This window comes from Cydia pomonella, chromosome 17 (assembly GCF_033807575.1).
Source record: "Cydia pomonella isolate Wapato2018A chromosome 17, ilCydPomo1, whole genome shotgun sequence".
NCBI lineage: Eukaryota > Metazoa > Arthropoda > Insecta > Lepidoptera > Tortricidae > Cydia > Cydia pomonella.
The window spans coordinates 2435694-2488929 of NC_084719.1; the positions used below are offsets into that span (position 1 = coordinate 2435694).

The 53236-nt window shown below is 39.0% G+C and overlaps 2 protein-coding genes across 6 annotated transcripts; both read left to right on the forward strand.

Annotated features, from left to right (window-relative positions):
* Positions 1-586: 586 nt before the first annotated feature.
* Positions 587-26769, forward strand: LOC133526755 (clavesin-1-like). Of its 4 annotated transcripts, none has more exons than XM_061863465.1 (7): positions 587-664; positions 11991-12165; positions 18490-18584; positions 19689-19833; positions 23848-23939; positions 24253-24354; positions 25337-26769. In XM_061863465.1, exons 2-7 carry the CDS (start codon positions 12018-12020, stop codon positions 25634-25636), a joined length of 882 nt encoding a protein of 293 aa, XP_061719449.1. In that variant the 5' UTR covers positions 587-664; positions 11991-12017; the 3' UTR covers positions 25637-26769. The 4 variants fall into 4 exon arrangements, with proteins under 4 accessions (XP_061719449.1, XP_061719450.1, XP_061719452.1 ...); XM_061863466.1 differs by having other exon boundaries at positions 654-778; XM_061863468.1 differs by lacking the exons at positions 587-664; positions 11991-12165 and adding an exon at positions 12424-12445.
* A 6807-nt stretch (positions 26770-33576) lies between these two features.
* LOC133527013 (clavesin-2-like) lies at positions 33577-50832 on the forward strand. Of its 2 annotated transcripts, XM_061863899.1 has the most exons (6): positions 33577-33702; positions 42040-42211; positions 43037-43131; positions 48162-48306; positions 49727-49920; positions 50449-50832. In XM_061863899.1, the coding sequence occupies exons 2-6, from the start codon at positions 42064-42066 to the stop codon at positions 50746-50748; spliced, it is 882 nt and encodes a 293-aa protein (XP_061719883.1). In that variant the 5' UTR covers positions 33577-33702; positions 42040-42063; the 3' UTR covers positions 50749-50832. The 2 variants fall into 2 exon arrangements, with proteins under 2 accessions (XP_061719883.1, XP_061719884.1); XM_061863900.1 differs by lacking the exon at positions 33577-33702 and having other exon boundaries at positions 41530-42211.
* The last annotated feature ends 2404 nt before the right edge of the window (positions 50833-53236 follow it).

The window sequence follows — 53236 nt, forward strand, 5'->3', positions numbered from 1 at the left end:
TTATAAATGATGTCCAAAGCTGCAATTGGCATGGGTATAAATCAATTCCGCCCATAAAGTGGTAATAAAATCCGCCCCGTCTTTCCTTTTGCTTTTGAACCATGGGTCCAAAAAATTAAAAAATACTAAAAGTAAAGTTTAGTAAAGACTTTCAATGAAAGGTTTTTACGGTTTAGCTGTTTTTAAGTAAAACGTAAACTATTAATTAAGTGCATCTGATTACTCTGAGTCAGGATAAGAGTCACGTTGCATTGCATTTAAACTATGTGTTTTATGAGAAACCGTACCTACTCATGATATTACCATATAACCATACTAATTAATAGGTACGGTACGATTATCTATTAAATAGTTGTTCTAATGCATAATACATATACTTACGACGAAACGGAAAGCGCAGAAATGGAAAGAACTACCTCATTCATAAGCCCGTTTCCCTCAACCTTCGAACCCAACATAACTGTATCTCAACCTCCGTTACAACTTTAAGTGGTCGCAGTCGCATTCACTCTGGCGTAGGGCTTGATTGACGAACCTAGCTTGATATGGCGGGGAGGCTGATACGATTAATGTAGTACTATTCTATTTGAGTAGTGACCGGAGTCAGGGCCAGTCGTGTCGACCATGCTGTGACCTTTCATGGGATCCTAGTCACGTGGAGGAAGTAAGTGGATGTCATTAACAATTGGGTTATTATTGTGTCGTGTGTGGCAGAGTTGCAGTTGCAGAGACGAATTGTGTTTCATGTCGGATCCTGTTTAACATAAACAAAAATCAAGTAAGTTTTATGTTTGTGTACAGGTGTAACAAAAATAATATGGATCCATTTAAGGACATATTCGGTATCGTGTTCTAATTAGGAAATAGTAGAAGAATTTTCTTTGATGCAGGTAGTTATGTTAAAGTCAGATTTAAATTGGCTTAAACATATAACAAAATAATATATAAAAAAATTAACAAAATTCGTGTTGAATAACAAACCGCATTTAGATCTGAATGTTAGACTAAAGAGCGATCTAAACTAGATATCCTAGACTTATAGGTTTAAAAACGGTGGGGGCGAGAGTGGAAAGACATATGTCGAAATCAAGTCTAGACTTTTATTAGTTACGCTAGACCGTGTAATCGACAGACTAGGTCAACTGTCGCGATTTGAATATTATTGGATTGAATGACACAATTTTAAGAAATATTGATTTAATGATAGTTTTATAGTCATTTCATATTTTAATTTTAATTATTCTTCATACAACCTTCCGATTTTTCAAACAATTATACTCCAAAAAGTTTAAGTATTGGAAACACATTTCTTACTGAAAAAACTAAATGCCAAAACATAAATAAATCAAACTATGGAAATTTTACTATATACCTACATACCTACAAAAATCAAAGAAATCGCTAAATTTGATTGTATGGGAAGCCTCATAGTTCACAGCTGAGTGACGTTAGTCAACTGTGGTTGGTGCAGCCGGCCCTTAATCTGAAAACCAAAAAACAGTAGGTAACCAAAGAATAATTAAAAAAACCGGCCAAGAGCATGTCGGGCCATGCTCAGAGTAGGGTTCCGTAGTCACTCTTCCGTCACAATAAGCTAAACTGGAGCTTACAGTATGGTAGATTGTTAACCAAGGGATGAACTGTGGGTGTACGTCTTTTTACTATGAAGGGGAAACTTTTGCGATAACTCAAAAACAGCTAAACTGATCATATCCGCTATAGTTTTCATTTAATGTCTTTCTTAAGCTCTACTTCCACGATTATTTTCATATTTTTTGGACCTATGGTTCAAAAGTTAGAGGGGGGGACACATTTTTTTTTTCGTTCGGAGCAATTATCTCCTAAAACATTCACTTTATCAAAAAATAATTGTTGAAGACCCCTATTAGTTTTGAAAGACCTTTCCAACGATACCCCACAAAAGAAGATGTTGAAGCAAAAAAAAAGTTGACCCCCACTTTACGTGTAGGGGAGGTACCCTAAAAAAAATTTTTTAGATTTTATTGTACGACTTTGTCGGCTTTATTGATTTATATATCCATGCCAAATTTCAGCTTTCTAGCACTAACGACCACGGAGCAAAGCCTCGGACAGACAGACAGACAGACAGACGAACATGGCGAAACTATAAGGGTTCCTAGTTGACTACGGAACCCTAAAAAGGTCGAAAAAAGTACTGTGAAGAGTTAAGTTAAGAGTGTAAGTGAACCGTACTCGGGTTGTAAACAACACGACGGATCGTGCATTTTTATTTATCCTATTGTTAGTTCTTACCACTCTAATACATAAAAACGAATACAATGTATGTTGCATTGTAAGTATGTTGATCTTTTGACATCTTTTCCGTCATACTATTATTAATTTTATTAAACACTTTGTAGATAAATGAAATTGATCATACACAGCAATGACGTTCCCGACTCTCATGTGGACATACCCAAAGTAAGAGCCCAAAACCTCGTAAGACCCACCGTACAAAATTTTCCTATTTTTATTTTGATGAATTCCCTTGTAAGACAAAGCAATGAAAAAAAAGAAATGTTAATTTATTTGGTTTATGAAATGGTATAATTAGATTGAATTGGAGTGTGTAGGTACAGTGGCCATCAGATATATCAAAGCGCCCAAGATGCTCACAAATATCTGAACACGCCTCTATTGTCAAGGCGCTAGAGTGCGTGTTCAGATATTTTGAGCACCTTGGCACCTTCGATATATCTGATGGCGACTGGACATTGTATTGTAATGCACACTATGGGCCCTACGAGAACACGGCCAAGGATAAGGCTAATCCGCATAAAACGGTTCTTCATTCCAATTGTCCTATGTGATAAAATCATTACTTATTATGTTTTCAATCTATTAACTTTTTACATGATACGCAGGATCCACAGGATATTTGTTTTAAAATTTATGTATGAGCCAAATATATTAAAGCAACTAATGTATTCGTACACGAGCGAAGTAAACTGGATGGCCTTAGGTTTTAAAAGGTTGTGAGATCAAAATTACAGTCAGCAAGGTTATTTAGTGAGCACCCCTTCACAAAATATTGAACGTAGAGAGGATTAAATTATCTTTGTAGTTGATAGTACGTAAATAAAACATTAGGTATTCTAACAATCCTTGTATTGTCCACGTCGCTCGGAAAGTGCGTAACGCAAGCAGTTGTTGCGGAGGTGAAATCCAAGTGCAATGACTCGGCTCCAAAACGTGCTCAAATTCGGTTAATGCACTTTCCAAAGACCATTCAAATTTGAAACGTAAGATCAAGGCCATAAAAGCGTTCTTACAAAAAACGACTACCGTCATGGTAGATTAAGACTTGCTTTTTAGAGCAGTTAAAAGTTTTTTTAGCGGCAATGAATAAAGACAACATTTAGTTTTTTTGCATACTTTGGTAGAAGGGGAATAACGCACTCAGTTTCACATGGTTAATACGAACAAAAAGAGATATAAAAAACCTGTTATGCAACTTCATATTATTTATGACAAGGGTCCTCTTTGTCCACAATGACGATGTTATAACTGATATTATGGCAGTAAGCGAAGGTTTTTATCTCTTCAGTATGGTCCTGAGTGCTGGCCATCGTGAAAGCCCGATCCACAGAAACTGTATATTAAAATCGAAGACTAACTCCGCGAAAACCACCTAAGATGGCATGGATGTCATGAGAAGAAATGAAGACCACATGACAAGTGTAATGACCATTCAGGAGGGAAAAAGAGTTTCAGGGTTACAGACCATTAAAAAGGACCTGAAATTGGTGGAGCCTGGACTGGACTGGACCTGCGATTATTTATTATTAGGTTTATCTATGGGAACTATGGGACAATATTGTTAAAGTATTTTATTTTTTGTTTATACGAGGGTATTAATTTCGGCAACGCGCATGTAACATCTCTGAAATTGCCAAAATCCATAGGCTCTGGAGATTACTTACCGGACGTAGTATAAAAAAAGAATGAAAATTTCTTCTTTGGTATTTATGATAATATTATGGTTATGACGACTGCATTATATTACTACGAATGGCGAGAAACCTTCATTGCAAAACAATTGAAATATCATATTCGGCAATGCCTTGACTTTGATTAAGTTTAATTTCGATCTTGATACGTCAGAATACGGCTAAGTTTGGCTTGGCTCAGCCGAAGGTAACGGTGAAAGGTACTTTATGTGGTTTCTGGTTGTATCAAAAATATTGCGTTTTTTCGTTGTGACGTAACCTTTACAAGATTCGGAGTAGATATTCGTTTCATCATCAAACCTTGGTGAAAATTATACCTCTACTATGAAACTCTTCAATCCTCAAACTTCGCATAATACCTTTCGCGTCGAATGATACGACAATAAAATTCGTTGGTATATACTGTACTTATATCTGTAGCTATCACGTAAAATATTTGCAGACGTTTTTTGGAATTTAGCACACTAATTTATATATAAACTAGCTGACCCGGTGAACTTCGTATCACCTATCGTATTCGTATTATGCAAGTGTACAGTCCCAAATGTCTCATTTTAGCACGTCACAGATTATCCAATCATTATTTTACAGATGTTACTGACTTTTCAAATAAGTACCCTACGTACAATTTTTTTTCGGATCCGTTGTGGCATTTCCCTATTTATAAGATGCAAAAAACACAGGACCTACCGCGAAACACTTTTGTCATCGTATGTTTCATGGGATTACCGAGATAACGTTATACATCTTATACTTTTGATTACTTTTGTTCTAGTTCTGGGTATCAGTATAACGAATGAGACCATTTTTGCGTAGCAGTACGGGACTGGTAGCTGCCCTCAGTGCTATTTAAAAGATCCACTCTGTATAAGAGCAGAAAGCAAGATCGTTTGCTCAGCAACAAGTTTTATCAAGTTATTGTCGGTAATTATATGAATGTGCTTCAGGATGAGAATTAGCAAGAAATAAGCCAGTCTCTTTTAATAGTCGGCAGCAAAAAGTGACGATGTCATGCGAGATGATTGCTGCACAATAGGTTGCGCGGTCAGAGTAATGTCCAGTATCATAACTACAAACAGTTTTCAGTCCCTAACAGACTGGGCCGGGCCCGGGCCGAGGCGTCCGACACGTCATTTTCTATGACGGCTGATCGGTGATCACTTGGTGCTTTCCATAGAAAGCGAAGCACCGGAAACTCCAGCCCGGGCCCGGCCCGGTCTAGCGTTAGTCATCCTTTAAGGTCTTAAATACGGCTAATTTTGCTTGTAGTAGACATTATTTAATTATTTTTTTAATTTTTAAAAGTAATTGTTGCCTTGACAACACGGTGGTACCAAATCTGGAGCCTTAGCATTAAACGATTAGTCACAATACTGGTGGTACTATATTAACTGTTGTCGTTACAAGGAAACCTCGCAGGCACACGGCAGCCTGATCTCCGACCTCACGAACGACGTACGAGTTGTCCTCATGACGTCGCGCTGTTTTACCTCTACCTACTGCCGAGCTGCCACGCGACAAGCTCTGCATGCAATAAATAAACAATAGTATCGTATGCAATAAGTGCTCAGGATCTCGTGGACTGAACGCCGCACAAATGCATCTATTATCGACGAAGTTAACATTAAAACCAGGCTCTCCACTAACCTAACCTAACCCAACGTGTACTTGATGTCTTCGGTCATCTGAGCAGGGCAGGTCCAGATAACCTGGAAAAGCTGAAAAATCGTAGGGTAAAGGTAAAGGGAGCGTAGGGATGGACGTATGGCCATGCGTTGGGCGGACAGAATAACGTCAAAGACAAAAACCACATTGCAGGCTAGCATGCACTAGGCCCAAGAGAGAGCGGCTTGAAGAGCACTGGTGACGTCCCTCAGCCATGAGGATACGACTGGGAAGAAGAAGAATCAATAAGTGCAATATAAAAAAAAAACAAGTTTTTCCATTGGGTTCTGTAAAAATGGAGTTTAGGTACAAAGTTTTTAAAGAGTCTGCAACGCACATGTACAATTATACATACATTGAAGGCGTAGGCAACGGTAGCTGCTTATCATAAGGCGGGCTTTATTCCTGTTTATCACCGACATATTAAAAATAATCTCAAGTTTAATTTTTGTTTAGTGCCCATGTTAACAAATGATATTTACATATAAAGATATAAGTACAATTATTATTTATTTAAACTTTGTTGCACAAACAAAGAAAAATAGTACGGTCGCCAAATCTCAAAAGCCCTCTAGAAACACGATTTAATTGACTCGGCTCGGCCTTACCCACAACCGGTATCAATGTGTTCGGACAGTTCTCCTGATCACCGTACATGCGGTAGTAAAGCGGAAAAATGGTGGAGGGGATAGTAATGACGTCACAAAGATGGCGGCCGGACCTATTCTTTTTGGCGGTGTATCTCGAAAACCACTTAACCGATTTTAATCATCGAGGTGTCAAATAATAGCTTATATTATGGAGATTATTTCCTTTTCTACAAACATTTACGTGAAACCTATAGGAAAAAAAATAATCACAAAAAACAGTTTTTTTATAAAATTATTATTTTTTATTTTGTAAAAATCTCCGTAAATATTAGCATTTCGCAAATTTTGTTTAATATAAAACATATTGCTTCATTATCAAGGAATATAATGAGCCTTAAAACATACAGATCGAGTAATAAACAATGAAGCTACACTCATTTATTTGCGCATGGGTAACGATAACTGGCTTTTACCGGTCGAAACTGTGGTGACTGTTACGATACGTATTGAATGGAATTTATAGAGTATCGGTTTTAATTACTGAAATTATAATTAAAATTATAAAAACCAGACACAATAATGTTACCTTACTTCGACGTTTAGTCTCTTTTTTCGTCTTAATCATAGGTAGGTACATATTTCTTTTTACTTAAAAATTTTATACAGGGTGAACTTTTAACCAAGCCGCTCCGAGGCCAGATTTAATTGACTCAGCTCGGCCTTACCCACAACCGGTATCAATGTGTTCGGGCGTTTTTCCTGATCACCGTACATGCGGTAGTAAAGCGGAAAAATGGTGGGAGGGGATAGTAATGATGTCACAAAGATGGCGTCCGGACCTATTGTTTTTGGCGGTGTATCTCGAAAACCACTTAACCGATTGTATTCATCGAGGTGTCAACTAATAGCTTATATTATGGAGATTATTTCCTTTTTACAAACATTTACGTGAAACCTATAGGAAAATAATAATCACAAAAAAATTTTTTTTTTATACATTTGGTTGGTAGGTTTGTCTTATGTTTTAAAGCAGTAAAATCTTTCAAGTCGAAACACAGTATAAATATACATTTTGTTGTCTAATCTAAAAGTATGATGTTCATTGTTTAAGACTGATTAGTGATTACTGAATTAAATAACATGCTATTTGTTATTTTTGTTTTATTTTTTAAATCAGGTATTAATTTATTCACTATGTATCACTATACAGGCAAAATGTGTATCATAGTTGGTCTGTAAGTACTTACTACTTGTGTCGAATATAGGTATAAGATGAAATTTTAACCACCAGCCATACTCTGCGCAGTGACTTTACAGGTCATACTGAACAACTTTTATTATGGGACTAATGCCGAATCACGCAAGAAAATTTGGATCTGGAATGACACCCACTGGCTGTGCCCTACCACACAAAGCGAGATGACATTCACAATGCCCATACCTCTCTTTTGGACGTAGTTTAAGGACGTACCCGGGTCCATGACGCATGCTCGCCACACCGCTGCTTAAAATAAGCTGACGCACCGTAAATTGAACTGCGTAAAAATCGCAAAAAATATTACACGGAGATCTTATGGCAGACACCGTACCGGTGACGTAAAAGACGCAACTGTTTTGCGAACAAAAAAGATTCGCGTGAAGCACGTCACTGCGATTCCGTACCGTCACCGTTTTTTAAACAGCGGTGTGGGGAGCATGCGTCAAAAACGGTACGCATACGACGCGTCACTGCGATTCCGTATCGTGACCGTTTTTTAATCTGCGGTCTGGTCACACCTTGTATTGTATTGTATTGTATTCGGGCGATTTTTCCGCAACTCGACGACTTGCGCCTATTTTGCGTGATATGTTGGGGGTGGGCTAGTCCTGCCAGCCCAGCTCCTCGAGGAATCCTATCAAACCTTTGATGTTGAGTAGGACCTCGGGGAGGTCTCTCGGAGATCCGAGATGTTTAGCCCTGTATGGAGTCACTCCGCTGCATTCCAGCACCACGTGAGAGGCTGTTTCTTCTGTCTCCATGCAACCTCGGCACAGGGGACTGTCTGTGACACCTGTTGTGAAAAGATGTTTGTTAAATAGTCCATGACCTGTTATGACACTGGTTACCATACTCAGTCGGACCTTCCCTAGTTGCAGGAGCGCCCTTGTGAGTTTTCCGTTGATGCCAGGCATGGCTTCTTTTGCCTGTCTGCATCCAGTCTGGTTCAGCCAGTGTTCTGTGTGTAGTTTCCCTGTACGTGCCAGCAGCATTGAGCGTACCTTGCTAAATGGTATCGGAAGAATCGGTTCCGGACCAATCGCCCCCGCATTCGATCCTTGCCTGGCAAGCTCGTCCGCAGCATCGTTACCTCGGGATCCACTGTGTCCCTTGATCCATTGTAGGGTGATCTTGTTATTATGACATACCTCCATTAGTCGTTCGTGGCATTCGTGTATAAGTTTGGATGTAACTATATGGCTATTTAGAGCCATTAAGACTGCTCTACTGTCGGAGAGTATGCGGATGGAGGATCCTACTACCTTCCTTGCAGTGATGGCAGCCACCGCGTTTATGATGCCCATGCACTCAGCTTGGAATACCGAGTTATGGGCTCCTAGCGGAGTGGTGATCGACATGTTCAGGTCTTCTGAGAAGGTTCCAGAGCCCGATCCGCTGTCTGTTTTGGACCCATCAGTGAATATTCTCAGCTCCCGGGGATTGAGTCCTTCATGATTGTCGTCCTCATATAACTGTATTTTGTACCTTTTATCGAAGATAGCTTGTTTGTGAATCCGGTCCGTGCCTGACCTAAGCACTGGAAATTCGTCATACACCTTTTCCAGGCATTTTGTGTGAAGAGCTCACTGTGATGTTAGACCATATCTTGAGGGTTCGCAACCTTACCACTGAGAGACTGGCCTCTTGCTGTATGTGTAGGTGCAGCGGTGGAAGGTTTAGCATGACCTCCATGGCTGCAGTCGGGGTAGACCTCGTGCAGCCAGTGGTGGCCGCGCATGCGAGCCTTTGAAGTCTTTGTAGTTTGTCTCGTACGTTGCCTAGGTTTGTTCTTGGCCACCAAACCAGAGCACCGTAACAGAGTAAGGGGCGGATTATCGTCTTATAGAGCCAGAGGGTAATTTTCGGGTTGAGTCCCCACCTCTTACCAATCATCCTTCTGCACTGCCAGAAGACAACTCCCGCCTTGTCTATCCGTTTGTTGATGTGGTTGTTCCAATTGAGTTTATTGTCGAGAGTTAGTCCTAAGTACTTAACTTCATCGGACAGCTGTAGCTCAGTTTGGAAAAGTGTTGGTCTGGTAAAGTTGGTCGCACCTTTATATGGTACAGTCAAATTTTTTTTCGCGATTTCGGAATTGGTCCCATAGTAAAAGTTGTTAAGTATGACCTATAAAGTTGCTGCGCAGAGTATGACTGGTAGTTAAAAGTTCACCCTGTATAAAATTTTTAAGTAAAAAGAAATATGTACCTACCTATGATTAAGACGAAAAAAGAGACTAAACGTCGAAGTAAGGTAACATTATTGTGTCTGGTTTTTATAATTTTAATTATAATTTCAGTAATTAAAACCGATACTCTATAAATTCCATTCAATACGTATCGTAACAGTCACCACAGTTTCGACCGGTAAAAGCCAGTTATCGTTACCCATGCGCAAATAAATGAGTGTAGCTTCATTGTTTATTACTCGATCTGTATGTTTTAAGGCTCATTATATTCCTTGATAATGAAGCAATATGTTTTATATTAAACAAAATTTGCGAAATGCTAATATTTACGGAGATTTTTACAAAATAAAAAATAATAATTTTATAGAAAAACTGTTTTTTGTGATTATTTTTTTTCCTATAGGTTTCACGTAAATGTTTGTAGAAAAGGAAATAATCTCCATAATATAAGCTATTTTTTGACACCTCGATGATTAAAATCGGTTAAGTGGTTTTCGAGATACACCGCCAAAAAGAATAGGTCCGGCCGCCATCTTTGTGACGTCATTACTATCCCCTCCACCATTTTTCCGCTTTACTACCGCATGTACGGTGATCAGGAGAACTGTCCGAACACATTGATACCGGTTGTGGGTAAGGCCGAGCTGAGTCAATTAAATCTGGCCTCTGAGCGGCTTGGCGACCGTACTAAAATGTAGAAAGAGAGAGAGAGAGAGAGAGATTGGTAAGATTTTTAACTCTATATGTATTTATTAGTTCCAATTTTTACACTCATGTTTGGATAAGATATTCGCTAAGTAAATATTTTTTTTTTCAATCCAAACTTGTAAGTGACAACTTTAATATTATTCGAGGCCACAGTGTCAGCAAAACATTGTAGCTACTTCGAAAAACATTGAGAAAGGTTAACTTAAGTTTACATTAACACACGTCACAGACATGATTAAAAATTGTATTTTTTTATAGATGTAAACAAATGATATCCTTTAAAAGTTTTATGCATTTTATGCTGCTTATAATATGCGGAAACAAAAATGTTGAAATTTTAAGTAGGTAAGTACTTCCGTAATTCCGATGACAATACAAAAATATGCTAACATGGAGCTGATCTGATGATGCGGTCGGAAGAAATCTAAAATTCAAAATTCAAAAATTTATTCTGCAAGTAGGCCTCAAGGGCTCTTTTACAAGTCAATACAACATTTATAGTAACATCATATAGTGACATGAAAAATACATAACAACATTTATAAATACAACAGCCAATACCTGGGTAAACATTACATTATAATAATCTTAAAATAAATAATTAATACAATACAATAGAGATGTATAGTCTCTATGGTTAAAGCTAATGAAAAAAATGTATGGCTAAAGGAAATCTTCGATGGAAAAACAAAAACAAATCGATCTTAGGATCATTAGAAAGGTCTCGAGAAGTGAAGAAGACATGCAACTCAGAAGAAACAAGCAATTAAAGTGTGTCACATAAATATCTGCATGCAATTAATGTTAGAAAATAAATATGTACGCAAATAAATATAACAAACCACCACCAAAAGTACAAAACTCGACGCGTGTTTCGCCTCTCCAGGAGACACCATCAGGAGATGCTGGAGACGGTAACGCGCGGGCTTCTGGCACCGGTCCGACTGTCGCTTCCGGACGCCACGTCTTTGACTAATAGCAGCACGTTATTATTTCGCGGATCACAACAGTAATATTTTTGTTTTAATTAAAATGGATTTCCACAAATTATTGCTAGATTCTATTAATTATTATTAACTAGTAAAGTTGTAATGTTTCTGTCCAAATAATCATTTTCTATTGCTGTTACAAAATAGAGCTACTGTGTACGTTATCATATGAAATAGGAGGTTTATCGTAGCTCGTAGGTTAAGGCAACGCGGTCTTATGAGATAACCGAGGCTCCGGTGCTCGAGGGCTATTTATAGATTTTGCAACAGTAGTTTCCTAGCTTCTAGTACGACACGATTTTATTCTCCACCACCAGTAAGTCTATTTATAAATAATCAAAATGATCTATGACATGAAAAGCAACGACGGACGGTCCAGCTGTGGAATGAATTTCCCTGCAGAGGTTTTCTCAAGGAGCCCCAGTATGGGGTCCTGAAAAAAGGCGTGTACATATTTTTAAAACAACGGGGAACACGCTTGTAACACCCCTTGCGAGTACGTTAACCGCTCACCATCAGGCGGGCCGTATGCTAGTTTGCCACCGACGTGGTATTAAAAAAGAATAAACAAATGTCAGGGATTAATGTATAAGATGTCTTATTGTTAAAATTAATTTGCAGAGTGGGAGCCACCAGAACGACATCAAGATGTTCGAGTGCTTCCTGGAAATAGCCTTCGAGGCCGAGGTGCTCACCGAGGAGCACCCAGAGCTTCAGGAGCTAGCGCGGCAGCTGGTGCACGAGGACCCGGCCACCAGGCCCGCCGCCATCCAGGAGCTCCGGGACATAATATACGGTGAGGACATATCTGTGGATACGGGGGTGAAGTGAACACTGAGGAGCACCCAGAACTACAAGAGTTGGCGCGGCAGCTGGTGCACGAGCACCCGGAGACCAAACCCGGCCCCATCCAGGAGCTCCGGGACATAATATACGGTGAGGACATATCTGTGTCTGCGGGCGTGAGGTGAACACTGAGAAGCAACCAGAACTGCAAGATTTGGTGCGGCAACTGGTGCACGAGCACCCGGAGACCAAACTCGCCCTCATCCAGGAGCTCCGGGACATGATATACGGTGAGGACATATCTGTGTCCGCGGGCGTGAGGTGAACACTGAGAAGCACCCAGAACTGCAAGAGTTGGCGCGGCAACTGGTGTACGAGCACCCGGAGACCAAACCCGGCCCCATCCAAAAGCTCCGGGACATGATATACGGTGAGGGTCTACCACAAGACTATTCAATTCTGGAGAAGAACAACAGGTTTCAACCATTCCAGTGTGCAATTGCGCATAGGCATCCACGAATGCCTTAGGAACCAACTCAGTAGAGATGCTAGTCCGTTATACCAGGCACTACTGCAGTGCTGGGAGATAAGTTTTGGATAGTATAAGTCGCAACCATAACTTATCTATAGCCTAAACTTTCGAGTTAGTACAAAAAAAATGTTTTTTTTTTGGGCTTCAAATGACCCAAATCCGTATACTTTAATTTATTAGGATGATGGCTCGTCAAACTTTTTATCATAATGTAGACCTTATTTTGATCTTCTATTTTAAAATAACGACTCAGGCATAATTATAATTGGAGACGGATCTGTTAACGAAGGGGTAGAGCTCGGTAGCATGCTATTATCGTGTAACGACGGGTCCAGCGCTGTAATCAAATCGTTATCGTCTCTTAGTGGCGTAAACAAGTCGGCTAAGTTGATTTTATTTAAAACGTTAACGGGACTTTAGGTAGGTAATTAGAGTATAATTCGCTGCACTGCTGCTTTTACCGTAACGTTTTGTCGTTGATCGCCAGATTGTGGAAACTTTTTAGCATTACAACAGATTTGCTTCTTATAGAACAAAGGCTTACAATGCAATAGCATGATGTAACCTAACGATATAAGAGAGGTATGGGCATTGTGAATGTCATCTCGCTTTGTGTCGTAGACAGCACAGCGGATGTCATTCCAGATCTACAGCAGAGCCCAACTGGGGAAGTACCTCCACCTTACAGAAAACCGCAGCCAAATTACACTAGACCCTACTCATAATGTTGTGTTCATGCCGGCGAGTAAGATTGCCAGAGCTGGAAACGAGGGTGCGGAGTGTTTGGTCGGCAACGCGCATGTAACTCTCTTTGGAGTTGCAGGAGTACATAGGCTAACGGAACAATACGGAAACTGCTTACCATCAGACGGGCCGTATGCTTGTTTGCCACCGACGTAGTATTAAAAAAAATAAGTCGTGTTCAGAAATATGTGTTTCTTACTCTGTACGTATGATTAGTATATAAACACTTGTATTCAAAAATCTGTAAACAATTTTTTGTTATACTTAATCATTTTTTAACTCGCATTAACGGAGTCTTATGAACACTCCTTTTATTTTTACATAGAACTGTCACGGACTTTTAGCATATTAATAAATGTATTCAATTCATTGGTATTCGCTAGCTGGAAACGTTAAAAAAAAAGTAATATTGTCAATGACAGGAGGGTGGACTAATTGGCCCATTTGACCAATAAGGGCAAGCGGTATGTCACCGCCGTCACCGGATAGGATATTCCGAGTTGTAAAACTTTTACTTATGGCAGGTAGTCCCAAATCTCTCTGTGAAAAAATGTGATCGCCGCAAAAAGCAGTGTGAGTTGAATGAAACTTCACTACCTATATCGTTTTTTTTGGTTTGTTTGTTTATGTGTCGCAGATCATGAAGGTTTTATTATTGTCGATGATTATGTGTCACGATATTTTAGTTATTTATTCGTTTTCTTATGTTTTCTTATTGATTCATAATTATTTTTAAACAGAGATTTTACAAGTCACGCCATACAAAAAAAAAGCGGCCAAGTGCGAGACGGACTCGCCCGTACCATTTATGACGTATTAAAAAAAACTACTTACTAGATCTCGTTCAAACCAATTTTCGGTGGAAGTTTGCATGGTAATGTATACTCGTATCATATATTTTTTTTAGTTTTATCATTCTGTTATTTTAGAAGTTACAGGGGGGGGGCACACATTTTACCAATTTGGAAGTGTCTCTCGCGCAAACTATTCAGTTTAGAAAAAGATTATATTAGAAACCTCAATATCATTTTTCAAGACCTACTACCATAGATACCCCACACGTATGGGTTTGATGAAAAAAAAATTTTGAGTTTCAGTTCTAAGTATGGGGAACCCCCAACATTTATTGTTTTTTTTCTATTTTTATGTGAAAATCTTAATGTAGTTCATATAATACATCTACTTACCAAGTTTGAACAGTATATATAGTTCTTATAGTTTCGGAAAAAAGTGGCTGTGACATAAACGGACAGACAGACGGACATGACGAATCTATAAGCGTTCCGTTTTTTGCCATTTGGCTACGGAACCCTAAAAATGGAGTATATAACAAACCTTTCCGATGCGATGGTATGTCGCTTATTGTTATTGGTTCATGAGTGTCCATACAAATCTGCTCGTCCTCCTTTCATAAGTCGTAGCATTACGTTGTTTACACTACAATTAAATCACGTGACTAGTAGGGTGAACTTGAAATGTTGATAAGTAGGGACATTTTTTTGTAATTGGTAAGTAATTAATTAAGGAGCTAAAGCCCCCTCCAGACTATGCGCGTGAATCGCGGCGCGACTTCGCGGAGCGAACATACCGCGACGTTGACGTAGACTCCACACTCGCACAACTTCACGGCGATTTCGCAGTTTGGTTTGGTTGGAGGAGTTCGTCGAGCGTCTCGCGCGGGTCATGTTTGACCGCGCGGACAACGCCGGCCTGGACCATCTTCGGGACATCGCGCCGCATCACAACACCAGACCTCCGGAGAGGTGGGCTCGGGACTTGCCCCGAGCCCTTCTACACCAGCAGTAGCTGACAAGCACTGCTCACCACACTACACTCGGATTCAACACGCAACACACGCCAGCTAAGCTGCCGGTCGCCTTCTCCGCGGCTCCATAACCTGACCCCGCTCAAACGGTATCACCAGGTTAGGGGCCGTGGGGTTGGATAACGATCGGTAGCGAAGAGCTGGCCCACACCAGCTACCCACACCGTCCCCAAAATCACGGCCATCAGACCACCCCACCAGTCGGTGGGGAAGCGACCCGCGACAGCCGCCGCAGCCATAGTGCGGTAGCGGCCCCTCATACCCCCCTAACGGGGGGTATCGACAGATCACTCAAGTCAAGTTTGGTTCGCGGCAAGATGGCGCCGAAGCGTCAGCTGATCGGATTTAGTTTGCGGCAAGGCACTGATTCAAACTGGGAACTGTCAAATTGATTTTTAGGGTTCCGTAGCCAAATGGCAAAAAACGGAACCCTTATAGATTCGTCATGTCCGTCTGTCTGTCCGATTATGTCACCGCCACTTTTTTCCGAAACTATAAGAGCTATACTGGTCAAACTTGGTAAGTAGATGTATTCTATGAACCGCATTAGGATTTTTACACAAAAATAGAAAAAAAACAATAAATTTTGGGGGTTCCCCATACTTAGAACTGAAACTCAAAAAATCTTTTTTCATCAAACCCATACGTGTGGGGTATCTATGGATAGGTCTTTAAAAATGATATTGAGGTTTCTAATATCATTTTTTTCTAAACTGAATAGTTTGCGCGAGAGACACTTCCAAAGTGGTAAAATGTGTGTCCCCCCCCCCCCGTAACTTCTAAAATAACAGAATGAAAAATCTAAAAAAAATATATGATATACATTGCCATGCAAACTTCCACAGAAAATTGGTTTGAACGAGATCTAGTCAGTAGTTTTTTTTTAAAACGTCATAAAAAAATTATTTTTTTTTTCATCAAACCCATACGTGTGGGGTATCTATGGATAGGTCTTCAAAAATGATATTTAGGTTTCTAATATCATTTTTTACTAAACTGAATAGTTTGCGCGGGAGGCACTTCCAAAGTGAAAAAATGTGTGCCCCCCCCCCCCCCCTCCCCTGTAACTTCTAAAATAACAGAATGAAAAATCTAAAAAAAATATATGATATACATTACCATGCAAACTTCCACCGAAAATTGGTTTGAACGAGATCTAGTAAGTAGTTGTTTTTAATACGTCATAAATGGTACGGAACCCTTCATGGGCGAGTCCGACTCGCACTTGGCCGCTTTTGGCTGATCAAGTAGCCGCCATAGAAGGTTATGACAATTCAGATTAACCGACTCGTGAGCGAATCGCGGCGCGAAGCGATCGCGAGTGTGGAGTCTTGCAAGTTCGCGCTTCGCGTCTCCTTTGACGCGGGCCAAATACCGACAAAAAACGGGGAATAAGGAGCGAAGGCGTGAACAATCTGCGAAATCGACGCGAGGGCCCTCCACACTCGCCTTCACGGCTTTGCGTCTCGATTCGCGCATGAGTGTGGAGGGCCCTTAAGAAATTGCCATTTGAATTAGCGCTCCGCGCTGGTTTGAGGAAGCTTTATGGAGAAATGTGATTATTTATTAATTTTTTCGCGGTGCCATTTTCTTATGCGTGTGATTTCAATATTCGCCTCTCTCCAAATTTTGAGACCTACCTATACGTATATACGGTATATATATTGTACTGAACTTCATACTAAACATTGTAAAACTAGAAGGCTGCCTTGGTCGACGACCGCAATACAGCCTTTTAGATAATCATAGTTAGGTCATGATTAAGGCTTAAATTGGTTAAGTTAATTTGGTATGTTTATGTGGAAACGAAAGCGTGTCACCGAGCCTTAAATGCCGATAATTATGTGGCTGTGTACAATGTGAGAGGGAGTGGCTTCTAAATGGCAGTAATGGCCTTATGGCCTTGAGAGAATATTTCCTATCCCTACTGTGGTATTTACCTAAAGTATATGCTAAGAGTTTAAAACGCTTTCATTTTTCATGAACAAAGCAGTCCATTTATTTCAACGTATTTTATTAAAAGCCTATAATTTGAAGGGTGCATTGCTGAGCTTTTCTCTAAGACACCGGTATTCTAATTAACTCAATTTTGGAGATAATGATTTTTTCCCTGATAAGGCCCTTCAAGCGTGTACACTTGCCTTAGGGCTGTTTACATATTGTTTAGTGTTTATCTTATCTTATCGTATTATTTCGAGATCCCTTGCCTTGGATACATTTCGACCCATCAGGTTTTTTTGTGCAATATTCCTACTCAAGAGCTTTTTCGACGATCTCCATGTGTTAAAGTCCTTTATTCCTTGTCTGGTGAGGGCGTGACATTCACACATTAGGAGTTTTACTGTCTCTTCCTCTCCGACACACATTCTACAATCGAGGATGATTAAGTAAGAAGATTAGTGTTTAGTTCCTATGCGTAAATACATTTGCTACTAAACGGAAGTATACTATCTCATATTGATATGTCAAAGTTTTCATTTCGTTTCCTTAAATGTACTTAACCATACCCCGAAATTAAAATACTAAAAAAACGGTGTATATTCATAAATATGCAAAAGTATTAAAAAATGCATTATATGCTCAAGTAATATATTTCCCATTTCCCTCCGCAGTCGCAATCCGAATGTAACTTCAGGGATGACAAGACGATACAGCATACGTGACTTTCTGATACAGGGCATTTGCAATATGTAGGTATACATGTAGGTGTACACGTCAGGATTGTTGGTCTCTTGTCAGGATTGAGGTCGTTTTGGCGAGGCTCAGGGTTTTTAGCAACCTCAACTAACCACTAGAAGCTAGCTAAAAGTTTGAGGTTGGGCAGAGGAAAGGGAAGGTTAAGCTGCTGTTGCCTCTGCATAATAATTTGGTGGCGAGTGGCTCACCGGATCAGTTTTGTTTCTAGTGGACGAGAGCTAGTACATCAACAATACTATAAGTCACGCGTGTTAAGTCTGACCATGATACGCTTCATGTATCGTAAAGGCGCGTCAAGACTGCCCGAACATGTCGCAAATGTGCCGCTCGCATGCTGCGCGCGCATTTTAGCTTTAAAATGCGCATCGAATTACCGCAACTCATGCAAGGTTTGCTTTGAATGCGCAACCTAAAGCTGACATGCGAGCAACCGGTGCTCGACCAGCCTATGCGGGCAATTTGAGAGAATCTTTCGTTTGTTCGTCATATTGTCTCATTGGATGGTCATTATAATGATTGTATTATTTGTTTTCCAGAGCGCGGGGAGTGCGCACCGCGGCGCATGGACGACGCGTTCCTGCTGCGGTTCCTGCGCGCGCGCCGCTTCGTCGTGCCGCGCGCGCACAAACAGGTTTATACAGACACATTACTATAGGTAGTGGCCCTGTGAGCTGTAGACCTCGCTCAAATCCGCCACCTAAACAACTGAATCGACAAATAAATTGCATTAATTATAGAACGCTCATAAAATTTGGCTCGAACCTGGTTCGAAGTAATTCGCTTTATGGTGGCGCTTACCTATTTGCATTCAACCGCGTCGCGTGCTACAGGCGACGTTATCATTTAGACCTGTCTTATGAGTATAATATAATGTTTAATACACTTTATACATTTATACAATTTAGGAAAACGATTGAGACAACTCACCAAGCCACACACAACATTGGCATCGTCTAGATAAAATATTATTGGACAAGCCAGTCCTTTACAATATAATGGATATTTCAAGGCCTTCCTTAGCTGAATATAATGCCATGGTTAATTATGTACAATGTACAGCGTTAATTATAAACTGTCAAATCATCCGTCCCTACCCGTCATTTGGACACTTCTGTTTGATAAAGAGTGACATGTAACAAAGGATTGCTAAACTTTATGAATCAGTGGTTTTATAAAATTAGTCCGATGTTGATGTTGTTGTTGTTGTTAATGTTGTTTACGTGTATGTTTGGCGTAATTAGTTTCCTTTTAACTAATCAAGTAACTTTTCTCGCCTAAAAGCTCGTTTGCGTCAAATCCGGTACCTAGTTCTGATTTTTCTCAGATTTGTTTATAAAGTTGGCCTAATGAATAATCCAAGTGAGTGACCTCCAGATCCGAACGCAACTTTGTCAGAAATCGAGAAAACAGCGAAATTTTGTTTTTTTTTTAATTTGAGCGATTATTTTTTGGTAGTATTTTCTCAGGGCGTTATTAAAGTAGACAAAATTTGCTACAGTACGAAACTAAAATTGTCTCTATATACCTAATAGTTTCCTAAATTAAAATTAATTAATTTCGATCTTGAATTAGTAGGGTAATTAAGTTTTATTTTCGGATTTGACGCAAACGCTAAATGTATGAAGTTACTGTATTAAAATGAAAACTCAGGACATGCATGGTTTCGCAGCAAATTAACTAATGATCTCATTTGACACACTACTACGATTTTATCCTAAAATGTAATGTTCCACAGCTGGTACGTTATTGCCGGTTCCTGGAGCAGTATCCCGAGCTGTACCGAGACGTGGACCTGTGGGGACTGGCCCGAGTGGGCTGCGCGTACGAGGGCTGCATGCTGGACCGGCCGGGCGTCGGCCGCGTCACTATACTACGGTTCGGTGAGTGTTGCCCAGCTGTGAGGTGTAAAGGTGTAAAGGCTGGCCCGCGTGGGCTGTGTGTACGAGAGCTGTATGCTGGACCGGCCGGGCGTCGGCCGCGTGACTATACTGCGGTTCGATGAGTGTTGCCCAGCTGTGGGGTGTGGGAGCTGGCCCGCGTGGGCTGTGCGTACGAGGGCTGCATGCTGGACCGGCCGGATGTCGGCCGCGTGACTATACTGCGGTTAGTCTTGCCCAGCTGAGGGGTGTGAGGGCTGGCCGGGGCGGATTGCATACATGACCGGCCGGGCGTGGGCCGGGTAACTATTGCGGTTCGGTTACTGTTATTCAGCTGTGGAGTTGTTGGGGCGGCGCAAGATTGCGATAAGACAATAACACTTCATTTAATGCCATTCACTGTGCCAAGCGGTGGTGGTCGAGTGGATATGACCACCGACTTTCAATCCAGAAGACGCGGGTTCAAATCCTGGCTCGTATACTGGTACGGAGTATGTAGTTTTTCGGAACTTATGTCCGAAATATCATTTGATATTTACCACTAGGTTTTCGGAGAAGAAAAACATCGCGAGGAAACCTGTATACATGTGCGAAGAAATTCAAATGTGTAAGGTGAAGGGTGAAGTTCCCAATCCGCATTGGGCTAGCGTGGGGACTATAGCCCAAGCCTTCTCGCGCATGAGAGAAGGCCTGTGCCCAGCAGTGGGACGTATATAGGCTGAATTACATATAAACATTATTATTATATTTACTGTGAACGTATATGGTGCATTTAATTCCGGTGAGATCGGTCCATGGTTCACCCGAAATTTAACTCTTTGGGTTGAATGGTAAAGCCATAATCTGAAGCTTTATTTCAATTTCCAATTTTGATTGCGACAATTTCAAGTTAAACTTGGGTTTTATATAGTTTAAAAAAATCTCTTTATTATTAGAGATTTAATTTTTTTCTGACCGTCATTTGATTCGCAAGTAAAAGAATACCTTAACAGATAACTCTCCATTATTCCTCCTCCTATGTCGGTCCCTCACTGCTGAGGATCGTGACTCCGCTTGCTGATTTTTCCTATGGCAGTTCTCCACTTCTCCCTGTCAGTTGCTTTGTGGAAAGCATTGCTTAGTGTGATGTACATCTGGGCGGATATTTGGTCACGTCATCTCGATGGGCTTGGTCCTCCAGGCCGTCTGCCGTCCACCTTTCCCATTACCACAAGTCTCTCCAAGTTGCCAGGGTCTCTGCGAGCTATGTGACCGAAGTATCTCAGTACTCGTTGATGATAGATGGTGGATAGTCTAGGTTCCTTTTCCAAGGAAGTTCTTTTCCGTCAGGAAGGAGCGGTACCTCCTAACACAAGTATTGCTATACTTACCAGGAGGTATCCATTACCAATATTGTTTAAATTCTAATAGATACCAAATAAACTATTTTGATTTTGATTTTTTTGATTTTGATTTTTGATAAGATGCACGGCAAATGCACCCATGCAACAAGTTGGACGAGATAACTAGTCGGTGCGGAAACTTGGCACAGCCTGCATGGCCCCAACTTGTGCTAGGTGTTGTCTGGCGTTTAAAAGGTTTCGCTTCAATAAAATAAACAACGTAGGATGTTATAATAAAAGTACGTTTTTTAACAAGTGGATAGATAACACTGCGCAAATATAGGTAATTAGTAATAATTAAATGTTAAAGAGTCACCAAACAAGAACAAGTAGGCACTACAACGTTCCAAAACTCTATTTTAAATTGAGATGTCAATTGAGTACGTAGTAAAAAACTCGTCCGTCACTTTTACTTTAACATTTTAAATATTAACTCGAACGGTCGCGATCGCGATTGCATCTACTGCGTAACACGTCACGTTCGAAACTAGAGGCTGCATTCAGATCTTACAATACTATCCCAATCCAAAATATTAAGTAGATTCCTATCATTAACATTTTAAAGACAAGAATAAACCTTATTAAAAAATTTCAAACGGGGTTCAAATAACAAATTAACAATACTGTCTCTGCGTCTTTCATGTTTGCGGAGGAGTTTGGAAGAAGGATAATGAGGCTTTGGCAATATTGTACTTTTTAACATACCTACGTCTTGGAGGATTTAACAACTGGAGACGCCTTGTCGATAATTTTCTGTACAAAACACACTGCCGATTTTTGCGGGGGAGGGGCACGTCAAATGTATGACTATTTGTACGTAACGTACAAATAGCCACAGTCAGATAAACTTCAGTCCATACAATAAATATGACCATTGGCCGAGGTTTTCGACAAACGGGTAAGCTCTTAAAGGCCACTCCAGTTGGTAAATCCTCCAAGACCTAAAGTGCATTGCTAAAGTTTAAAGCAAGCAGCAGATTGTTTTGACAAACGAGGTTTTAATCAGACAATTTGTTTTATTTTTTATAAGTCAATTTAGTAACAGGCGTTAGTCCTGTCATTTTAATACCAGCGATATAAAAACAAAGCTAGCGCGGATTTAAGTCAATGGTCGCACTATGAATACGATTCCAATAACAATCTCAATCCATGCGTCGGCGCCGGCGCTGGCGCGTCGAACTCGGCAGCCAATCAAAACGTGCGGGCTTGGGTTATGCATAACGTAATGTAACGTAACGAACCGGTCGGCCTCTGTGATCTGTGACCGGCCGGCCGCCGGCCGCCGGCCCAGTGCCGCCGGCGCCGCCGCGAGCACCCACGTGGAGGTCATGCCTTCGATTTCTGCGAACGATACTTTTTTATACATTGTACCTACCGGTATGCGAATATGGTATAACGTTGATTTTATTGATAATAATTTATCTAAGCATTTACTCGTAGGTATATTATTAAATATAATAATGTGTAAAAATCGTGAACGTTTAAATCAGTGTCATGTAGGTATAGTTTATGTTTCTATGTTTCGAACATAATGAATTGATTTATCTACCAATATACTATCAAGCGATTATTTATTTAATTGTTAACGGTAAAAACAATTTAAACATAATAAACTGTGTCCTTAAAACTTCTTAAATTAAAGACAAAAAAATTGGCCCAGAAATAATTGTATAAATAAAACTTGGCATTTTGGCCTCGGTCCACCTCGCCTTAAAAGGTTTTATTAGTACCCACACTTTAGGTACTTCTTAGTTAAGTACATGTTTATCACTCACGTTTACAAACAAATCAAAAGTAGCAAAGCACACGGTATGTATATGTAACCTCATGTACCTACCTACCAACTACCTATATATACATACCGTGTGCAAAAAAGTAGAAATAAGCACGCATACAAAATGTAAGTATATGTCTACTTTTTTATTAATTATTCCATTTTGTATGCGTGCTTATTTCTACTTTTCTGTCTCATTTTTTTTTTTTTTGCTAGTGTACTTATCACTAGACGGAAAGATTTGAATAAGTGGCAAATGGTATACAATACACAGTGCATAGAGAAACGAACCCGACTGACTATTGTGTCAACATGTTCAGTTTTGTTAATAAATTGACGAAATATAATTTTCACCGATCACTCGAACAATTTTATGGTGATTCAGTGTAAATTAGTTTACGTCGACTATCCTAAGTTCTTCTTAGTGAGACTGGACAGATAACACAAACTGGTACGGTCAAGCAATTTAATTTCAGTGCCGTTTCGTACCTTGTCACACTGACAATAGTTTGAGGTCCCAGCGACCTTCTTAATGATTATTACTGTGACAAGGTACGAAATGCTACTGAAATTTAATTCTCGGACTTTGCACGTAGGAACACTAGGAACCATCAAAATCGACCCATGTTATTGGTCTCGACAGTGCCGCGAAGAAACAAATATCCATTGCGCCACAGTAGTATAAAAATGAAGTATTATATAGAGTTGAGCGAGTACACATTCCATTGTTGAGTGCATAATCAATTGGCGTTTCTTTATACACGTTCAAGTTGTATTTGACTCAGAGTTTAACAAAAATCAAATTAACTGTTCAAGACACGCGTAGCAATCTGTTTTAATTCTGATGTTGTATTTCTCCAGGAACATGGAACCCTGATGACTACCCCGTGGAGGAGCTGGTGAAGGTGGGCATGGCCATGATGGAGATCGGGCTGCGCTCGCCCAAAATGCAGGTACTTATAAATGACATTTTACAAATCAATGTCAGTATATAGATTATGATCACCGAAAACTACTTCCATATCAAATTATTTGTGTATGTGTCACGCACAAGTGGTTTATTCTTTTAGTAAAGAACCTAAGCTTGACTCTTTATCTAAGACATCATCAAAATGGCGACCGATTCGTTAGCGGTAACTAAAATCACGTCCAGATTTTCGCTTGCCTTGCTTGCTCGCGGGCGCCAATTATTACAATCGACGCAATTTGAGAAGTTCGCTTTCAGAGCATGTTTGTCTTATTTGGTTGCTTTTGAATATATTGCAGGTTCTTGGCGGCACCGTGATCGTGGACATGGCCGGCATCACCATGAAGCACGTGGCCACGCTCACGCCGACCATCGCCTACCAGATCGTGTGCCTCATGGGGGTAAGTTCTGACGACTTTTTTCAACCCTGGCTGATTGAGTTCTTTATACACTCTATACCGTTAAGGAAGCCTAGTTCATATGCTTAACTGAGAAAATGTATTCCGAGAGGTTTATAATTCAGTCAAGTTATTGTGAAAAATTACCTACATCATTTCTGGTAATATTAAAATGCATAGCATATAAAATTATATAAAGTTGAAGTGGAAAGTTGTGACCAAAATTATTACTATTGTTTTGCGTTATTTAAAATAATGATATCTTTATAAGGTCAGACACTTCTCTTTCCGTATCCTTCCTCACGTTTACCCTTAAACCTTTAGATATGACACCTCGATCATCTGTTGCGAGTGTGTAAGTTACGTTATATGACATAACATACATCAATCTACTGCGACACAATCCGGCTGCAACTGCAGTGTCTAATATGAAGAAATACCTGATGGGGCAATGTGCATGATTATACTTTCATAGGAGATGATTTTTTTATGTACTAACCCAAAAAAATCAAATCGCAAGTTAAATAAAAGCTTTTAAATATGTTTTTCTTACCTAGGCCTTGCGTTAAGGATTTAAGGTACGAGTGTTTAAGAAATTCCTTGAAAATCAAGTTAGGTGCTAACTTTATGGTGTATATGTTCCGCTCCACTCAATCACCTATATTCATTCATACTCCATAAACAAGTAGCCTTACCACGACTGCCTGAGTGTCAAACTGACATATTCGCTAACGTCTGCGTAACTTACTTTCTATACATCTAGCTCGCACTAATATGCGAGTACGAGCGTGATGCATAGTAAGTTATGCACACGTTAGTTGAGTCGAGTCGAATTTGTCAGTGTTACACTAATGGTAGCTTTTTTGGTGGTTTTTTTTTTTCATTTTAAACCCACAATTTGAACACCCAGACTTACAGCTGGAACCGAAAAGACTGCAACGCTATCTGCACTTAGCTCGTTTATCCTCATTTCCTTCTTTTTCAGTTGGCGATCCCCTGCGTAATGCACTCGTGCCACATCGTCAATTACAACTGGCTCCTCAACACCTTCTTCTTCCTCTTCAAACGCTTCATCCCCAAGAAGGCGTGGAAGATGATCCACTTCCACGGCCACGACCTGGAGTCGCTGCACCAGCTGGTGGACCCCGAGTGCCTCCCGCCGCGGTACGGGGGCACCTGCCGGCATCATGCCACCATCGGGACCTGGTTTAACAAGATCAGGAAGTACAGGGACGAATCCTTCGATCGGGATATGAAAGAGTTCGGCTGGGTGATAAAGGAGTGATGGACGGATGAATCATCGTAAGGGTCGGCACCGTTAACGTCGCTGCTGATCGCCGTTGAACAATCCGTCTATTGGTGCAACCTCTAAAGGGATTGTATGGAATAAATAGTTGCACAACTATTTTTAAATGCTTTAAAATTAGGTACGAAAATAAGTTCTAATTACAATTTGACTATAACTTATGATTGCGTGCACATTGATTGCTTATTATGTGTAAGAATTGAGATTCTGATAACAGACAATAATTCATTTATGGTCGGCGTCATGTATAAATTAAAATGACTTTTGATATTTGTACAAAACACAGTTCTTTGTAATATTTTACGCTATACCCGGCCCGGGGAGCCTTCATTGATCCCTATGACAGTTCATGTTAGTGATGGGTCGTGTCGATGTAACTTAACTTAGTCGATATCTTCCAAACGAAGTAAGTTTTGCAGGGCGTAAACGTAAAGTCTGTTTGAGATCATTTCTTTTTAATGTTAAAAATTGTTATAATTCCAACGGAATATCATTGTAATGGCATATATCTACCTAAAATTAATAACTGTAATTTTTAGACGCCTCCAATTCGATTCTAATGTAACGGTGACGCCCCTACAAGGTTGTGTCGTGGGAATAGCTGTCAGTGTCATAGGGGTCAAGGTTCCCCGGGCCGGGTACAGGTGTGTGTGGAGGTACTAATACGATCTCATATTAATTATAGTAAGTAAATTGTTGGGAATTGAAGGTACCCTAGTAACCTATATTTTCATCCTACTAGTCCATAAAAATAACTAGCATCAATGCAATGTCTGTACAAAATAATAGACTGAATTAAGACATTTTTTTACCGAACACAGCACACTTATGTGATAATGATAATGTTGTTCTACTTGATGGTCCGATGTTGGCCTCATTCAGTAATTAAATAATATAAGCCCACCGAGTTTGGGCTCGTTAGAATCGTTTCGATAAGTAGAAAAGTACAGTCGGTAACAAAAGCTTGTTTCATTATTGAATTGTTTTTGGCAAACACTTGTTGTAATCGTAGATGTATGTGTTTATACCTAAAAACATAGTAATTGATTTAAAGAAACCGGCATAAAAAATTTTTACGCATCGACATGTACAAAATAAAAACGTTCGTTTGATATTTTGTATTATTTCACTAGTTCAGTGTTGACTCCTGTTATGTTCCTTCATTTTCCAGTTAATGAGACTCTTGGGCAGCTGTCTGACCAGCGGTGATAAGCAAGTAGTGACTTCCCTCAAAATTCTAACTGTTTATTATACAATAATATATGATATCGAATCTGCTACACATGAGGAAGCCCGGTGATAGTTTCTTCCTTTCTATATACTTTAACTTTATAGCACATAATAAATTCATTTAACTCGTGCAGCGAGGGTTCAGTACAAACTTTTAATTATTTCATGCAACTATAAATACGAAAGATTATTTACTTGTATACAGCGCCATCTATCGGTAAATCAGCTGAATCATTTACGCCACATAATAAATGCATGCATGTTGGTGGTATAATTATTTTCACCACACCAACTGGTAAAGGCCCTCTTGATTGTTCAAAAACTAATGAGAAAGTTGCATTTTATCCACATGTGGGGCAAAGTAATCAGATGCAAATTTTGAGTTGTTTCCTCATGTTAGCTGGTGGAATTTACTTTTAAATTATGATTTTGAATGATACATTTTTTATTACGTTCAATTGGATTTGATTTGGATTGATTATTTTGGTATTTCATAGTTAGTATTTTCCTCGCGTTGGTGTGGTGAAAAATTTTGTGTTTCACTTGGAGGCAAAGTTTGTTTAACCCTCGTGCCTTGAAACCCTCGCAACGCTCAAGATTCCATTCCTCGAACCACTCGCTACGCTCGTAGTTCAATTTTGGAATCTTTCGCTTGCTCGGGTATCAATATTAGCACGAGCGGTTAAACAACTACTTTGCCCCCTTGTAAAACAAATAACTATTATCATGTGAAACGATTTCACCTTTTTTTTAAAGTACCTAGGTGCTTTTAGCATTTTGTTTCGACCGGGAATCGAACCGACAAAAAATTCGATAGTTTAATCCATTAGGTAGTCGATAGGGTTAATTAATGTTAATGTGAAACTTTGTCCAAGAAACATTAAGTAAGTCTTACACTCCTCTGTCATACAAAATATCCATAAAATCTAAAATTTAGTACACAAGAATATTTTTAGACAAGCGAATTGTAAAAAAAACTTTGAATGCAGACGTGTTTCTTAAAAAAATTAAAGAATGTTTCCTTTAAGTACAATGAGCTAACTTAAGGTTTTAATGATGGTACTTTCCCTCCGGGGCCATAAATTTTTTCTACCCTGTATACCTACATAAGCTTAAAAAATATTATAGAATAATAAAAACGTAAAGGCAGTTACACTGCGAACTATGTGCAATAATTTTATTTCTGTAGTATTTTTGATTTTGTTAATGTTATACCTACATAATATACTTAGATCATGTCATTCACGAAGACGCGTCTAAGGTAAGGTAAAGGTAAGGTTCAGTAAGGTCTATAAAAGGTTAGATTTGACAAATTTGCGCGTCATCGTGAATGACACGAACTATATGTATAAAAAAAATATTTTCAATGGTAAACTACGGCGAACGGTATTTTTTGTACATTTTCCTTCATAAATTAATATTATTTCACTATAACGAAAATGTTCTAGTACATGAAACGGAAGTCTAACTCTTGGGCCCCATGGGCCCTAGTTTTGGAAATATGCCTCCCTTGCCATTAATCAAAGACGCTATTTGAATGTTTGTTTCAGCAGATACCTGTGTATGATGCCACCGCAACCTTAGTCCAGGCTTGTAAGAGCGAGCGCATTCCAAAGGCGACTCGCCTTGTAGGCCGACTCGAACGTATGGACACTTCACATAAGAAAGTCAAAAGTCAGCAACATATACCGGGTGTGACCTGTAACACGAGCAATAAATTTAACTGTAGGCTGTACTCCTCAAACTTAACACCATTAGTTCAGCGATTTTCGAAAATTGTGAATTCTTTAGATTTCCCATTTTTCATACAATTTAAATATTACCTTCAATGTACGCTGTCATCAGTGTAATTGACGTTGCTCGTCATCCTTTAAACATAACAAAATTCGCAATACATTGCGTCTTAGAATAAACTTTAGTGTTCTAAAAATCAAAATAAAAGTTATTTTTAAAAGTTGCTGAGCAAATGTAGGTCAGTTTGAGGAGTACAGCCTACAGTTTAATTTTTTGCTCCTGTTACAGGCCACACCCGGTATACATAAGTAGGTACACACATCAAAACTATATCAATTCGCTCGGAATTGCCCGTACATGTATTAACTGACATTAATCAGATATTGATTTAAGTTCGAATTGACCTCTAGGGGACCTATTCGATCTTACATTTTGTTGTAAATGGATGTCTAAATGATGTAATTCGGGCGTGCATTTCGCTCGTACTTGTTCGCACATGCATTGGCGCGAGCGAGAGGTACGGGCGAATGATAACAAGTTCGAATTGGCCTATCGGTCAAAAAAGGAGTTGTGAGCGGTACGTGTATTTATAATGAAATTCGACAGCCGGCAAAAGCTGCGGATGAGGGTATTCACCTGCGATCTTTGATGCAGGCAATGATGAGCCATGACCTCGCTGCGGTCTGGCGCCTCTTTTTTTGCACCACACATATATTAGTCTGATACAAAAAAACGTTAGATCATGTGGTATTATTTTATTCAGATCAAGACTTTGTGTACTGTAAGCAACATCTTTATTGAACCCTAATTCTCTGCAATAAGATTTACGAATTGTTAGTTGTCAACAGTGAGAACGAGGCTATACATTGTTATTTATGTTAGTCGTTTATTCTACCCACCAACCAATAAAAACATAATTAATATTTATTTATATGCCAACCTATAAGGCAAACGCCTCCCCCCACTTATTCCAGTATTCCCGATCTTGGCAGTCTCGAGCCATTGCTTCAATTAATGAAAAGGAGTCTAACTCGTCTCGCCATCGCCGACGCGGTAACTGCCAAATCCCCGTTTGGAGCGTAGCTGCCATTCTGCGGCGATCTTGACCCACAGTTCACTCGGCATGAATACATTGCATGTGGAATTAGGGCTTGTAGAGTTAGAAGCTTGGCTCTACGTGAGATCTGATAAGTTTTTGACAGTGCGAGCCTTACGGTTTCGTCTTAGCAATATTTTACATGAAAATGTTTTTAAGTGGGATTAGATTTTTCTATAATAATTTTTGGACCATTTCACGACACAACTAGACATTTTTATTCATTAGAAATGAAACTATGGGAAAACTTCACATTGCGCCGCTCGGCTCCCGACTGAGCGTGCCGGTGTTACTAAATGCGATCTTGACACCCATGAACTGGCCCCATTTACAGTGCCTGTAAGGCCCGTCTTTACGAAGTAATATGTAAGTCAATGATACATTGATAATTTGATATAAAAGTAACACAGTTTGTAAATTAACTAAAAGCATTTACCCAAACCCGTTAATATTTAGGTTATACTGAGCAACTTCTATTATGTGGCCAACCCCGAAATAGCGAAAAAAAAATTGACTCTCCCATAGAAAATTTCACCGTGAGACCACACACAATTTACGAAATAGCCGAATTTTATTTCGTGATTTCGGGGTTGGTCCCGTAGTTACAGTTACTTAGTATACCCGAAACATCAAAGGCTGTGTGTAAACGGATTTAGTTAATACACGTCCTGTGACTGTGTACATATGTGCATAATACATGTATTGAGGCATAAGACATGGCTTCTAAAAAGAAGATTTAAAATGTATATTTAGATATACATTTTAAATTTATGAAAGAAATGTTTGTTCCATATGTTTTGCTTATTTTGACGCATTACTGATCATCATTGAATTAATAACAAAGAAATAGAAAACAAATATCATAGTTAACGTACCGGACGCGGCGTGGGAAGACCCCAGACTAGATGGACCGATGCGATAGGCAGACACTCATATCGGCACGTCAGTGCATATTGAGTGATCAGCACATTTAATATAGATCTTGCGCCTCCACTCGATAAGGGATTTCCTCTTCTGTCACGTAGTATAATTATATATAATGATAGAATAGTAAGTATTGGAAGATTCTAGTGTACAAGCTCCTCCACCCCGGCGCTCTGCCTATTACATGGCGACCGTAGACACGAATTCTGTGTGAGGATACTGCGGATATAAAATCATCATGGACGACGACAATGAAGAGGAGTTTGAGGACGAGTCGGCGGCGTCGAGCTTACCCAGTGATTTATTGTTTTGTTAATTTGGGTAATCAACGTACCAAGATGGGTGGTCTGAAACGGAGAATGAGATCATAGTGATAAACGAAGGAAAATGTTATGGTAACCGCTGCCAGTATCAGTATTGCTTCATTGGCTTCGGCGGGTTTGGATTTGTCGGAGGTTCGGGATGTCGGCGGCTACGCGTCTGGTTACGCATTGCTGCCGGGTGCTGGAGTGTCAAGCGGTACGGATAGCGATTCTTCGTGAAAATGTTTAGGTGATATGTTTATGATTAGTTTTTTTTTTAATATTCATGTGTTATATATGTGTTTATTTTGTTTAATGAGTAGTCTAGATAAGTTATAACATAGATGTAACTTGTTTAGAAGGGAATTATCAAGTTTTCGTTTTTTACGGATTATAAATAGATAAGGATTACTGGTTGAGGATTCTAACGGATTATACTTAAACAAATAAACTGGACACGACACTATGATACTACGTCTTTGGAGCTTACCCAGCCTAGAGTAGTAGATATCATGAAAGGGACGCAGGAAGATACAGAATTGATAATTTGATAGAATATTCGGAACGACCCGGTAAAAATGACACTGATGATGTTGTTACGTAAATTCTGCAATTTGCATAAATCAAGATTCTCTATTAACGAAGGCACGCTTAGACGTATCGTTACGAGACTTGGTTATACAGTGCAGAAGTTTAAAATATGATACTGATAATGCTGTTGTGTGAACTCTACAATTTATATGAATCAAGATTCTCCATGAACGAAGGCACGCATAGACGTATCGTTACGAGACTCGATCATGGTATGGAAAGGTCCCAAAGTAGACATTAGGATTATTTATGGCTCTTTGTGGAAAAGTTTAAATATAGTAGAGTTGTTCTATATTAAAATGAGCACAAGTAAAAAGGATGTTACAATGTTGATTAATTAAGGTCTTTCGCGCGGGACATGATGAATTACCTAGGTTATGTAGGAACTATTTAGTTTTTACTTATAAACGAACTTACCGATCGGGAAATGATTTAAAGGATTATTACTGTTACTAAATAGTAGATATGCTGGTAGAACTAGAATGATTAACGGTATCCAGAAGAGGTACGAGTATTATTGGGAAAACTGAATTATGTAAAACGATGTAAAGATTGTCAGGAGCAGAAGGCTAATAGCAAACGGAAGGTAACATAATTATGGTTATAATTTACAACTACCTATCACAGCTACAGCATCTGTGAAGGAGGAGGAACTTTTAGATTAGTTGGACTTGGATAAAACACGATATAAGTATGTTGTAAACTTTTAAATGTGAACTATTACTTGTGAAATGCAATGGTTGTGTTAAAAATAATTTAATTTTAAAAGGAAATTGTAAATCAAGCATTGTTAGGTTTAAGGTGATTTAGTATTAATTAAGAATACATAAGAATAGAGTAAAGTTGTATTACCAATAGTGTTCTTTTCAGGGGAGGGAACCCCTACCTTTTCAGGGGAGGTGCGATAGGCAGACACTCATATCGGCACGTCAGTGCATATTGAGTGATCAGCACATTTAATATAGATCTTGCGCCTCCACTCGATAAGGGATTTCCTCTTCTGTCACGTAGTATAATTATATATAATGATAGAATAGTAAGTATTGGAAGATTCTAGTGTACAAGCTCCTCCACCCCGGCGCTCTGCCTATTACACCGACGATCTGGTTAAAGGCGCGGGAAACCGTTGGTGAGGGCAGCGAATGACCGTCCATTGTGGAGATCCTTGGGCCATGGAGGCCTTTGTCCAGCAGTGGACGTCGTTCGGCTGAGATGATGATCACAGTAAACAATGCGTCAAAATGAAATTGAAATTGAGGAAACTTTTGTCTGAAATTAAACAGAGATATTTTCAACTACATTTTTGACCCCCTTGATCCCCGTTTCAGCTAGCTAGGCTACCTATGTTCTATGTGTAGGCTAGATCTGAATCAAATAACAACTGAATGAATGAAAGCATTAACTATGCACTCATACAGCTTGTTAGTTAACTTACTTACCTAAGTTCCTATAATATTAGTACCTACTTAACTATATGCATATATTAAAATACAGTTACAGTATTTATACACCGCTGGATACATGCATTTCACAGCAGTGTCATGAGACACTGCTATATGAATACGGACAGTCGAATCTGTCTGCTAGTACACACAGGGTAGGGTTCTGGCTGGCCCGCATCCGCGCACCATATCCCTGATGCGCTGCAGAAACGAGGCAGCCATGGAGCTGGCTTACCTGGAACGCGTTATTGTTTGTAAATGAAGGTAGATCCCCGTATAACAACGGATCTACCAATAAATGAGTAATGAATCAAAACTGCCCAAATTCTGATATTCTAACATCGTGACGTGACATGTATCGACACAAATTTCCACTTCCCACCAACAACACACGAGGCGTCATCGTCAGCCTCGCGCCGCGAGAATCGAAGTTTAATTGAATGACAACAATGTTTCGAACAATGCTCTCGCTCCCTACCTTGTAAGGGCACGCTGTAAACAAATGACATAAATATGAATTAAGATGTGTTGTTACTGTCAAGGTGAGATGACTGATTCAGCTTGAAGTCATTAGCGCCTGCAGTGCGGGCGGAGCTGTTTTCGGCGGTGATCGGCATTTAGTCTAGGCGGTCTAACTAATCTAATCAGACGCGCCGGTGATCTAGTGCTTGTCTGAGAGTGTTACCTATACAAATACCTCCGGTGTGTGGATAAAAGTTCTACTTTGTAAGTACTAATTTTAATTCACTTAGTCCGGCGGCCGTCGCCACTAGTTAAACTGCCCTAGGCTAAAAACGGGTGTTTACTGTAAAATGCAATTTTACCAAAATTCAGAGAAAAATACTTAAGAGAAGGAATATTAAAGATTTTAAAGTTTAAAAATATAATTTATAATATTTGATTTCAGCCAAAGTAAAGTAATACTTCAATCTCTTTGTATATAAGGTGCAGTAAGTTCAGCTGGCAGAGTTTTATTAAAATCGTAGCGCTTAGTTTTTTAGATCATAATGCCGTTGCCAAAAAAATGAATAACAACCTTGGTCTGTGTCTTCTAACTTAATCGATTCGAAATCTAAACAACTTTCGCTCGATAGAAAGAAAAACCAGAAACATCGTCTTCCTCGCATTGTCACATTCTGCCACGGCTCATGGGAGCCTAGGGTCCGCTTGCCAACTAATCCCTAAAATTGGCGTAGGCACTAGTTTCTACCAAAGCGACTTCCATCTGACCTTTCAACCCACAGGATAAACTGGGCCTTATTAGTCCTTATAGTCCGGTTTCCTCACGATGTTCTCCTTCACGGAAAAGCGACTGGTAAATATCAAATGATATTTCGAAAATAAGTTTAGAAAAATTCATTCACGAGCCGCGGTTTGAACCCGCGACCTCCGGATTGCAAGTCGCACGCTCTTACCTCTAGGCCACAAGCGCTTCAGGAACATAGGTGTGAAACGCACCATTAAACATTTGCCACTATTTTTGCACAAAAGCAAAATTTCTTCTAAAAATGCTTAATTTTATGTTTGATTACCTAATTTTAAACTGTTAAAATTAACTAAAAAATAACAATTCAAAAGCAATGATATCCGCGATCCCGGGCACGCACGGCCGTCCGCTCAGTGCTCAGCGAGCAGCTGTCGTACATTTAAATGATTTAATTGCCTGAACTCACGGCGTCTTGATTAAATATTGAATCATAACATTTTTTGGTTTAATTTGTTCATTTGAATAAACTTTATAAATATTTTACCAAGAAAAGCACAGAAAACATTTTTGAACAAATTAAATTATTACAGGCGGCGGCGGGAATAAACACATGCACATTTTCCTTCGAATCGTGGCTTTTCTAGGCTTGATCTCACTCCCTGTCCGTTTACGCTGTTACCACGCGAGCAGGGCAGTGTTCCTCCCATTATAGAAAGTGTTAACACAATTTAATGTATATTGACTATACATACAGCTATGCCCCTGAACCCTGATTGTTTTCTTTTTCGTTTTTTTTATAATTATAAGAGCTTTTCAAAATGGGTATCGGATTTGTTTTTCGCTCCTCTTATAATAATCAAAATATATATCATACAAAGGGGCATAGTTATAGTTTATAAACATCTAATTATATAAAGATATTTTCCATGATGTCAATATCCGGAGAGGAAAATGGGAATTACTTTTGTATAGAGAGAGCATGTAGTCACAGTGTATTGGTTGACAGGTCACAGGGCACCGAGTGTTTATACCTTGCTGTGCTCCTGCTACCGGCGGCGGCGGCGCGGCGGTATCTTACCGGCACGGAGGTCAATTCGAACTGACATTTGACAGCAAAATATCTAAAATATTTCATTCAGGTATCATTCGTGCATGCATTTCGCTCGTACTTGTCCGTACATGTATTGGTGGATTTAAACCACTATAATGACATTTCTTGTGAAAAATTATTATAAGGCTTAGATATCGCATATCTCAGGCGAATCTTTGTGCAGAATTTACTAATTTTGCTGCGCAAAATCGCCTTTTCATACAATCGTAGCCCTCATTTTCCTCTCCTGATATCTTATCTTATCTTATAACTTTAAACGAGCAATTCTTGTATATATATATATATATATATATATTTCTGTGATCTCGGAAACGGCTCTAACGATTTCGCTGAAATTTGGTATATGGGGGTTTTTGGGGGTATACAATCGATCTAGATTAGTCTTACGTTTGGGAAAACGCGTGTTTTTGAGTTTTCATGGGTTTTTTTTTCAATGCAGAATATGGTCGCTAATTTCGTGTTGCTGGCCACTGTCCGTCTGGTCCAGCGGATTAATGACGCGGACGGCTAGAAACGAAGTGTTACGGGTTCGAATCTCGCCCAGTGACTAACTTTTTTTTTTTTTTTGTATACGTCAAGTTCATATATAATTTTTTAATTTTTATTGTTTTAGACAAGTTTAATTTAGTGAAAAAATGTAGTTAAGATTATCACCTATACACCACCATATTACGATAAATAGTTATAACCGAGCAAAGCTCGGTCGCCCAGGTACTATATACTTATATCAGCTATTTAATTATTATAAGAGTTAGATGCAGTTAAAAGTAATTTATGGAATTGGTTATTCACTCCTATTTACCAGTCGCTTTTTCGGTGAAGGAAAACATCGTGAGAAAACCGGACTAATCCCAATAAGGCTTACCCTCTGGGTTAGAAGGTAAATATCGCTTTCGTAGAAACTAGTGCCTACGCCAATTCTTGGGATTAGTTACCAAACGGATCCCAGGCTCCCATGAGCCGTGGCAAAATGCCGGGACAAAGCGAAGAACATGATGAATTTGCATGTCAATATCCAGGGAGGTAAATTGGGGCTACGTTTGTATGGGGAAGTGGTCGGTTCCCTTCCTTATCGATTATTTTTATTACCTTCAAGCTCATCCCATTGTGCTGCACCTAATGTAATGTTTTCAATATATTTTCCTCACGCCGCAAAACTCACAAATCCTTGTCATGTTCCAACAAGGTCACGTGTTAATTATTCTGTAGGGCAAAGTACAGCAAAATATTTGCCGTCGTTTAATCATATGAATATTTTAAAATATTATCCATAAACCCATTAGTTGTTTATAAATAGTTATTTCTTGCACAATGGCTAAATGGTATACATCATTTAATACCTAGTGGTAACAAGCAGGCCATCTCGAACGAACATTGACATCAGAATGGTATTTGGATTTATTTACCTATAGGTATCGTGGGTCCCGCCCGCGCCAATACATGTAGGAGCGAGATGCACGATGACTAATTAACCTACTGATTCAAAGATCACTTTGATCTGATGTTATCACGGTACTGTACACTGTACCTTCGACTTGGTCTGATGGTCTGTGACGCCAGGTTGACGGCACGAATGCTAATGTCGCGGATAATTACATTACTAGGTCAAAATAAATTATGTTTGAACTCAAAATGCATGCTAATAAATCATATTACTTAATAATCGTAACCTTGTAATAGCAATTCGCTTCGCAATATGTAGAACGTAGAACCAAAGTAGGTAACTAGTATAATTTGTTGACGTTTGCAGGTTGAAGTGGAAATAGACAGGGGCAAGCCACAAGGCCTATTCTAACGAACATTGACACCAGAATGATATTTGAATCACGTTATTTAGTTATCGTGCGTCTCGCCCGCGCCAATACACTACGCGCGAAATGCACGATATCTAAATAACATGATTGATTCAAATATCATTCTATGTCAGTTCAGTGTACAGTAAGCTCCAGATATAACTGACCCCCCAGCTAGGGTGACCAGATGTCCAGTATTTTACGGGTTGTCCCGTATTTCAGGCGGAAAATTTTCATTTTCCTGTAATTTGGCGAAACCAATACGGGACAGTACATTATCCCGTAATTGTATGATTCAATCTCTATTCGAACAACTATTTATTTTCTCGCGGTGAACACTTATTGTTGTGTTTCTTAATATGTATTATTGTTGTAAGGGTATTCCATTAGGAAAGTCAGAATTTGTTTGTATATGTTATTTACTTGATAAATCCACATTTTTATATCCAAATAATTACAAATTGTTGATTTACGATTTTTGAAAGGGTAATTCATAAAGAAAATCAAATAAGGTCAACTGCAGCGTAGGCGAAAATATCTGCGAAAAAACTTTGAAATCGAGGTTACGTTCTCGACATTTTCCTTCTCCAAAACTTAACCAATCGTAACGAAATTTTGTCTCTTTCGGACCGTTTTGATTTTGGGGTTTATTGTTCTGCCGTCCTATCACTAAAACCTATCTAACCCACAAATTATAGTTTTGAGATATGGGCAAAAAACGTTCAAACCCATATCTCTAGAAAATGTGTACATTTCTTCCGGATTTCTTTTGTGCAAAAATTAAAACTAAATTTATCCTTACTTTGTTTGAAAACCATTTCCTCAAATATTATATTATTAATTAGAAAATCACTATTTTGTGTTTTAGTGTTGCAAATAATTACTAAAATATGTGCGATATTACTCCTAAAACACCGTTAAGTATACCTTAACCGTTCTTTAGAATTGAATAACATATAAAAAATAACTAAATAACGGCCAAGTCAATTTACGTGTTTATAGTATCGTAATTGTGAATTGTGTAATAAACAAAACATAGCTTAATAACCGCAAAGGTACTGCACAATTTTATAGTATTTTATCTGTTAAAATATTACCTAGAAAACATTTGTAATAAACACGTTATTGGACTGTAACCATTTTTTAGCTATGTAATGACTATACATATTGAAGTAATTTGTATGCATTCCTATACTAAAAGCCCGTTAAATGACGAACTAGTAATGCTCACTAGGTTTAAGTGTTGGAAATATTCACAAAAAAAGGTTTATTGTATTAACAAAATCATGTTAACCTGCATTATACTACTAAGTTTTAAGAGAAATTAAATATCGTATATGTATTTATTCGCATGCAAAAACAAAACCAAAAACTTAAAAAACACTGACAAATCAGTCGTCAACTTTTTAAAATTTTAAAAACGCAAATTGTGTCAGTCTCAAAAATGTGTTAAATTTTATATAAAAAAATGTACGTGAAGAAGTAGATTACTAACCATTGTAAGGTGTCTGATCCATGTAAGGCCCAGTGTCTAATGAAGCCCACTTTTGAAAATGCGCCCCCCGCGCTTTGATTGCCAGTTCAAAAACCTAGTAAGGCTAAATGACTACACTAAAACCTATCATTTCTCAGATCCCTACTAGTTTTTTACACGGAATTTGTGACTTCCTGAGTTTTACTAGGGTAAAAGGTAAGTTAACATGCTACTTACTGGGTTTAGAGGCATAGAAATCTGTAGTAATCATAATAATTGTGCCGATTTTGGAACAGGTGTCTCTGTAATCGGGTGAGTACTTACGAAATGGATACAAATAAGATAAAAAACGAATTTCCAATAATTAGTTACCCACCTTACCTAGTAGGTTTTTATAAAGGGCAGCAAAAACACCCTTCACATAAAAATAAAGCATTAATCTCATGCATTATGGAATGGCTGTAGTACAATATGCGGAGATGATCAGAGGCTTCTCTTTCATAATTCCGTTGAATTTGGGGACCCGCTAAAGTGTGGTAGTTTCTTAAGTTACTTGGAGTTAGTAAATATTACAAAGCTCAATTAATACCTTTTTTGATTTCGACGCCATTAATCTGCATTTCTTTTCTTCTGAATTTTTTTCTCGTTAAGTAGAAAAATCTAAAACTTCCCTTCTAATGCATCTACTTAACTTTTTTTAATGTTCGTCTCGTCTAAGGCCGTTGGAAAAGACGATGCGAGCCAAAACATGATCCTCCCTCTAATTGACCTTATTGATCATATCATCATATGTATCCTCGATAGCTCTATTCTTCTTATATTTTCCAGTCGCTTTGGTAAGATGCCGTTAGAAAGTCCAATTCCTTCTCCTTCTCAAACTACCGCTCTATTTATTTATATTTCTTTGTTTCCTCTCTTAAGTTCTTGAGTGTCTTTTGTACGTTTATGTACCGATAATTAGATTACCGTTTTGAACAGACATGCGCTCACGAACCTATATTAACCCGGTTACCCTTCTCGGCACAGTACAATTATTGCTCTTGTAAAAATACTGCAGATATGGTATATCACGGTGTTATCATTCTTGGATTTCGGTAATGCTTTCAACACGGGTCACTTTGACATCTTAGTAGGCATATTGCGTTCTCTTAATGTATCTCCTATGACAGCGAACTAGTTTCATAGTTATTAAGTAGGGCGTCAACAGAGGTGGATTGCTCTTAATCTTCATTGTGCCTGCACAGGACGGGGCAGCGTGTTGTCTCCTGTTTCATTTCCTTACTTTATATACTCTAACACGTTATAATTCCTTCTTCTACCACTTTAAACATACTGTCAAGGCTCTTTTACTCATCTACCATAGACTATCTGCACCATGAACATGAACACTAATTTAGAAAGCATTTTGATTTGGACTTTCACGTTACGGTCTCAAGGTAAATCCACTGAAATTTAAGTTATAGTGATAGGTACCTAGGTCAAAGTGTTCTGCCAAGATTGATTTTAGTACTCTACCTGCCATTATTTTTAACGGTACCTATTTAGATTTCCTACTCTCCCCGGGTCTCTTAAATCTCGCTGTTTCTCTATCATGGATACCTCAGATGAGCGAGTTTAGAAGGATTTTTTTTGATATAAAAGCATCACTCCGCAGAGTTCGAAACATTACGCCACTAAGATTGCATTAGCTCAATCCCTCTTTCTTACTATATTAGTTTATGCTGACACTTGCTACTTAGACCTTTGGAAGACCAACTCAATATGTTTAAGCAATTCCAGCAACTCTCTATTAAGTATATAGTTGCTTTTTAGATTAGATCATGTCTTCGTAGTGACCATGTTCTCGCTACGTAGAAATCCACTACCGACGTGAATTATCATTAGTTTATCGTTCTCCATTTTTGTATGTAAATCGTAGCACTTACTTTCGGATTTCGGTTTTTTTTTATATAAGCATGCATCCATCAGTCACCGAATAAAAAAGACAACTTACAGCGCACGGCGCATTGTTAAACTGTCTGCCTTACGTAATAAAATTCATGGGAATATGTTTTACACTTAGCGGGGTTTTAGCGTGGCATTGTTGGTTGGCCGTGTTTAACTGTTGTATTATTATTCTTTTTCTCAAACATAATTACCCGTTAAGCACACTAAATAGGTTTTAGTGATGTATTTGTTACATGAATCGCAATAAAAGTCTTTTACACAAACGGTTAAAGAACGTTAGCCATGTTTAAGCATAGTAACTGTTTTTTTGTGTAGTATTTAATAAAAGAAATTGTACTTGATAAAACATATTAATAGTTTTTCCAAGTAAATGTGTTTTAGCTATGTATAACGTAAAAGATTAATTAAAATAAAAAACTGGCTAAGCGCTTTTATATTACTTATAGAAAGATAATGTAGGTTTGCGATTTTATAGTATTGAGAAGTATCAAATTATAATGCAGTTAGCGTGTTAGGTCGAGTCTGTATCTCCGTAACTACAACAGATAAAAATATGATTCCAAGACCAGTCGATAGAGAATTCTTTTCTCTTTTAGAATATTTGTCCAAATGAAAACTGGTATTATGCAGCTTTGAGCGGTTTTAGAGATAGGACGGCAGTGTTGCCGATTTTGTATGCTATGCGTCTATTCACCACGCATTTATTAAGCCGTTTTTAGCACTTTTTGAGTTAACCTAACTCATATAAAAAGCGGCCAAGTGCGAGTCGGACTCGCGCATGAAGGGTTCCGTACCATTTAAGACGTATTAAAAAAATCTACTTACAAGATCTTGTTCAACATTTTACCACTTTGGACACACATTTTACCACTTTGGAAGTGTCTCTCGCGCAAACTATTCAGTTTAGAAAAAAATGATATTAGGAACCTAAATATCATTTTTGAAGACTTATCCATAGATACCCCACACGTATGGGTTTGATGAAAAAAGATTTTTTGAGTTTCAGTACTTACATGGGGAACCCCCAAAATTTATTGTTTTTTTTTCTATTTTTGTGTAAAAATCATAATGCGGTTCATAGAATACATCTACTTACCAAGTTTGAACAGTATAGCTTTTATTGTTTCGGAAAAAAGTGGCTGTGACAGAATCGGACAGACAGACGGACATGACGAATCTATAAGGGTTCCGTTTTTTGCCATTTGGCTACGGAACCCTAAAAACAAGAATATCAAAAAACCAAAACTACAGACACGGCTACTGGTAATATTGAGCTCATATAAAAATATTCCTCTAGGGCCAAAATACAGAGAGGAAAACGTCGAGTACGTTTGTACCTATGGAAAAATGACCACTAATGTTTCCTCTTAATATTGTTATTTAAAGTCCTTCGTGAATTTAGCGTTTGTATAGGTTATTTAATTGATTATGCCAAATTTAGTTATTAAGAAAACACGACAAATCACTTTGTGTGAATAAAAATTAAAAACATTCAGTTTGCTAACGTACGATATCATCTTACGTTTCACAGGAGTGAAGCTAGCAACACAGCAACATGGTCGACCGGTTCATCGACCTCTGCTACGAGGCGGACCTGGACACGTCCGAGCACCCGGAACTGCTGGAGCTGGCGCGCGAGTTGGTCGACGAGGACCCTGACACCAGGGCTGCGGCCATTCAGGAGCTCCGGAACATGATATACGGTGAGATTATCGTTATCGTCATTTTAGCCTCCTGTCGCCCGCTCCTGCTGCTGAGCATTCATGATGATCTTCGTGTACGCCACGTATCCCGGTCGTGGGCTAGTCTCATGAATGAAGTGCCCCGCGGTCCTCCGAATGTCGTCCACCCAACGAGGTAGCGGACGCCAGGCGCTTCTTTCATCTGATAGCGGTCACCAATCCGTTAACACTTTGGTCCACGGTGAGACAGTTTGATCCACGGGTAGGACGCTGTGAGTAGAAACTAGGCAGTAGAAGTTAATTAAGAACTGTTAATTTATTTACGTATTGTAATGTAATTATGAAAAGTGTCATGTAATACGAGTTGAATTATTATAAATATACGAATATGAATATGAATATGAAGTTTAGTATGTGTAACTTGTCCTCGCTCTATTTTATGTTAAGCAACTAAAACTACCTAATAGGTACCTACGGTATGAATAAATTATGATAAATAAAATATGAGAATAGAAATGACATCTGTTTTATATGTAAGTAACCATCAACTGACGGCTCGGTGTCAAGTGAAGTGACATTTCTTCACCCAAAAACGTTACTTTTGACTGTCTTGACATGATACTGACAGATCAGTATGATATCGGAAACAGATCGAATAACTAAAACTCGAATTGGCCTATTAGGTGCATCTAGATCTAGTGAATGCGTAGGTAGTAGGTATGCATGTTTGCTGCAGAATACGCGCTTAATTAGACCAACTCACATAAGGCTCGCATAAAGCCCGCAGTCGCAGCAAATAGCGTGCACGATCGCATCATATTTATTCTGGCGTTGGTTGTATTGCAGAGCGGGGCGAGTGCTCGCCGCGGCGCATGGACGACGCGTTCCTGCTCAAGTTCCTACGCGCGCGCCGCTTCGCCGTGCGCCGCGCGCACAGACACGTAACTCACTATTTTTTTATATTCCTTTTATTTTATTATGGCAACAGATAGTCTTACAATTGGATGGACTACAGAGAAGACAAACGGTGCCGAAATTTTTTCAAGTGATATTGTGGAAACATACCTACCATCGCCACCGGCACCTGCTGGTAGGTTAAGATAGATTCATCGTGCAACCCAACAGACAGGTCTACAATATTATACGAGTTTTTTAAAATTTTCTTACATATAATCATCTTTTATTATTAATAATAATAGATATTAATAGATAGCATGCGTGTCTCGAACGTCGGCGTCGAGTCAACTCTGGAGCCGCTGTTCGACGTAGAGTTGGCGCTAAATAAATATTGCTCCGGGCGGATTCGTTCCGCAATGAGCCGAGCCGACGCAGGCGACGTTATTTTTGTGTAAAACATACTTTATTTCACAAAAATACTCTTGTAGTCAACGCTATTATTTACTAATAAAATCTGAGACGATTAAAGTGAAGCGCAAGGGCACTGCCTATATTTTCTCGTAGTGATTCGTCGTTTTTTGAACCCGCATATAAGTACCAGACAGGTTCCCGGGATATGATTTAAATAGTGCACTTATTAAACAAATAAGGGTCAGTTGCATTGCTCTTATACTTTAGGTTTTATTGATATCTAAATACCCCTGATGATCCCCCCCCCCCCCCTGATGATTGATTTCGTCACTGACTTACTGTCTAATTTCAGCTTTCTAATACTAGCGTATTAGTACACAAACAACAAAAAAAACTAAAACTTGGGAATTTTACCTCCCAACCCTTAAGGGATACACTAGGGGGATGGAATTTTATATGATACTTCCGACTCCCAAAAAAAGAAAGAAAATGAACCAAATGAAAAAAAGGGGTTGAAATTTGTATGTAGAATCAGTTAAAAAAAGTAGATTGTATAAAAGATACGTATTTCCGAATTTTTCACCCTTTAATTAGGGGATGGAAGATTATCATAAACCACTTACAAAAAGAAGTGTGAAATCCCACCTAAAAAATATTGCCAAGATGAGACCATAAATGGCTCGCACTGTCAAAAAGTTATCAGATGTCATGTAAAGCCAAGCTTAGAAGCTCTACACGTCCTAACTTGACAAGCCGTAACTTCACAAACTCTACATAACTTTAGTCAAAATAATGTTGGTGCTCCGTGACCACTCTACCCAATGTGCTTGCAATAATAGCCGAAAAAGATAAGAAATTTTAACGTTACGAATCCTGCTGAATTCATAGCGAATTACTATGGTTACAGCACTTTTTTATTTTTTCTGATATAGGAGGCAAACGAGCAGAGGAATCGCCTGATGGCATGTGATTACCGGCGCCTATACACACCCGCGACACCAGGAGGGTTGTGTGTTAGAAATACCGCAGGCGACAGTTCATTCCACGCTTTTGTACGAAAAGACGCCGTAAAAACTTATGCAAAACACGAGCACTAGCGACCTCTACAAGCGAGCGGCAGAACTACAAGAAGTACATCCGCCGGGCGGAAGATGCCGCTAGCGGTACCTAATAATACCTATTCAAAATTAGATATCCGGGACCGCGAAAATAGTACCAAAAGCTAGATTCTAAATCCAGAAAATAATAGGATTATTTAAGTATGGTTAATATACTTAAATAAAATTAATACTTAATGAAATTGTACAGTATAGAGATGTTTAGTTACAACTAGTCGACCTAGAGGACGTCAGTGGTATGCAACTCTTATTAGACTTTGATATCTTAAATTCTACTGAAGCTTTAAAATTACTAGGTAAAACTAACATTTTGCGTTGAAAATCCAAAAGGAATTGAGGAGAGCCTAACTATATTTTGATTAATCAACATGTAAATGACAATTAGCCTCTCCTCTTAAGACAAGTTCTCAAGTACGATTCCCACCAAACGGGCGGAGTTGGAGCGCATTTCACATTTGTACGGCCGCAAGCCGGCCAGCTCCGCGCGAACGCGGACAGCTCTGCTTGAACTCCATCGCATACAATATAATGTATTGGCACGTCGGTGGGAATCGTACATCAGTCAACCCCGCAAATTCTACGTCTACACCGTAGCGCTACGTTCTACGGTATCTTCGCTAAATTTCTGACAATTCTTAATGCAGGTAGCTTAGCTTTAACTGGATAAAATAAAATGTGTGCCGAAATAAGTCAACGGGCGACTAAACTGAAGGAGGCGTATATCGACTTAACTACTAAGTTTCAATTTTTTTATCCTCTTAGGAAAGCTATATGTAGACCAATCATCATCCGGATGTGAGCATGTTTTGAAGCAAATAACCCGTGTAATGAAAAAATAAATCCCGAATACTTTAAATTCGTCTACTGATTCATTCACAGGAATTTGTTCGACTATGAGTCAACGCAGCGTTATTTTTGTGAAAAACAAGTATCTTGTGGTTGACGCTATTATTTACTACTACTATTGTATAATCTTTCTCTTTTTTTTGAGTCAGAAACACTATACTACTAGCGCCATCTACAGAGGTTTTTGTCATTTATTTTCATTTTTAGGGTTCCGTAGCCAAATGGCAAAAAACGGAACCCTTATAGATTCGTCATGTCCGTCTGTCTGTCCGATTCTGTCACAGCCACTTTTTTCCGAAACTATAAAAGCTATACTGTTCAAACTTGGTAGGTAGATGTATTCTATGAACCGCATTATGATGTTTACACAAAAATAGAAAAAAAAACAATAAATTTTGGGGGTTCCCCATGTAAGTACTGAAACTCAAAAAATCTTTTTTCATCAAACCCATACGTGTGGGGTCTTTAAAAATGATATTGAGGTTTCTAATATCATTTTTTCTAAACTGAATAGTTTGCGCGAGAGACACTTCCAAAGTGAAATAATGTGTGTCCCCCCCCCCCCCTGTAACTTCTAAAATAACAGAATGAAAAATCTAAAAAAAATATATGATATACATTACCATGCAAACTTCCACCGAAAATTAATTTGAACCAGATCTAGTAAGTAGTTTTTTTTTAATACGTCATAAATGGTACGGAACCCTTCATGGGCGAGTCCGACTCGCACTTGGCCGCTTTTTTCCAATTTTATGCACCTAAAAGAGTCAAGTACTGTACTTGAGTTGCTATCATTTTATGCCTAATTTAACATCAAATTATTCAAATACAAATACGTTTATTTCATTATTTATTACAGAAAATAAATAGATAGTAAACTATCCTTTTACAAGTAGGTACATAATTTTACTAACAGAAATTGCTAATGGCGTCAATGACCTTAAAAGAGAAAAATATTAGAAATAGAAATGTGAGACGCTTATTCTGGATATTCATAGCAATATTACTACTTAAAGGATAATACGGTTATGAGCATTGTTTAACGGAAAGACACCGTAATAGTTAACGCAGAACATGAGCACTAGCGACCTCTAGCAGTGAGCGGCAGAACTACAAGATGTACATCCGCTGCGCAAAATTAATTATTCAAAATAAGATATTCTTAATAAAAACAAAAATATATCTTTGTTAATACGTCCGCCCCGCCCCTCTACAATAAGGTCAAAACACGTGCTGAGTAGTTTTTGAAGGTGCTTTGTTATATTTGTTTGTAAATAACCAGTTAGCACTAATTGCCTAGCACCTTATTGTTTCGCGGATAATAAAGTAATATTTTTGGTTTAATTTATATGGTTTTCCGCAAAGTAACGCCTGACTCTATTAATTATTAGATACCTATTCATAGCAAGCATAGCTAGCACAGTTGCAAGGTTGTATGGGGAATCAATAACCGCTGTGCTGAGCTAATTTAGTTGAAATTTACATCTACATCTTTGATTTAGTTGAAAATGACACTTTATGTTGTCTGCAAACACAACTATAAGTATAATGTTATTAAATAAGATTTTAATGTTGGTATTATTGTAACGAATATTGTGACCACTGTGCCAAGTCGCGTCTTATGCATCTTTCACTTCCACCCCCGGAGCATATAGCTCTAAGGACTCCTCTCTGGACGGCCAATGAAGGCAAGCCAGAGCTGAATTTCCCGCGGGTCTCCTCGGGGTCCACACCGTGGTCGATAACGAAGACACGCCGGCGACGGAGACCCCGACCGACTCTCGGGAGCACTCGGGTCGTTACTCCCCAACAACTCGCCACAAGCTGCCCTGTGGGCTTATTATTAATATTTATTTATTTATACCTGAAACACTACACTATTCGCGCCATCTACCGATGCGTAGCGCTAAAGGCTGTCTCCAACGCCCATAAAAGCCAAAAATTCTGAATATTCATAGCAATATTGCGAGTGAAAGTAGTATATACTACGGTTATGAGCGTTTTTGTACGGAAATACAACGTAAACATTAATGCAAACCACGAGCACTAGCGAGTACCATCAGTCGAAATTTAAAAACCGTAAGTCGTAAACCTGCATGGCGGATTTATAAATGAATACATTCGTAATTTCTGCATGCAATTTCGCTGCTCACTGTACATCCAGAGAGGGCAGTAAATGCAGTCAACGGTACTTACCCATTCAAAATTAGGTATCCTAACCCTGAAAATACAAACAGTACCCAAAGCCAGATTCTAACGGCCCGATTTGAACTTTAAGATATGTCAGACATTTGCTAAACATACGATATGGATCAGATAATTATGTCAATGTCAAAAAACCGTACTGTATAAAGTGTATAATTTCGATAAAATTCTTGCAATAATTCACATGTCTGAGAGACGTTTAGTTACAACTAGTTAACCTAGATGGCGCTAATGATATGCCATGTTTAACATTAGCGCCATCAACAACTAAAATTACTAAACCTTGCACTTAATGTTATTTAGATTTTTAAGATAACATAACGAATATGCAATTTTACTTTAGAAACTTCTAGTTATCTTCCCTGTTTAAAAAAAAGCTTTCAGTCAACCAATCCCCGGGCCACGTTACTATATTGTATGTTATGTAGATATGCTACACATTACATTTATGTAAATAATTCGATGTTATACTGACAAAGATAATGCATCGGCAGTTGGTGCGGTACTGCAACTTCCTGGAGCAGTACCCGTACCTGTACCGAGACGTGGATTTCTGGGCGCTGACGAAGGTGAAGGGCGCCTACGAGGCCGCCATGCTCGACCCGCCCGGCGTCGGCCGCCTGCTCATCGCGCGGTTCGGTGAGTACTAGGTACGTACCGTGCGGTACCCGTACCTGTGCCGAGACGTGGATTTCTGGGCGCTGACGAAGGTGAAGGGCGCCTACGAGGCCGCCATGCGCAACCCGCCCGGCGTCGGCCGCCTGCTCATCGCGCGGTTCGGTGAGTACTAGGTACGTACCGTGCGGTACCCGTACCTGTGCCGAGACGTGGATTTCTGGGCGCTGACGAAGGTGAAGGGCGCCTACGAGGCCGCCATGCGCAACCCGCCCGGCGTCGGCCGCCTGCTCATCGCGCGGTACGGTGAGTACTAGGTACGTACCGTGCGGTACCCGTACCTGTACCGAGACGTGGATTTCTGGGCGCTAACGAAGGTGTAAGGCGCCTACGAGGCCGCCATGCTTGACCCGCCCGGCGTCGGCCGCCGGGTAATCGTCCGGTTCGATGAGTACTAGGTACGTACCGTGTAATACCCGTGCCTGTCCGAGACGAGGACTTCTGGGCGTTGACGAAGGCGAAGGACGCAAGACGACGTTGCAGTTGGCGTGCAGTTCCCATACAACTTGCAGTCAGGTTGCAGTCCGTCTTTGTTGGCCCTTAGTACTGATCAAGGCTTTAAACTCAAGCTTAATGTCCGTGCAAATCATTTAGTTTGGCGAAATATTGACAATCACCCGATTGTCTAGGAAGTAACTCGAAAGCTGCTCTGAAAGAAATACAACTTTCCAGCAATTTTCAAGATAATCTGCAGAAAGAGACGGAAATTAAAACGTGGCGCAAGGTCATATTTTGGGTCTAGATTCAATATCATACTAGTACTCATCGTAATGTAAATTTACATTTGATTAATTCCATGGGGTCCATTGTTCAAATACACTTTACGTACTTTTTGTGTCATGTCATTTTAAGTCTACTTACGTGTTGTACGTTCATACGTCGCAGCATCGAATATGTGCAGTCCAAAACGGTTAGTGTTTTGCCTACACACGTTATATTATAATTATATGGATTTTATCAAGAAATTCATTGCAGGTTCTTACATACATTGATTAATAGAGTATTGAATAAATATATAGGTTAAAATTATTTGTAATTCTACTAATACTATTTTATAAGTTAACTCTAAGCTTAACTATCAACTATGGATTTATAGATTTAGATTTATATTTACATTTTTCGTACCGTCCATCCCGTTAGCGATTACCAAATTGTACAAAGTCTATGAAACATGGTATCGGAATGAGAAAAAAATAGGTTTTTTTTTTTCTTTTATAAGGATTAAATTAAAGGAGCTCGTGATTATGAGTAGAAAATCGTATAAGAAAATGGTGAGGCCAAGTTTCTAAAACTGATCTTTTGGAAAAATCTTTTGTAAACGAAATGCTTAGTGTTAATGATTTGAATATTTCCTTTTTTAGGTAATTCTGATTAATTTCTCCAGGCACATGGGACCCCGACGACTTCCCCGTGGAGGACCTGGTGCGCGCCGCGCTGGCCTTCATGGAGATCGGTCTACGCACGCCGCGCGCGCAGGTGCTGGGCGGCACCGCCATCTTCGACCTCGAGGGCATCACCATGAAGCACATCGCCACGCTCACGCCCACCGTCGCCTACCAGATCGTCTGTCTGACCGGAGTAAGCGTTAAACCATTAAATTCCTTCCACGAAAGATATAGATAGACCAATGGTAACAAATTTAAAACTTCAAAGTGGTTTTTAGTCTGGAAAAATATGATCCCTGGGACTCAAGTTTTCCTTCCTTATTTTCTACCCAGACTGAATGAAGTCATTTATATGAATCTAACCATCACTTAAACTTCAGTACATATGTACTCCAGTAAGTGTGAAAGTGTAGGATGAATATTCATCCTACACTTTATTTCCATTGACGACCGGTCTGGCCTAGTAGGTAGTGACCCTGCCTATGAAGCCGATGGTCCTGGGTTCGAATCCCGGCAAGGACATGTAGTTGTTCCCGAGTCATGCTCATGGATGTTTTGTATGGATTTAAGTATTTGTATATTACTCGTATAATTATATTTATCGTTGTCTGAGTACCCATAATACAAGCCTTGTTAAGCTTACCGTGGGGACTTAGTCAATTTGTGTAAGAATTTCCCTATAGTATTTATTTTCATCAGTGACATCTACATTGGTTTCCAGTACGCGCTCCCCGGCATTATGCACGGCTGCCACATCATCAACTACAACTGGCTGTTGAACACCTTCTTCTTCCTCTTCAAGCGCTTCATCAGCAGGAAGGCCTGGGCCAAAATCCACTTCCACGGCAGCGACCTGGAGTCGCTGCATCGGTACGTCCCGCGCGAGTGCCTGCCGGCGCGCTACGGCGGCACCTGCCGGCTGCACACCGACTTCGAGACGGGCCTCAACAAGATCAAGAAGTACAGAGACGAAGCGTTTGATCGGGAGCTGAAGGAGTTTGGGTTTTTGATGAAGGAGTGATGTATAGAGGGCCTCATTAGTCTTGCCTTGGCCGTTCATTCATTTTGATGGTCCTTCTGTACGGTTTGTGTAGACTTCTCGGTTTTGCGTTTAAGCAAAAAAAATATCGGCCAAACAAATTAGATTTTTTTTTCGTAGAATTAATTCCCACCAAACTGGAAATGTTTTTAATACCTTCATATGGTTCTAAATACGTGTAATCAGAGTTTGCGCAATCGCAGGAGATGTGCATATAATTTTGCCTTTTCACCAGATAAATAGATAGATAATCTGTTTATTTGTTTGCCACAATACGCATAGGAAATACAAATAATAAAATGACAAAAAAAAACAGATAATACAAAATCAAACGAGAGACATACACATTTATACAAAATAGAAGTAGAAAGAAAAAAATACATTGAAATAATACTGTTCCATACATATAGGAAATGTTATGTGCATCGCAGCAAAACAAAAGGGTTCTAGCTCAGTATTACGCTATACCCTATGGGGGAGGCACTGATTCTGCCAGGACCAGATCAAACCCATACGTGTGAGGTATCTATGGATAGGTCTTTAAAAATGATATTGAGGTTTCTAATATAATTTTTTTCTAAACTGAATAGTTTGCGCGAGAGACGCTTCCAAAGTGAAAAAAATTGTGTCCCCCCCCCCCCCCTTGTAACTTCTAAAATAACAGAATGAAAAATCTAAAAAAAAATATATGATATACACTACCACGCAAACTTCCACCCAAAATTGGTTTGAACGAGATTTAGTAAATAGTTTTTTTTTAATACGTCATAAAATTAAAAAAAAAATTTTTTTTCATCAAACCCATACGTGTGGGATATCTATGGATAGGTCTTCAAAATGATATTTAGGTTCCTAATATCATTTTTTTCTAAACTGTATAGTTTGCGCGAGAGACACTTCCAAAGCGAAAAAATGTGTGTGTGTGTGTGTGTAACTTCTAAAATAAGTGAATGAAAAATCTAAAAAAAAATATATGATGTACATTACCATGCAAACTTCCACCGAAAATTGGTTTGAACGAGATCTAGTAAGTAGTTTTTTTTAATACGTCATAAATGTACGGAACCCTTCATGGGCGAGTCCGACTCGCACTTGGCCGCTTTTATTTTTTAATGAAATTTGAAAGATTGCTTGGTTTCTGCACCAGGAACCAGTGTCTGATCCACCAAATCTTGCGGGTAGTGTCATTGTAATGTTATGGAGGGTTCCTCTATATTGAGTGGTTTGGCGATCCAAGGAAAAAAATTATCTCCTAAGGTTTCAAAAATCTGTGCACATCTGAGATTGTGCAAGCTCGGATTACACGCATTTAGGACCATAAATTAAGTATTAGAAACGATTTTCAGCTTGCTGGGAATTAATTACTCGAAACAGTGTTATGGATCTAATTTGATTGGGCTAAAAGAACAGTCAGTGTGTTTATCATGTGTGTTTTGCATGAAACCTAAAACGATAGTTTAGGAAGTCCGATGACAGTAAGGATGGTGACTGCCAGGACATGACCGCGCACGTGCCGCCTTTAAACAACAAAATGCGATTGTGATTGTTGTACTGTACAAAGATTTATTTTTGCTATCACAAATCCTGCAAAGGTACTTAACTGTTTTTCAAAAAGCAGAAGTTACAAATTTCCTTCCTAGAATATAAAATTCAAATTCAGTAACTAAAGTCTCTACGGTACCATGATTGCAAAATTGTGTTGTTTTAAAATATTTAAGACTGGTAATGAAGCTGTGTTAATGTGTAATGTTATTCATAATTATACTACTTATAAATATTAAGAAACCGCATTTTATTTGCAAGTACGGTGAATCGGGGACAATTAAAACTTGTTATGATTGAGAGAAATCCAGTTGCAGTGCGCAAAGAGGCGTAGGATTTGAGGGCGTGCCGGTGCTATTTTATTGTTTTTGCTATGCTGACAACACTGTCACGTAATTATAGTGCGACATGATTGATACTTGGATACCTTCAGTTTGTTCCTGATTATTGCTACGACTTACACTTTTGAAAAATAAGTCACGGCAAATAGGTATGTAACAAACAATTATAAATCATATAAGATCATTTACATTCTTTTCCTTTCCTAAGTAATAGACACTAATTTTTTAATATTTTCTTCAATAAAAAGGTACGCAATAATTGTTTACCTTTTTCTAATGTTAAAAAAACGAACTATACACATAGTTTGGATATCTCACGATATTTTACTTTGACGAAAAGTCACTGCTGGATATGAAATAATATGTATTTCTTAACTAATAGAACCTACAAGTAGTATACTTGACAATAAGGAAATATTTTGATAGAGATTTTTTTATACCGCATCGGTGGCTATCAAGCATACGGCCCGCTTGATGTTAAGTAGTTACCGTAGCCATGAACACATAATCGAAGTCTGCATCTAAATATTCAACGTACCTTATGCTAGAGCTCATGAGCTAGTTTCAGAATAAACAGAGACACTCAT

Excerpts from the sequence above, each read along its gene's own strand:
- LOC133526755 (XM_061863465.1), top strand. The coding sequence starts at position 12,018 with ATGTTCGAGTGCTTCCTGGAAATAGCCTTCGAGGCCGAGGTGCTCACC. Across the intron at positions 12,166-18,489 it reads GCTCCGGGACATAATATACG|AGCGCGGGGAGTGCGCACCG; the intron begins GTGAGGACATAT and ends TTTGTTTTCCAG. Across the intron at positions 24,355-25,336 it reads AGATCGTGTGCCTCATGGGG|TTGGCGATCCCCTGCGTAAT; the intron begins GTAAGTTCTGAC and ends CTTCTTTTTCAG.
- LOC133527013 (XM_061863899.1), top strand. The coding sequence starts at position 42,064 with ATGGTCGACCGGTTCATCGACCTCTGCTACGAGGCGGACCTGGACACG. Across the intron at positions 42,212-43,036 it reads GCTCCGGAACATGATATACG|AGCGGGGCGAGTGCTCGCCG; the intron begins GTGAGATTATCG and ends GTTGTATTGCAG. Across the intron at positions 43,132-48,161 it reads TGCGCCGCGCGCACAGACAC|TTGGTGCGGTACTGCAACTT; the intron begins GTAACTCACTAT and ends ATGCATCGGCAG.